The following is a 72,089-nucleotide window of genomic DNA, read 5'->3' on the forward strand; positions in this document are numbered from 1 at the left end:
ATGATGAAAAACTGAGAGCTTTTCTTCTAAGGTCAGGAACAAAACAAGGATGTCCACTCTCACCTCTTCAATTCAACATATTAGTGGAAGTCTAGCCACAGCAATTAAGCAACCTGAAAAATGAAAGCCATCCAAACTGGTAAGAAAGAAGTAAAATTCTCACTATATTCAGATGACATGATACTATATATAGAAAGCCCTAAAGACTCTGCCAAAAAACTACTAGAACTGAAAAATGATTTCAGTAAAGTCACAGAATACAAAATCAATGACAAAAATTTGTTACATTCCTATACACTACTAATGAAGCAGCAGAAAGTGAAATTAAGAAAACAATCCTATTTACAATTGCACCAAATAAAATAAAATACCTAAGAATAAACTTAACCAAAGAGGTGAAACATTTGTACTTTAAAAACTATAAAACACTGATGGCAGAAATTCAACACTATGTAAGGAAATGGAAAGACATTCCATGCACATGGGTTGGGAGAATAAATATTGTTAAAATGTCTATATTACCCAAGGCATTCTACAGATTTAATGCAATCCCTATCAAAATACCAACAGCATTTTTTCACAGAACTAGAACAAAGAAAACCCTAAAATTTGCATAGAACTACAAAAGACCTCAAATAACCAAAGCAATCTTGAAAAAAAAAAAAAAACAACTGGATTATCACAATTCCAGATTTCAAGTTATATCACAAAGCAGTTGTAATTAAAACAGTATGGTACTAGCATAAAAATAGAAACATCAATCAATGGGATAGAACAGAAAATTCAGAAACAAACCCACAATTATATGGTCAATTAGTCTTCCACAAAGGAGGAATGAATATCCAATGGGAAAAAGACAGTCTCTTCAACAAAAGGTGCTGGGAAAGCTACATCCAAAAAAACGAAACTAGACAACTTTTTTTCACCATACACAAAATTAAACTCAAAATGAATTCAAGACAAAATTGTGAGACCTGAAATCATAAAAATCTTTGAAGAGAGCACAGGCAGTAATCTCTTTGACGTTGGCTGTGGCAACATTTTTCTAGAGATGTCTCCTCAGACAAGGTAAATAAAAACAAAAATAAACTATTGGGGCTACATGAAAATGAAAAGCTTCTGCTCAGCAAAAAAATAATCAACAAATCTAAAAGGCAACCTACAGAATGGGAGATAGTACCCAAAATATATGAAGAACCGATGACTCAACACCCAAAAAACAATTCAATAAAAAAATAGGTAGAGGATATGAACAGACATTTCTCCAAAGAAGACATACAGATGACCAACAGACTCACAAAAAGATGCTCAACATCACTCATCATTAGGGAAATGCAAATCAAAACTACAACAAGGGGTGCCTGGGTGGCTCAGTGGGTTAAAGCCTCTGCCTTCTGCTCAGGTCATGATCCCAGGGTCCTGGGATCGAGCCCTGCATCGGACTCTCTGCTCAGCGGGGAGCCTGCTTCCCTTCCTCTCTCTCTGCCTGCCTCTCTGTCTACTTGTGATCTCTGTCAAATAAATAAATAAAATCTTAAAAAAAAAAAAAAAAAAAACAAATGCAATGAGATACACCTCACACCTGTCAGAATGGCTAAAAACAAAAACACAAGAAACAACGGGTATTGCGGGGGACATGGCGAAAGGGGAACACCCTTGTACTATTGGTGGAATGGAAACTGGTGCAGCCACTCTGGAAAACAGCATGGAGGTTCCTCAAAAAATTAAAAATAGAACTATGATCCACGAGTCATACTACTGGGTACTTACCCAAAGAATACATAAATACTAATTCAAAGGGATATATGCAACTTCTATGTTTGTTTATTTACTTTTTTAAGATTCTTTTAATTTGAGAGAGACAGCAGGGGAAGGAGCAGAGGGAGAGAGACAAGTAGACTCCTTGCTGAGGGTAGAGCCCAATGTGGGGCTTAGACCCACACCCCTGAGGTCATGACCTGAGCTGAAATCAAGAGTCAGACACTCAACCAACTGAGCCACCCTGGCTCCCCCTTGAACCCCTATGTTTACTGCAGCATTACTTTCAATAGCCAAACTATGGAAGCAACCCAAATGTCTACCTATTTATGAAAAGATAAAGGAAAAGTGATATATATATTATACACACCACATATATATCTATAAAGTGGTATATTAAATATATAATAAAAATAATGAAATATTTGAAATATATACAAAATATATGCAATGAAATATGTGTAACACATATCATAAAAATAATGAAATCTTGCCATTTGCAACAACATGGATAGAGCTAGAGTATAATCATAAGCAAAATAAATTAAAGACAAATATCATATGATCACCCTCACATGTGGAATTTAAGAAACAAAACAAACGAGCCAAGGAAAAACAAATAAGAAAGACAAAGAAACAGACTCTTAACTACAGAGAACAAACTGATGGTTAGCAGAGGGGAGGTAGGTGAATAAGGTACTATTTTGAATAAGATACTTTTTTGCTCCCTAACATACTCCTGTAGACTTTGTCTTAGGATTTTTCAGAGTATAAGAGCTATTAAATTGAAAAATCCTAGGTTTACCAAAATCAAGAATGATTTTTTAAAACTGCCATCTAATATCTCCTTCTTCAGTTGAATAATATCACCCAGTAATTTTTCCTACCAGATTAATTGATAAACTAGGTCTGGCCTCAAAATTATCTTGCCTCACCAATCTGATCTGACCTCAAGTCTAACCTCATCTTGACTTAAGTAATGAATTCTTGATGATTTTCCTTAAAAGCACAAGAAATATCCGGAGTTTAACTTATAAAAGTATATTTGTCTGAATCTTATCCAGTAACTCTGAATACTTTCTATAATTATTACTGGTTTTCTTCTCAAATATATCCAGATTATCTAAATACTACCAAGTTATTTACGGTAAACTCTAAAGTCAAAATATCAAATCATCTTGAAAATTAAAGTTCAAAAGTTCCAGGAGGACAGTCCACCTCCTCTTACTACAGAATCCTATGTGCAACATTAATAGTATTTTACTTTGGTTTATTATGTGGACTGAGTGTATAGTTAACAGTAAAGTCTACCTTGTAGAGCTCTTGGTTGCAGGAGGGTGAAGTCAGTCAGTGAGTTTCCTGCTTATCTGGAATCTAAGTCATGTATCTATTGTTATGAGACTCAGTTAAGTGTAGTTTTCTTGGTAAAACGCAGTGAATGCATGGATGAAGTCCTTTGTTAACCTTTACTAACCCTCCAAATAGAATTGAACATCCTTATTTTTGTTGCTTCCAAGAAACCTGAACACATATCTGTCAGAGCACCTTTAATAAGTTATTATATTTATTTTCATCTTTTTTTTAAAGATTTTATTTATTTGACAGAGATCACAAGTAGGCAGAGAGGCAGGCAGAGAGAGAGGAGGAAGCAGGCTCCCTGCTGAGCAGAGAGCCCGATGAAGGGCTCGATCCCAGGACCCGGGGATCATGACCTGAGTGGAAGGCAGAGGCTTTAACCCACTGAGCCACCCAGGTGCCCTGATCTCTTTATACTAGTGTCTTTGCTATGTTAAAAATATCTAAAGGTTAGTATCAGATAGTATTAGAGTTCCTACTAACTCACTTTTAGAAATAGCAAAATATCTAAACTTATCTTGAGTCAATAACTGATTTATGATAATGTATTTGTAATATTAATATGCAATATTATATTATAGTAATGTTAATATAATTATATGATAATGTATTTTATATTTCACATATACATGAGTTATGAGGTTTTTTGAAAAATTGGGTTTTAGGTTTAAAGAAAACATAAGCATTATAACACATCTATCTTTGATTTCAGTGGAAAATGTTCAAGTGTATCCTGGTATCAACACTAGCCTTTTCTGGATAAATACCCAGAAGTGGAATTATTGGATCATATGTTAGTTCTATTTTTTTAAAATATTTTATTTATTTATTTGAGAGAGAGAGAGACAGTGAGAGAGAGCATGAGCGAGAAGAAGGTCAGAGGGAGAAGCAGACTCCCCGTGGAGCTGGGAGCCCAATGAGGGACTCGATCCCAGGACTCCAGGATCATGACCTGAGCTGAAGGCAGTCGCCCAACCAACTAAGCCACCCAGGTGCCCATATGTTAGTTCTATTTTTAATTTTTTGAGGAACTTCCATTCTGTTTCCACAGTAACTGCACCAGTTTACAATCCCAACAGTGCATAAAGATTCCCTTTCTTCCACATCCTTGCTAATATTTATTACTAGTCTTTTTGATAACAGCCCTCATTGTGTTTTTTTAATATTTTTTAAAAATAGATTTTTATATATTTATTTATTAATTTTTAAATACCAGTATAATTAACATTCCCAATGTGGTTTTTATTTGCATTTCCCTGATGATTAATAATGTAGAGTATCTTTGCATTTACCTGTAGGCCCCCATTATGTATTTTTTGGAAAAATGTCTAATCATGTCATCTCATCTTTTGGTATGATCATTTCCTTTTTCCTACTGAATTGTATGAGTTCTTTGTATATTATGGATATTAGCCCCTTATTAGATATATGATTTACAAATACTGTCCTATATTCAGTTGGTTGCCTTTTCATTTTGTTGACAGCTTCCTTTACTGTGCAGAAGCTTTTTAATTTGACACAGTCCCACTCATTTGTTTTTCCTTTGATATTAGATTTAAAAAATCATCATCAAGATCTAGGACAAGGAGCTTACCACTTACATATGGAGGTTCCTCAAAAAACTAAATATAGACTTACCATATGATCTAGCAATTCAACTTCTGGGTATTTATCTGAACAAAACCATCATATTTCTTGAAAAGGTAGATGCCCACCCATGTTTACTGCAGCATTATCTACAATAACCAAGATACGGAAACAACCTAAGTGCCCATCTATGGGGTGAATGAATAAAGAAATCTGGATACATATACGATGGAATATTATTTAGTCATAAAAATAAATAAATCTTGCCATTGGCAACAACATGGATGGACCTCAAGTACATGTATGTTAAGTGAAGTAAGACAGATGAGAAAGACAATGCCATATGATTACTCTTTTATGTGGAATCTAAAAAAAAATTTTTTTTAAAAATAAACTCATAGATACAGAGAACCAGACTGGTGGTTGCCAGAGGTGGAAGGGCACGGGGGGAGAAATGATTATGTTTTGTCTTATTTAAACAAACTGTATTCACAACAAAACAAAACAAATCAAATCAAACCACCACCATCACCACCAGAACAAAAATACTAGCCCCTTGCAGTAGATATCTAAAGGAAGGAAATGGACTGGTAACTTTCACATTCTGTATGTCATTTTCCCTGACTATAGGCCACAGACAATACCTTGCTAATTAAGGATATCAATAACATATTTTCTGATGTTTGTTATAGTTCCACTTTACTTGAAGGGGTTTTTAGATGAATGAGAGGCTAACTTCTGTCCTTTCCTTTACAATCAGTATTTTTGGGTCATGTTTAAGAAATCATTGCATATTCCACATTATAAAATATATTAACTCACATTCTCTAATAAGAATATTCAAGTTTAATTTTAGCAATGAATTTTTTACTTTTTCTGAGGAGGGGATCAACTGTCATATTATTTAAATATAAATTTTTTTAACTCTTTTATTGAAAAAAAAACTTTCTTCCCCTCACTAATTTTACATTCCGCTTTTGTCCAAATACCAAAATCCAAACCCCGTACAGATCTATTTTTGAGGTAGTTATTCTAAATGCACTTACCAACTTGGTGATAGATATACTAACATCACACTTAATTTATCTTAATAAACACAACTTCGTGATGTATTTGGCAGATAAAGTCTTGCTTTTCTTCTTCAGAATTTTGTCAATAAGATGGGCTTTTTAAAAAAAAATAGAATTATGTAACTAAGTTCCAAAATCTACTGGGGATATTACTGAAATTATATTAAATCTCGTTATCAATTTGACATTAAGTAACAACTTTATAATCCTGACTTATCATTACTAAACTCTGTGTATCTTTTCAGTTAAAGTTGTTAATGTTATTTATTTAAGTTCTATACTTTCTGTACATACAAACCTTGAATATCTTGGGTTATAGACATAGATAACATATTTAGTGCTACTACTAGAAAATGTGTTTTCTATACTGTTTCTTAAGGTTTATTTATTTATTTAAGAGAGTGCACGCACAAGTGCGGACAGGGGCAGAGGGAGAAAATCTTCAAGCTGACTCCCACTGAGCATGTAGTTCTAAGCAGAGTTCAATCATGACCCATGAAATCACAACCTGAGCCAAAACCAACAGCTGGACGCTCAACCAACTGAGCCACCCAGGTGCCCCTCTTTCTCTATATTATTTCTTGGACTTGTTAGCTTTTCCACTAAATTTTCTTTTTCCATTTTATTTTTTTTTCAGTGTTCCAAAATTCATTGTTTATGCACCACACTCAGTGCTCCATGCAATACGTGCCTCCATAATACCCATCACCAGGCTCACCCAACGCCCCCACCCCGCTCCCCTCCAAAACCCTCAGTTTGTTTCTCAGAGTCCATAGTCTCTCATGGTTAGTCTCATCCTCCGATTTCCCCCAACTCACTTCTCCTCTCCATCTCCCAGTGTCCTCCATGTTATTCCTTATGCTCCACAAGTAAGTGAAACCATATGATAATTGACTCTCTCTGCTTGACTTATTTCACTCAGCATCATTTCTTCCAGTCCCATCCATGTTGATACAAAAGTTGGATATTCATCCTTTCTGATGGAGGCATAATACTCCATTGTATATATGGACCATATCTTCTTTATCCATTCATCTATTGAAGGGCGTATCTTGGTTCTTTCCACATCTGGTGACTGTGGCCATTGCTGCTATGAACGTTGGGGTACAGATGGCCCTTCTGTTCACAACGTCTGTATCTTTGGCGTAAACAAAGATAATCCACTAATTTTTTTTTATTTCATTTTTTTAATATTTCAACACTTTTCTTGGGACTGGCTCTGCCAAATGTTTAATATTTTTTTAAAAGATTTTATTTATTTGACAGAGATCACAAGTAGGCAGAGAGAGAGGAGGAAGCAGGCTCCCTGCTGAGCAGAGAGCCCCATGCGGGGCCTGATCCCAGGACCCTGGGACCATGACCTGAGCCGAAGGCAGAGGCTTTAACCCACTGAGCCATCCAGGTGCCCCAAATGTTTAATATTTTTGAAGTGTTAAAGTTTAAATATGTTGTATCATTTAAAAGCTACACAGTAAGGCAAGCAAGTTTGGAATTTTAAAAATTAAGTGCATTACATAGAGCATTACAAAGATTTTCTTTGGCCTTGAAGATAATGGTATTAAACACAGGCTAATCGGAATAATAATATGTCTCTATATGTGCTTGCCTCAAATGTACTTTCTTTCACCCAAAGATACCAAAGCGTATTATGAATATCCTTACTTCTACCTGCCTTCCTTACGTCATTCCTTCATTATTCTTTTTTAAATTTTTATTTGCTTATTTAATTGTTCAGAAGCCAGAGAGATGGCAGAAAAGGTTATTATTACCATTATTATTTTTTTAATATGTAACATAGATAATGCTTATTTTTTTTGTTTTGTTTACTTGTTTATTTTTTATTTATTTTCAGCATAACGGTATTCATTGTTTTTGCACCCCACCCAGTGCTCCATGCAATCCGTGCCCTCTCTAATACCCACCACCTGGTTCCCCCAACCTCCCACCCCCCTCCCCTTCAAACCCCTCAGATTGTTTTTCAGAGTCCATAGTCTCTCATGGTTCACCTCCCCTTCCAATTTCCCCCAACTCCCTTCTCCTCTCTAACTCCCCTTGTCCTCCATGTTATTTGTTATGCTCCACAAATAAGTGAAACCATATGATAATTGACTCTCTCTGCTTGACCTATTTCACTCAGCATAATCTCTTCCAGTCCCATCCATGTTGCTACAAAAGTTGGGTATTCATCCTTTCTGATGGAGGCATAATACTCCATAGTGTATATGGACCACATCTTCCTTACCAATTCATCCGCTGAAGGGCATCTTGGTTCTTTCCACAGTTTGGCGACCGTGGCCATTGCTGCTATAAACATTGGGGTACAGATGGCCCTTCTTTTCACTACATCTGTATCTTTGGGGTAAATACCCAGTAGTGTAATTGCAGGGTCATAGGGAAGCTCTATTTTTAATTTCTTGAGGAATCTCCATACTGTTCTCCAAAGTGGCTGCACCAACTTGCATTCCCACCAACAGTGTAAGAGGGTTCCCCTTTCTGCACAACCTCTCCAACACATGTTGTTTCCTGTCTTGTTAATTTTGTCCATTCTAAGTGGTGTAAGGTGGTATCTCAATGTGGTTTTCATTTGAATCTCCCTGATGGCTAGTTATGATGAACATTTTTTCATGTGTCTGATAGCCATTTGTATGTCTTCATTGGAGAAGTGTCTGTTCATATCTTCTGCCCATTTTTTGATATGATTATCTGTTTTGTGTGTGTTGAGTTTGAGGAGTTCTTTATAGATCCTGGATATCAACCTTTTGTCTGTACTGTCATTTGCAAATATCTTCTCCCATTCCGTGGGTTGCCTCTTGGTTTTCTTGACTGTTTCCTTTGCTGTGCAGAAGCTTTTGATTTTGATGAAGTCCCAAAAGTTTATTTTCGCTTTTGTTTCCTTTGCCTTTGGAGACATATCTTGAAAGAAGTTGCTGTGGCTGATATCGAAGAGGTTACTGCCTATGTTCTCCTCTAGGATTCTGATGGATTCCTGTCTCACGTTGAGGTCTTTTATCCATTTTGAGTTTATCTTTGTGTACAGTGTAAGAGAATGGTCGAGTTTCATTCTTCTACATATACATATATCTATATATCTTCTACATTCTTCCACTGTATATTTTTTCCTGTTTTGTCGAAGATTATTTGACCATAGAGTTGAGGGTCCATATCTGGGCTCTCTACTCTGTTCCACTGGTCTGTGTGTCTGTTTTTATGCCAGTACCATGCTGTCTTGGCGATCACAGCTTTGTAATAAAGCCTGAAATCAGGTAACGTGATGCCCCCCAGTTTTATTTTTGTTTTTCAACATTTCCTTAGCGAATCGGGGTCTCTTCTGATTCCATACAAATTTTTGGATTATTTGCTCCAGCTCTTTGAAAAATTCCGGTGGAATTTTGATAGGAATGACATTAAAAGTATAGATTGCTCTAGGCAGTATAGACATTTTAACAATGTTTATTCTTCCGATCCAAGAGCATGGAATGGTCTTCCATCTTTTTGTGTCTTCTTCAATTTTTTCATTAATGTTCTGTAGTTCCTCGAGTACAGATCCTTTACCTCTTTGGTTAGGTTTATTCCCAGGTGTCTTATGGTTCTTGGTGCTATAGTAAACGGAATCAATTCTCTAATTTCCCTTTCTGTATTTTCATTGTTAGTGTATAAGAGAGCCACTGATTTCTGTACATTGACTTTGTATCCTGCCACATTGCTGAATTGCTGTATGAGTTCTAGTAGTTTGGGGGTGGAGTCTCTTGGGTTTCTATATAAAGAATCATGTCATCTGTGAAGAGAGAGAGTTTGACTTCTTCATTGCCAATTTGGATACCTTTTATTTCTCTTTGTTGTCTGATTGATGTTGCTAGGACTTCTAATACTATGTTGAACAAGAGTGGTAAGAGTGGACATCCTTGTCGTGTTCCTGATCTCATGGGGAAGGCTGCAAGCTTTTTCCCATTGAGGATAATATTTGCTGTGGGTCTTTCATAGATAAAGATTTTATGAAGTTCAGGAATGTTCCCTCTATGCCTATACTTTGAAGCGTTTTTATCAGGAATGGATGCTGGATTTTGTCAAATGCTTTTTCTGCATCAATTGAGAGGACCATGTGGTTCTTCTCTCTTCTCATATTAATTTGTTCTATCACATTGATTGATTTGTGAATGTTGAACCATCCTTGTAGCCCAGGAATGAATCCCACCTGGTCATGGTGGATAATCTTTTTAATGTGCTGTTGGATCCTGTTTGCTAGGATCTTGTTGAGAATCTTAGCATCCATATTCATCAGTGATATTGGTCTAAAATTCTCCTTTTTGGTAGGGTCTTTGCCTGGTTTGGGGATCAGGGTAATGCTGGCTTCATAGAAAGAGTCTGGAAGTTTTCCTTCTGCTTCAATTTTTTGAAACAGCTTCAGAAGAATAGGTGTTATTTCTTCTTTGAAAGTTTGGTAGAATTCCCCAGGGAATCCATCAGGTCCTGGGCTCTTGTTTTTTGGGAGGTTTTTGATCCCTGCTTCAATCTCATTACTAGATATCAGTCTATTCAGGTTGTCAATTTCTTCCTGGTTTAATTTTGGGAGTTTATAGTTTTCCAGGAATGCATCCATTTCATCTAGGTTGCTTAGCTTATTGGCATACAACTGTTGATAATAACTTCTGATGATTATTTATACCTCCTTGGTGTTAGTTGTGATCTCTCCCTTTTCATTCATAATTTTATGAATTTGGGCTTTCTCTCTTTTCTTCTGGATTAGTGTGGCCAATGGTTTATCGATCTTATTGATTCTTTCAAAAAACCAGCTTCTAGTTTCATTGATACGTTCTACTATATCTCTGGTTTCTACCTCATTGATCTCAGCTCTAATCTTGATTATTTCCCTTCTTATGTGTGGAGTTGGTTTGATTTGTTGTTGATTCTCCAGTTCTTTAAGGTGTAGAGACAGCTGCTGTGTTCTGGATTTTTCAATTTTTTTGAGGGAGGCTTGGATGGCTATCTATTTCCCCCTTAGGACCACCTTTGCTGTATCCCATAGGTTTTGGACCAAAGTGTCTTCATTCTCATTGGTTTCCATGAATTGTTTCAGTTCTTCTTTGATCTCCTGGTTGATCCAAGCATTCTTAAGCAAGGTGGTCTTTAGCTTCCAGGTGTTTGAGTTTCTTCTGAACTTTTCCTTGTGATTGAGCTCCAGTTTCACAGCATTGTGATCTGAGAATATGCAGGGAATAATCTCAGTCTTTTGGTATCGGTTGAGTCCTGATTTGTGACCCAGTATGTGGTCTATTCTGGAGAAGGTTCCATGTGCACTTGAGAAAAATGAGTATTCTGTTGTTTTAGGGTGGAATGTTCTGTATATACCTATGAGGTCCATCTGGTCCAATGTGTCATTCAATGCTCTTGTTTCTTTATTGATTTTCTGCTTCGATGATCTATTTCTGAGAGAGGTGTGTTAAGATCTCCTACTATTAATGTATTCATATCAATATGACCCTTTATCTTGATTAACAGTTTTCTTATATAATTGGCTGCTCCCATATTGGGGGCATAGATATTTACAATTGTTAGATCATCTTGGTGGATAGTCCCTTTAAGAATTATGTAGTGTCCTTCTGTATCTCTGACTACAGTCTTTAGTTTAAAATCTAATTTATCTGATATGAGAATCGCTACCCCGGCCTTCTTTTGAGGCCCATTGGCATGAAAGATGCTTCTCCATACCTTCACTTTCAGTCTGGGTGTATCTTTAGGTTCAAAATGGGTCTTCTGTAGACAACATATGGATGGGTCCTGTCGTTTTATCCAATCTGTAACCCTGTGCCATTTTATGGGTGCATTTAGGCCATTCACATTGAGAGTGATTATTGATAGATACGTTTTTTTTTATTTTTTTTTAAGATTTTATTTATTTATTTGACAGACAGAGATTACAAGTAGGCAGAGAGGCAGGCAGAGAGAGAGGAGGAAGCAGGCTCCCTGCTGAGCAGAGAGCCCGATGTGGGGCTCGATTTCAGGCCTCTGAGATCATGACCTGAGCCGAAGGCAGAGGCTTTAACCCACTGAGCCACCCAGGCACCCCGATAGATACGTTTTTATTGACATCGTGTTACCTTTGAAGTCTTTCTTTCTGTACATTGTCTCTATATTTCTGTTCAATGCTATTCTTAGGATTTTTCCTCTTTTATAGAACCCCCCCTTAATATTTCCTGCAGTGTTGGCTTGGTGGTTGCATAGTCTTTTAAGCCTTGCCGGTCTTGGAAACTCTTTTATCTCTCCATCCATTTTGAGTGTCCGTCTTGCTGGATAAAGAACATGCTGGCTGCATGTTCTTCTCATTTAGTGCCCTGAATATATCTTGCCAGCCCTTTCTGGCTTGCCAGGTCTCTGTGGACAGGTCTGACGTTATTCTGATGGGCTTTCCTCTGTAAGTAAGGAGCCTCTTTGTCCTAGCGGCTTTCAAGAGATTATATCTACAATTATGATTCCTCAATTTGACTATCAGGTGCCTTGATGTTTTTTTGGAATCTATAATCTTGGGTGGAGACCATTTGGCCTCTAGTACATGAACGCTGGTTCCATTCGCGAGATTGGGAAAATTTTCATAAAGAACTTGTTCCACTATATGTTCTAGTCTTCTTTCTTTCTCCTCCCCTTCAGGGATTCCAATAATTCTGACACTGGAACGTTTCATAGCATCATTTATTTCCCTGATTCTGTTTTCGTGGCTTCTAAGCTGTCTGTTCCAGGCTTCCTCCTGATCCTTTCTCTCTATCTGTTTGTCCTCCAGATCACTAATTCTATCTTCTGTCTCAGTTACCCTAGCTTTGAGAGAATTTAGATTAGATTGGAACTCATTGAGAGCATTGTGAACATCATCTCTGGTCGCTTTCAGTTCGGACCTAATCAATTCCATTTGGTCATCCATGGCTTTCTCCAACCTAGCTATTGCCTGGATAATTGTTAGCCTGAATTCTCTTTCTGACATATTGTCTATGTTGATAGCCATTAGCTCTGTTGCAGAAGGTCCATCCTCTGTATTTTTCTTCTGTTGGGCATTCCTCCTCCTAGTCATTTTGGTGAGAGATGACTGAACTGATGTGGCTGGATATATTAACTGTGGTGCAGGCAAGGTGCACCCTGTAACACTTCTGAGCAATCAGGATTCCCCACCCAAACGAGAGAAAAAAGAAAAGAAAAAGAAAAAAAAAGAGAGAGAGAAAGGGAAGAAAAAAGAGAAGGTTCAGCCCAAATGGGCCCCAAGGTAAGATTTATGAAGTATACAAATAAAAACAGGCAAACAAAAAGGCTGATAAAAGTATATGACAAGAGAAAAAAAAAAAATATATATATATATATAAGCAAATAAAGGAAGAACCTCGTCAAAAAGAACCCCAAGTGTAAGATTTATATACTATCAGGACAAACACAAAAACACAGAAACACTGGTGGAAGAAAAAGATGGGAGAGTGGTTATAAATTCTCAGTGTGGGCAAGGAAGGTTGTTTTGATTCTTCCTGGATGTATCTTGATATCTTTGTTAAAGGACTCAACTTTCCTAAGATAAACGGGAATTAAAAATTGGTTTACCTATAGGGGTAGTACTGATTGGGGAAAGGGGATTACTTTGAAGTTTAACTCTATATGAATATTAGAAAATAAAAATAAAAAAGGAATAAACTAGACTAAACTAAAATTAAAAAAAAAGAAATTTAAAAAATAGAAATGCAAAAGAAAAACACAGGTGTATGTATCAAAAAGTTCAGGTTAGAAGGTTATTATGGAATTTGATGTACTGGACAGCTCACTGTGATGGTAAATAGGTTAAAAAATTATCTATATAAAAAAAATGAGCCAGAATAGTGGGAACAAATTAAAAATAAAAGTTGTCTTATGAAGTAGTGGTGGCTGTTCTCTTGTAGTCTTGTAGTCTTTTTTTTTTTTTTTTCTTTCCTGGTTGGTTTTCTGGGGGAGGGGCCTGCCACGTGGGTTTTCAGTCAATGATGTTCCCTGAGTTAAATCCTCCTGCCCCCCTCAAGGGGTGGGCTCTGAGGAAACCGGTTTTTTCAGGCTTTTGTTCTCTGGAGGTTTTTATGTTTGTTCACTTTTTTTTTTTTTTTCCCCTCTCGCCTTGACCGCTTTTGATGGTTTTTGTAGGTTTAGAGGAAAGCGAACTGCACCCTGACCTCCCTCTCAGAGAGAAGCCTCAGTCTGCTCTTCTGTGGGTGTTGCAGAGCCCATGTAAATTCCCCCTTGGCTGCTGGCAGAGCAGGTTCCGAGTTGTGGTCCCTGGGGATGCAGGATCTTCTGCTTGTACCCAAAACCATGGCAGCAGCGGCTGTCTGGGCAGCTCCAGACTGCCAGAGAGGTTCCAAGCAGTGATTGCACACTGAGATTTTCCCACTGGCCTGGGCTGGGAGTGCCTGGTCTTTCTGGATCTAAGAGCGCTGGGCTTGCGCTCACCTCTCTCAGGGAAGAGTTTGGGGCATGCATCTCAGGCTCTGAAACAATGGTGTGGATCTAAGAGCACCAGGTGGGCCTTTGCGCACCTCTCTCAGGGGAGGGTGACGGGAGCGCGTGTCTCAGGCTCTGTAGCAGGGCTCGGCGTTCTGCCATCTGGCGAGGCTCCCAGCCCCTCACAGGAGCCAGACCCCACGCAATCTCAGGCACGCTGGCGGCTCAGGGACCAAGACCTGGTTTCTCCGCCGCACTCTCTCGGGCTCAGCGCCAGGGGAGACTGTCCTGGGTCTGGGGACTTAAGCCCCTGTCCCTAGCCGCCCCTATTCCCACAATTTCCGCCCCCCCCCCCGCGATCCTTTGCTCTTTTGGAGCGCTTTCAACCAGTCTCCAAGTTAATGCTGGTCCCTAGATGCAGGGCACTCTCGTATTAGGGGTATTACTTTCCAATCGGTCGCCCATGGTGGCTCCCTCCCCCTTTTGTTTATCTTCCGATATCAGTCCGACGTTCCCACTCTGCTTTACCTGCCCACTGGCGTCTTCTGCCCCTGTAGAGATCCAGATGTGTATAATTCTGATCTCAGGCTGATTTCATGGGTGATCGGAGTTCTTTGGTAGGTAATCAGCTCACTTTAGGGTACAGGTTGAAAAGGCGCCTCCTCCTACTTCCCTGCCATCTTATCTCCCCTAGATCATCATCATTACTATTTTGAATTTAAGACAGGTTTTTTCAACCACAAGTTACTCACTTTGAGTAAAGAAATTAATTAGAGTTCATTTAATTTGGTAGAAGCTATTATACTTTCAGGCACCTGGTTGGCTTAGATGGTGAAGCATCTGCCTTCAGCTCAGGTCATGATCCCGGGTCTGGGTTGTGGGATCAGGTCCCACCTTGGGCTCCCTGCCTCTCCCTCTCTCACTCCCCCTGCTTATGCCTTCCTTCTCTGTGTCAAATAAATTTTTAAAAATCTTTTTAAAAAGAACTATTATACTTTCTATCTAAATAGCTACAATCAGTGTTTATAGATGTGATATAAATATTATGCAAACTATACAATAAACATCTTACAATTAAATGAGTAACAAGACAAAGTAAGATATTTATGCATATTGTCTTTTCCTTGAAAATCTTTTATACTTTCAAAATTATAACTTCAGCTTCTTTGCATGTATCAGATTCCTAGAAGGGAGGCTGTAATAATAAGGCTCACTGAGCTTATAAGAAAAAAAAAAAAAATCACTGAGTCCCTAAATCCTCCTCTCGGCCCTTCCCTGAACTATAAATAATAGACTTTATCTTTCAGATGTAATTTATTAGATTAATTCAGAAACCTAATCAAAATTCCCATTAGATTATTTGCATATAATAAATCATAACATTAATTTGTAGTATATAGGTCAGATCTTTATGTTATGATATTTATATTTATAAAAAAACCACAAATAATTATTCTTTTTAAAGGATTCCACAGCTTAACTCTAGTCTACTGGAGCTCTTTGTCTATGTTTTTCTCCTTACTATTAGTATCATCAATAAAGAAACATCATTATAATATTCATATCTGAACAATTTAAAAGAAATATAATCTCTCCCTAAGAAGAGCACAATTATAAAAACAAAAGTAAATGAAAAGCTATTTCCCTGAAACTTGGTCCCATCATCCTCCAAGATGCGGATTATTTGCGAAGGAGAGAAATACAGCAATTCTCTTTAGCTCTATCTAATGCAAAGTCAATGCCAAAGTTATAAAACCTATGTTTCTACTAATCTTAACATTTTCCCAGTGGATTATTCTATAAATTGGATTGGCCTCAAATCACTTTCAGGGATAAATACAGAGGATTTATATTGGGTTTAGGGCAGATCTGGATATGCCTATGATTTATTAGGAAGATAGAGTGTGCCTATAATAAACATTTTTTAATCTGAACATTTTGATTGTATAGTGAGAACTGTAACCATCTATACTCAGTTTACTGTCTATATCAATAGCATTTTAATCTTTAGTTCTCTTTACTAATATCATTCTACAGTCTTCATCAATATGACTTTGCTGTTCCAGGAAATTCTTGTCCAGCAAGATAAAAGTTATAAATAACATTCCTGTTTGTCCCAGAGAGTTTCTGAATAACCGATCTGAATATACATAAGATTGTTCATTTTTCAGGAGATGACATGAAACAACTGTTTGCTTCTGAAATGAGTGCCTTGCTATTGTATCCACCAATTCTAAAACATTATATCATGTTCCTTACCCAATCTAAATCCAATTCCTTCACTAAATTGAAGATAGATTCCCAAACTTTATAAATATCCCCTACTGATACTGAAACTCTCTCAAGGTAGGACTCTACCTTCCTGCAGCATTCCATGAACCCAGGTTTGACTTAGCAACATGTTGCCTTGGTGGTATTTCTCCGAAGGAGCATTTGACAAAAGACTGCTCTCTTACATTTTCTCTTATTATGTGTATAACGTATGTTTGAAGGTTAACAAAAATTTTAGATTTCAGGGTGATATTTCTCCTAAGACTCATGTCTACAGACAATGTCTGTAAATTATTATTAATTTTTTGTATAATAGTTTGACTTGCATGTTAAGCTTTAAGTCAGGAATCGTAATAGGCAGGGAATATTTTATTATCATATTATCTTCATATTTTAATGGAGAAGTCTGATCCTGGGCAATAGATATTTTTCTCCCCCCCAGGTCACAAATCAAGCAAATCAAGAAACAAGGACTTAAACCCAGGTGTTTGGACAACTGTATCAGTCGTCATCTATCTTGAACAGGTGGTAGGCATTATTTCCATCTGTGGAATTAGTCACCCATGAAATTACTTTTGTCCATTTAAAACATTTAATCATCAAAAAGATAGACTCATGTATTACACAGATAAAATATAAGAATTCTCTCTTTTAGATTAAAATGTCTGATCCAAGGACACCATGTCACTTCAGGGATCTGAAACTTCCTCAACTGACTTTACCACTTCATTACAAATTTTAAAATAAGAATAGTAAAACCATGCACTTTATTGATTTAATTTCCTATTTGAGGCAATTTTTATTTGTCATTGACTTCCTCTTGATTGAAAATACATTGCAAAATAATGTTCAGCTCAATTAAGCTTGACTGTATCATTTGTCCACAAAAGATCATATTGTTTAATATTTGCTAAAATTAACTTTTTAGGAAATCATTTTTAGTTAAGCAAAAAAAAATACCATCTTGTTAGAAAATAGCAAAAAATCTTTATCTTAAATTATGAATTACAGCAGTATGCCTGGCACATGTCATGAAAACTTACAGCAGTTAATTTTTGGTAATTGTTAAATGAAGGGTGAAGAAATCTGGTTGTAGCTTTTCATAATACTAAGTCTATTTTTTAAATTATTAAAACCAATAAAATAAAGATTTATCTTGACAAGGCAAGATGAGATAATGAATCTGGCATATAGGCGGACCAACTATATTTGAGAAGGGGAAGAATTAAAAATGGACACTGTAATATTAATTTTTTTCTTTGTATTGTGTGTGTCAAGAGCATTCCTGCTTGTATTTTAATTTCTTAGTGTTGTGTAGTTACAAAGGCACTATCTGAGATTTGATGACAGCTTAAAATGTAGCTGCACAGACTAGAAAATTGTTCAACTCAAGATATCTCTGGCAAATGAGTGCACTATTAAGGCTGAGCTAATTAAAATGATTTGTATTACTGATTGAGAGTAGAAGGAAATGACAATTCCTCTACCTGTTAGTGGGGCAATGAAAGAAACTGAAGATAAATTACAAGTCAGAAAAAGATATATTTAGTGACAATAGTCAGCAAGGTAAGAAGTTCCTTTAAAAATACCCCCCAAAAAACTAATGATGTAGGCTAACTGAACATAATGAAGAAAAATACCCAAATATTTTCAAATGTTTCCTCTATTGAACTAAAATAAGAATACCTTGAAGAATTCCACTCTTTAAATGACATGCTCCTCAAGTTTGAACATTTCTTCAGTGTGTTCAGATTGTAAAGATGAAACAAATCTGAAGACAAAGAGTATGTTTGTTTGTTTTTTTCTCCAGATTTTTCTCACTGTGGCTGTAGAGCATCACAACATATGAAGTAATATTTAGGCTAAGTTATATTCCAATTTTAAAATCGGCTTATGTACCTATTTTTCCCCAGCACAGCATTCTTCTCTACCTTCCAGAAAGAAGAGATGGCTCTTTTGTGGCTAATATAACAGACCTACTAATGAGCAGCACAGCTCATGCAAGGAGAGGGAAAAACACAAGATGGAGCTTGACAGGGTGTGAGGATCCAAGGCTGAGGACCTACAAAACACTGCAGGAGCAATTTTGGGCTGATGCTACAAATTAAAAAAAAAAAAAAAAAAAAAAAAGTGCCTGTGTTTGTCAGAGTTATTGGTTATAAGTGTTGAAAACTATCCTGATTATCTTAAACTAAAAAAAATAAACGGAGTGTACATAGCCCAGACTCCCAGAGTGGGTAGTTGCCTCAAGAACCAGTGCTGGGAAATAGGTGGGAGGCAAGTAACCCTGTAAGATCAAGAAACAGAAAGCTCTATAACTATCTCACATGTGAAACAAAACGTTTAAGCAATCCTATACAGACCTAAACAGACACGGACACACACACTGAGCTTATTTGTTAATGCAGTTTTCTCTCTCATGATGCCTTATTATAATTCCTTCCTGCCAGGTCGGGTACACCTCTAATGCTTTCTTTTTCCATTGGCTACATAATATTCCACAGACCAAAATTTATTAATCTACTTCCTTCAGATGGGTATTCCTATCTTTTTGGCCTGTACTAAATTGATGTAATAAACATCTCTGCACATATGTCTTTATATATTGGTTCTTTTACTTCTATGGGCTAGATCCCCAATAATGGAATCATTAGAATTAGTATTATATACATTTTAAATTTTCAGTATTCACTACATTAGTTTCTGAAACTTGTAAAACTTTATATGACTACCATTAATTTACAAAAATATAAAAATATGCTTTACTTAATTCCCTCCCCTCCCCCACCCCTCGAGCACTACTAGAACCTCCCTGGGTAAAGTGAACAAACACTTTTTGTTTCTTATCACCTAGAGTTCCAGAGTCTGTGTCTTGACTGTACCAGGTACCAGCCTCTTCTATGCTAGGGACAGGAAGCATTTTTCTGTTTCAGCTTTCTTATTTTATAGCAGGCATTGAATCTCATCAATACCTATAATATATAACAGATGATGCAACAGATAGGAAGCTAATTTAAGTTCACCAATAGTGTCCAGCAAAGCTCTATCTGTTTAGAAATTTCAAATTTCATAGAAGTTAAAATGCTATGTACCTACACCCAAACACCTCAGTCCAAAGAGGACTGCATTCCCTAGTGTAGGGAATGTCAGTCCTTGAATTTTGTACTGAGTAAATCTTTAAAAAGATTTGAGGTAAGTAATGAAAATGTTCAGATACTGGATATGGCATGATCTCAGAGTTTAGTAAAAGCTGAAGCCACTGAGACAGTTGTGCTATTAAAAATAGCAAAATTTAGTTTAATTAACTGACCCAACTGACCCAACTGACTACAGACACCATGATTACAGAATTCTTCTGAGGGAAGTCCTGTGTATTACAGGCTATGTAACAGCAGTCCTGGCCTCTGCCCTCTAGATGACAGCAGCACTCCCTACAAAGTTGCTCCAGACTAAAATGTCTCCAGATACTGCAAACATCCCCTGGGGAGCAGAATTTTTCCTACTGCTTATTCTAAATAAAAAGAGAAGATTAGAGTTTGAAAATTTGTCCTATAAGGCTAATCTATCTCACAATGTGTCAGAGTTCAGTTATAAATATTGCTATATTTTGGGGTGGGTGTACAGCTTGTTAAGTGAAAATCTTACAGCAGTGCACTGGCTCTTTAAACAGACAAGTGAAACAAACGTAATGATACTGCCTTGATTTTGTAAGGATTTTTATTTTCAACCATTTTCTTATTTCTTTCTCTGCAAGGTATTTGACAGGAAGATTCAGGTTTAAAGCATCATCACAAGCATGAATAATTTGAGAAGCTTTGGCTTGAAAGATGGCCAAATCTGAAGGATTTATAGTTACAAAAGTCAGAAGAGTAGTAACTCTAAAGTCTATCGTCAGCAGAATTTTATTAAAACTTGGCAATTCATCTTGCCAAATACCTGAAGGCGACCGTTCTGTTGTAAGATGAAGACTCTATGGACAGATATTTATACAATAAAAAGTTGATGAGGAAGGCGAGGTGTAAATGAGAAGAATTTATCCCATAGTTTATCATTTTATATTTAAAAAGACATGCAAAAACAAATTTTAGTGTATACACACACACACACACACACACACACACAATTAATCAACCAATAGTTATTTACTGAGGACCTCTAGTAAAAAAGTTCAGATCTAGTAAAAAAGTTATGATAGCTACTGTTCTTAAGGGGTGTAGGTAAGGGGCTCTAAGAAGATCTAAAATATCACATAATAGAATGTTTCCTAGTTACATATACAATGTCAAGGTGATGTCAAATGTGTCTAAAGATAATGTATACTAGCCTTTACCATTAACTGTCAAATGAATGTCATCCAAAATTCTGATAGGTGGCTGATCTAGACTCCTTTGCAATTTCTTTTAAGTAAATATTTAATTCTTAAAATTTTTTTCTTGTAAGTAAATATTATTTAAGAAAATAAATGTGACCACTACATACTATCTATAATCACATTTACGTATCAGAAATTTTAGTTTTGTTATCACTAAATCTTTTGCCTTATCAAGTTTAAGTATTCCTTTATAATTATATTCTCCAACATAAATGCAATCAACTGGTAAATTTATAAATATATATGCATATCTATTTGGTAAAATCATATATCTATATATGTGAAATATATAAAATATTCACATGTTATACATATATTCACCTGATCTCCTGGTTTCCTATATGTACATTAAGTTGTTAACTGCATACAGCCAGGCTCTTAATAATACCACACTTTTAATGAATTCAGTTAAGCGAGTTTGCTCACATGCAAACTTAATGTCTTTTGGATGTGAGATGTCTCTCCTTTGTTTTATTATCCAAATTTTTTATTAATATATGTGTTAAAATCTGTTTAATAGGGTCCTTGTTGGGAAGATTATTTCAGAATGTGTACTACATTATTCTGAACTTTTATACTTTTCCATTCAAACACATTGGATAAATGACTCAAGAATGACGAGGATAAAAAAATAAGACAATTATATAAGAGAAAATCAAATAACTGGGGATAAAGGTAATAAGTGAAAAACTGACTTCTATTAAAAAATCACTTGGTTTCTAGCCAGGAGCCCCCACCATATTCTTTCCTAACTTCTCATCAGATTTTATATAGAGATGATATACAAAATGAAAATCCATCACCAGCCTGAACTAAAACTAGTTAGAAATGTATCATCAAAGTTCAGCAGATTATAGTACACAGACTACCTGTATTAAACACTATGTGAAATGGTCTGTCAGACTAAGAAGTATGGGCGCCTGGCTGTCTCAGTTGGTTTAGCATCTGCCTTTGGCTTAGGTTGTGATCTTGGGGTCCCAGGATTGAGCCCGGAATCTGGAGTCCCTAGCTCCCTGCTCAGCATCGAGTCTGCTTCTCATTCACCATGTCCCCCCGGCTCATACGTGCTCTCTCTCTCAAATAAATAAATAAAATCTTTTTTTTTTTTTTTTTTTAAAGAAACTAGAAAGTAGTCCATTCCACATCCCCCACCTACCACCTGGTTCAGAAACACAAGTCTTAATGGAATCACATAGCTCCGAAATTGTTTCCTAGACGAAATGGCCCTTGGCCACCAGAAAGCCATCTTCCTTATCTCCTCACATGTGTAGCTCAGACAGTCAGATCAATACCCGGAAAATTGTAGGAAAGAATGTGTATGGGTCCATTTAGGACTGCAGATGTATCACAATCTGTGTAGTATAATTTTTACAATTGCCACAAGCCAGAAAGGAAGCATAATAAGAGTTTTGGCAGAGATTAGTGACATTAATTATTGATTTATTTGTATGTTCAGAGTTAAGCAGTAGAAGTCTATATTTCAAACCAAGAGAATTACATTAGGTCAAAGACTGCAACAGGAACTTGGAACGGGCATAAAGTCATTAAATATCTGCCTGTCATCTCTCTAGATCTAATAAAGAGATCTGATCAGTACTTACTAATCAGAATTGTGCCAAGAGCAATAATCAAAGCCTGTTTATAGGCAAAATGATGCAGAGGGTTATCTTACTGAACGATGAAGAAACACCAAAAAAACCTACCATTTTAAGGCTTACTAAAAATGAATACAGATTGAGAAAAAAGTCATGTCACATATACTAACCAGAAACAGATAACTAAAAATAATTTACCACAAAAACAAAAAGAAACTGTCTTAAAAAATTAAAATTAACCCGGGCGCCTGGGTGGCTCAGTGGGTTAAAGCCTCTTGTCTTCGGCTCAGGTCGTGATCCCAGGATCCTGGGATAGAATCCCATATCGGACTCTCTGCTTAGCAGGAAGTCTGCTTCCCCCACTCTCTCTCTGCCTGCCTCTCTGCCTACTTGTCATCTGTCAAATAAATAAAATAAAATCTTTAAAAAATTTTTAAAATAACCTAAAAATAATTTACTACAAAAAATAGCAAATAAAAGACATGTGAAGGCATCACCTTTGAAGAAAATCCCAAGTTGGAAACGAGAGAAAAAGTCAAATAGGTGAAATGAAAAGATAAGAACAGCAAAGAAATTACAAACCTCAAAATCAAAAATATAAAAATTTCTTTTCAACACAAATCAGGAGTAAATTGTAACTAACATTTAGTAATTGAATCTTGACTGAAAGAAAGATTCATTTTTGATGATTTTCTCCAGAAAATGATCAGAGTGTCCTTGGTATGGTAATAACTACAAAACAAAAACAAAAAAACCTTAAAATCATCATCCTCATCAGTAATATTACTAAAAAACTTTCTTACAATTCCTGACTGTATCAACTAAAAAGGATTGTTCAAAAAGGATTGTTCAGAAAAATAATAAAAGAACAATATCTTATCATACCTCAATGTTTTCAAAAGCCATTATTACAAAGATAAATGCCTTTAGTGTCTGGGCATTAGAAAAAGAAAATCAGGGGCGCCTGGGTGGCTCAGTTGGTTAAGGGACTGCCTTCGGCTCGGGATCCTGGAGTCCCGGGATCGAGTCCCAAATTGGTCTGCCTGCTAGGCAGGGAGTCTGCTTCTCCCTCTGACCCTTCCCCTTCTCATGCTCTCTCTCTCTCTCTCAAATAAATAAAATCTTAAAAAAAAAAAAAAGAAAAAAGAAAGAAAGAAAAAGAAAATCATCAACTGGCTCATAAAGAAAAGAAAAAAAAACTCAGCTGGCATCAGACTGCTGATTATCACTCCATGTTGGGAAGTAGCAAAGCATCTGCAACAGATTCATGGAGGAAGACTGTTAGTGTACCAGTAAGTTTTCCATTGAGTGACATTCTCTTTCAAGTATGAAACCAATAGAAGTGAATTTCCCAAATGGCAAAAATGTGCCCTGTGTGAAATAAATTCTCAAAGAAGTGAATTAACGTGATACATATGATAATAATACTGGAGAAACTATGAAATAAAATTTATCGCAGAAATTCCTCTTTTACTCCATTACTTAATCATGTCTTTAATATCCAAGCCAAAATGTTTAGAATATTTGACATTATGCTTATAAAAGACCCCTGTTCTCCTTATCTGCCATCAAAGTAAATGCGCTTTCAAAGGTAAGTTATGCCCATTATCTACATGTGACCAAGCAGACACATCTCTGGAAACAACATGCAGAATTTTCCTTTTTGTCAGTACACTGCTTAACATGCTGTTACAGTCTGTATTAGTCAGAGTTCTCCAGGAAAACAGAACCAATAGGATTTATAGAGAGAGAGACTTATTTTAAGGAATTGAATCACATGATTTGGGAGGCTGGCAAGTCTGAAGGTTGCTGCACATGCTGGAAATTCTGCCAGCAGTTGGTACTGCAGTCTTGAGTCCAAGGCAGTCTGGAAGTTAAAATTCCTCCTCCCTTTTGGGAGTCCCTCGGTCTTTTATGTTAAAGCCTTCCAAAGACTGGATGAGACCTACCCATGTCATGGAGATTAATCAAATTTACTCAAAGTCTACTTATTTATATGTTAATCATGTCTAAAAAGTACTTTCACAGCAACCTCTAAACTAGTGTTAGAACAAAAAATAGGTACCACAGGCTAGCCAAGATGACACATAAAACTAGCTATCATGTAATTAAGTGATTCATATGGTCAATGTAAGCTTGATAAAAGCAAACCCTGAGCTGGTTTGTTTTTAACACTCTTTACCCCAAAATTTACATATCTCACATAATATGCTATAAATACATATGTGTTGGTTGACTGAATAGACAGAGGTTAACTAAATGTTTGTCAGAGTATTTTCATTATGCTGTAATAAATTCATGGTAGACAAATGAGGATGAGTCTCTGAATGTAATTACATTTTCAATGCAAAAATTTAAACTAGACAAAATTTTAAAATCAAGCCTCCAGCTTTGCCCCTGTACGCAACAGAAGTCATATGAAGTGGGGTTTATTTTATATAAAGAAAATATACTCGCACACACACAACACACACACAATTTCCCTACATTTCAATTTGTGATCATTCTCAAACATTCATCTTGAGCTATTGGCATTCTTCGGTATGTTCCATTTTGATGGTAGTCTTGGAAACAAGTTTATTTTTGGTTTCCATGAATTAAATTGAAGGAATAATGAAACTTGTGTAATATTTATCCCACAACTGTATTGAGTGCAGGAAGAACAGGAACTGGTTTAAGAAAGAAAGCTTTGTGGTTTTTTTTGTTTTTTTTTTTTTTTTAAGATTTTATCTATTTATTTGACAGAGAGAGATCACAAGTAGGCAGAGCAGCCGGCAGAGAGAGAAGGGGAAGGAGACTCCCTGCTGAGCAGAGAGCCCTACATGGGACTCAATCCCAGGACCTTGAGATTATGACCCGAGCCAAAGGGAGATGCTTAACCCACTGAGCCACTCAGGCGTCCCTTTTGTTTTTTTTTAAAGTAGGCTCCATGCACAGCATGGAGCCCAGTGCATAGCTAAAACTCACAACATGAGATCCAGAACTGAGTCAAGATCAAGAGTTGGACCCTCTATCAAACTGAGGCACCCAGGTGCCCAAGAGAAAGGAAAAATACTGATGTGAATGTGGATACCTAGAATGTCTAGGAGCTTGACTGCTGGATCACATGGGAAGAGTATGCTCAACTTTATAAGAAACTGCCAAACTCTTCTAAAACAATGTATGATTTTACATCCGCACCAAAAATGAATAAGGGCTACCACTATTCTGTGATCTCTTTGGCAATTGATACCACAGTTTTTAGGATTTTAGCCATTCTAATAATTAGGTAGTGGTATCTCATTTTAATTTGCATCTCCCTAATTGCAAATGATGTTGAAAATCTTCTCTTATTCTTATTTTCCTATCTTCTTCAGTGAAGCATATATTCAGATATTTGCCCATTTTTTAACTGAGTTTTGTTTTCTTATTGTTCAGTTTTAAGAATGGTTCGTACAGTTTGGGCACAAGTCCTTTATTGGGCAAATGCTTTGCAAATACTCTCTCCCATTCTGTGGCTTCTCTTTTCATTCTCTTGCCTTACTAGAGAAGTTTTTTGTTTTTTGTTTTTCTAATTATTTATTTGACAGACAGAGATCACAAGTAGGCAGAGAGGCAGGCAGAGAGAGGAGGAAGCAGGCTCCACACTGAGCAGGGAGCCCTGATGCAGGGCTCGATCCCAGGACCCTGGGATCATGACCTGAGCCGAAGGCAGAGGCTTTAACCCATTGAGCCACCCAGGCGCCCCTGTAGAGAAGTTTTTAATAAGGTCTCATTTATTAACTTTTAGGCACTGTATTTTCATGACAGATTTTAAAATTCAAGACCAAACCCAAGATCATACAGATTTTCTCTCTCTTTTTTTTTATAGAAAGTCTATAGTTTTGCGTTTTACATTTAGATCTAGGATCCATTTTGAGTTCATTTTTGTGAACGGCATAAGCTCTGTGTCTAGGACTTTTCTTGCATATGATTTCCAATTGTTCTACCACTATATGTTGGAAATACAATCCTGTATCTATAGCATTGCCTGTGTGCCTTTGTCAAAAATCAGTTCACTGTGTGTGTGTGTGGCTCTATTTCACGGTTCTCTATTCTGTTCATCCATGCATGTATACTTTCACCACTAAAATGGTATCTTGATTACAGTAGTTTTATAGTTAGACTTCAAATCTTCAAATCTTCCAGCTTTCTTCTTCTAATCAGTAATATACTAAGTAAGTCCTTTTTTAGAGTAACTTATTGATATCTATGAAGGGTCGGAGATTTTGATTAGAATTGCACTGATGCCTGATGCCATTGATTGAGTCAGAAAAATTGATTCCTTAACAATACTTGCAATATATGAACTTAGAACATATCCCATTTACATCTCACTTATTTCATCACTTTTACTGTTGTTGTTTCTGTATACAGATCCTGCACATATTTTGTTACATTTACAGCTTAATATTTCAGTTTGTGCTGTTACTATAAATGATACATAGCTTTTAATTTCAAAGCCAACTTGCATACGGATTGCTGGTAAATAGGAAAGTGATTGGCTTTTGTATATTGATCTTCTATCCTGTGATCCTAACAGTCATTGTTTCCAGGAGTTTTATTATACAATCTTTGGAATTTTCTACATAACCAATGATGTCATCAATTAACTAAGACAATTTTCTTTTTTCCAATCTGTTTACCTTTTGTTTTTCTTGTTTTATCGTGCTAGTTAGAACACGCAGTACAATGTTGAATACAAGTGCTAAAAGATAATTTCTGTGCCTTTTTCCCTGTCTTAGATGGAAATGTCTAGTCTTTCACTATCAAAAATGATGTTAACTGTAGATGACTTTACAAATATCCTTTATGAAGTTGAGAAAGTTCTCATCTATTTCAAGTATGTATATAATTTTTATCATAAATATGTGCTACATATTTTTTTTGTCACGTTTTTTTGCCTGCATCAACTGGAATGATCCTATGACTTTTCTTCTCTAGATATGGTATATCACAGTAATTGATTTCAAATGCTGAACCAGCCTTGCATATCCAGAATGAATCCCACCTGGGGTATATAATTCTCCTACATTATTGGATTCAGTACGATTTTTTTGTGTGTGTGATTTTGCATCTATGTTCATGAGGAATATTGGACTGTAGTTTTCTTGGAATTCTTTATTTGGTTTTCGTTTAGGAAGTATTTCCTCTATTTTCTGGAAACGACTGTAGAAAATTCATATTTTTTTGATAAATGGTAGAATTTATAAGTGAAATCACCTTTGTTTTATGAAATGATACTAATTAGTGGTTCAATTTCTTAAATAGATGCAGCATATTGAGGCTATCTATTTCTTTTTGTGTGAGTTTGGTAGTTTGTCTTTAAAGGAATTGTTCTATTTCATATAGGATATAAATTTGGATATAGTTGTTCATAATATTCCTTTATTATCCTTTTAACATCCATGGTTTGCAGTGATGGGCCCTCTTTCACTTCACTTTTTTTTCCCCCCCTTTGGTTAACCTACCAAGTGCATGATAGATTTTTTTTTACTTTTCAACAGAATATCTTTTGGTTTCTTTATGTATCTCTGTTTTCCTGTTATTGATTTCCTGTTTTCAGTTTTATTGATTTCCTCCATAATTTTTACTATTTCTTTTCACTACCTGCTTTAGGCTTAATTTTCCCTACTTCATTAGAATTCTTAAAAAAATCTTTATAGATTTGGATTATTAAGATATTGTAGGGAGGGGCACCTGGGTGACTCAGTGTTAAGCGTCTCTGCCTTTGGCTCAGGTCATGTTCCCAGGGCCCTAGGATACAGCTCTACATCGGGCTCTCCGTTTGGCGGGAAGCCTGCTTCTCCCTCTCCTACTCCCCTACTTGTGTTCCCTTTCTCACTGTCTCTCTCTGGGGCAAATAAATAAATAAAAATCTTTTTTTTTTTAAAGTTACTATAGGGAATAAAGATTATTTATGATTATGGAAGAGCTAATTTTCTCTCTTGATGGAAATTGTGTGATTTTTAAACTACTGAATTTCAAATTTTTCTAAGACTTCTATTTTGAAATTTTAATTAATGCTATCAAATTCTTTTGGATACTTGATCTTTTTTCCCTCAGCATCTATAAAGCATTCTATACCCCTCTTCAAAAAGTTAAGATGAACATTTCCTTCCCATTGAATATGTATTGCTAAATAAATAATTCTATCATTTCTTGACTGATCTACTTGTATATATTTGTCTCATTATTCAACTCTGTCTTCAACATTGCTGCCAAAGTTAGGTCTACAATGAATTTTTTATTGTGGAATGTCTTTCTAATCTCTGGTCTCTGCTACACGGAGATTAATATCAAGTATCTTGTTATTATATTGACATGTTATTATGACATTTCTTTTTAATATGTACCAACTACTCCAGTGTTGCCTCCCACTGTTGTGCATCATATACTGTTCAGCTATAATGAATGAATCACAATGTATACACTTGACTTTCACTTTTTTGACATTTCACATGTAAGATCTGAGGTATAGATATCTCTTCTACCCTCTCCTCATCAGCCAGTTGAATTTCATCACTGAAGAATCACCTCAAATGTCCCCTTATTTGTAAAGTACTCCCTTATCACTTTCTTCTTTGGGAAAAGTACTCCCTTTTCCTGATATCCAAAATACTTGTGAAAAATGTTTATATCTCATAGGAAAGCACGCTCTTGTTTTGTTTCTCCTCCTTAAAGTGATGACTTCATTTCTAAAGTATGAAGACTATGTGGCTAGTGATCATGGTACATATAATCACCTGTATTTAAAGTGGAATATTCCCTGAGTATTCATTCTTTCAACAGAGGTATTACTGCAATTTAGAAAGGCCTAATACAAATGATGACACAGTTTTATTACATGGGATATAATTAAAAGCTCTAGAAAGGTTCTACTTTCCCTGAATCCTTCTAAATTCCTGATCAGAGTGAATGGAAAATCTATGTAAGTCACAAAACTATCTTTCAAGGATGGTACAGTAGTTCAAATTACATGGAAAGAGGGACTGCATTGACTTAATTGTGCATTAACTGGAAATTACCACTATAGATTCTCTGAGATAGGATACAGGGAAGAGAAGTAAAAACAAGAACTCCTGCAAGTAAGTACGCGTATGGGGCACCAAGTATTTGTAGGTGATAAATGAAATAGTGAATCAGGGAGACAAAAGTTTACATGGTAATTTCATTGGTTATATCAGAAGAACCAAGGCTGAGAAAGAAGAAAGAATAATAGATTTTTTTTTCTAATGGATTCTGATTCTTTTTTCTTTTAAGTACACATATGGATACAAAAAAAGAGAAAACTTGGCCTAATATCATCAGTAGTCTCATTTCAAAGTATAAGAAAAATGTTCAAAGCATTTAGTTGTTTTCCTTTTTTTAATAATAATGAAGTTAACTCTTTTATTCAAATGAATTCTACACTTGACAATACAGCTCCTATTTCTAGTTATAAAACAAATGCAGAATTAGTGTGTGGTCATTTGTACCTCATTAGATTAGTCACTAATGCCTGTCCTTTAAATTAAAAGCCATATAATTACTGTTACCATTTAATGAAGTCACATAATATGTTAGTCATTCAATTAATATGCTTTCTGTTAAAATCACTAGGGGTTCAACATAAGGCATTCTGTCTCATTTATCGGAGAGAACACATGGTTTTAAATGGACAACTGTGGAGGTATGTAACTCAATGACCCTCTGTGTGGTCAATGAATTATTCATTGCAGTGGAAAAGATTACTTTAAATGGATATTAAATCCCATGGAAGGGAGTAAGGCTTTCAAAATACTTCACAGATGAAATAAGACTTCCTATCATGTCACTGGGAGTGGCTGATTTACCAAGTGGCCTAAGAGATAAAAGTTGTCTCCATTAATTCAAGAACTCACTATAATGTAATTTCTGAAAGAAAAAATAATCTTCTTCCTGTTTTTGTATGTTTCTCATTACTCCCATCTAAACTCAGTTTCCTACATTTACAACATAAACCACACATTCTACAGATATTAATAAAAAACCCCTTCTTCATTCCTTTGTATTTTTATTACTTGATAAAACACTATCTTCCTTCAAAACATAGGTCACCCATTGCCTTCATGATAAAGATTTCCCCATGAATACAATCAGTTTCCTATCTTGTATATATAGATATGTTTTACATGTCTTAATGCACGACACATTGTAAGGGATAAATAAATGGTTGATAAAGGATTTCATCTACATTTTCTGCCAACTGCATACTTGTCATCTAAGGCATCACTTCTTTTTTTGTCTGCTCTGTGTGTCCACCCATTACAGTTCTATTAAATATACGAAGTTCTCTCTAATCATTAAGTCTTATAAGAGGTAGGATGATCTAAAGAAAGCAAATGGTTTTTGAAACAAAACAGCAGACTGAATAATTTGACTCTATCCCACTTAATTCAGGAATCAGGGTTCCTTAGATTTTCTATCATTTATTGACCAATTGATAGATCTATCTAACTAGATATCCATATCTATCTATTACCTATCTATCCATATCACTAGAATAGGCTTATAAGAATTCAGTATTTTAACTTTACCTTAGAATTACAACTCTCTTTCTGCAGAAATTAGGCTGAAAAAGCTACACATCCCCCAAGAATGGTAATTTTCCAGTAATTCAGTAATTTTAAATCATCTTCCATCACAAAGGAATAGAATGTAAAAGCAAGGATCTTTCAGAATGTGAAGTCAGAAGCATCAGATAATGAATTAATGAAAACTCCCTTTCAGAAAACACAAATACAATCTAATCAAGGAAACTTCTTACCTAAGGTAAGGCTCACAAACTGCCCACTAAAAATCAAGAATTACTAAGGAGCAGTTACCAACTTATATCTCCTATTCCTTTTTATAGGAATGCATGCTGGAGTCACCTATGCCTATTTTCACCATTGTGTATCATGTATCTGGGGAGGAGATCATATACCTTCAAAGAATTTAAGTCTCTGGATCAAAAGGAGCCACACTTAAAACTGATATGAAGACTACATCATGTCTACACTAGATGGAATATTTATTTGCTGTTTTGAGGAAAGGATGAGCACATTTGCTTACAAGAAGAATAGACTTAGGTGATTTCTAAACTGACCCTTGGAGTTAATGTATAATCATGCGATTTTCTTGGGTTGATAAAATGTGAACAAACATATGGGATTATGCGGTATTCCTGTTTTTAATTTTTTGAGAGCTACCATACTGTTTTCCGTCAATAGTGAACAGGAAGTCCCTTTTTCTCCACATCCAAGCCAACACTTATTTTATCTTGTCTTCTGATTCTAGATATTCTGACAGGTATAAGGTAATATCTCATTGTGGTTTGGATTTGCATTTCCCTGATTAGTAAGGTGAAGCATCTTTTCATGCATCTGTTGGCTATCTCTATGTCTTCTTTGGAAAAATGCCTATTCAGCTTATCTGCCCATTCTTTAATTGAATTATTTGCGGTTTTTTGGTGTTGAGTTATAGTTCCTTAGATATTTTGCATATTAACTTCCTATGAGATAAATCATTTGCAAATACCTTTTCCCATCCAGGAGGCTACCTTTTTTGTTTTAAATGATAGTTTCCCTCATTGTGCAAAGGTTTTTTATTTTGATGTGGCCCCAACAGTTTATTTTTGCTTTTATTTTCCCTTGCCTTAGGAGACATCTAGAAAAAAATGTACTTATCCAAAGAAGGCAAAAACATTAATTCTAAAAGATAAATGCACCTCTATGTTTATAGGAGGATTACTTACAATAGTAAAGATACAGAAGCAGCCCAAGTGTGCACCGGCAGATAAAGGGATAAAGAAGATATATTCTGATTGATATATATATATATATATATATATATATATATATAGCCATTTATGACAACATGGATGTACCTAGAGGGTATTATACTAAGTGAAATAAGTCGGAATATGATTTCACTTATATGTAGAATCTAAAAAACATAAATTAAAAACAGAGAACTGATGACTGCCAAAGGGGAGAGAAGTAGGAAGATGGGTAAAATGCGTAAAGGGGAGTGGGAGATACAAGCTTCCAGTTATTGAATGAATTAAGTCATGGAAATAATAGGTACAGCATAGGGAATACAGACAATGGTATTATAACAGCCCTGCATGGTAACAGATGGTAGCTACACTTATGGTGAGCACAACATGTAGAGTTCTTGAATTACTATGCTGTACATCTGAAACTAATGTAACATTGTGTATCGACTATATCATCTATCTATCATGTCTGCTGATAGATATCTGTAGACATAAAGATAGATTGGATAGATATAAACAAATGTATTATGTTACTCCATGCAAATGCTTTAAAAGTTGGGGTGCTATGTGTCTCACTCTCACTCTTGTGCTTACATTCTCTGTCTACTGCTATGGTAATTACAGAAGCACAAGTCAAGAGGAAATCCAAGTAGGCTGAATCCTTAATGGAGTAAAATGAACAGAGCTAGAGGGCCAACTGCTATTCAACTTGTGGTTTGAGTGGGAAATACATTCTGTAGTATCGTGGCAGTAATATTTTGTGGTCATTTGCAACATAAGTTGGCTTACTGAGACAACCTCATATACTTTTACAACTTGATCCTACCTATCTCCCATCCTGTTTTCTTTTCTCTTTAGCACTTAACAACTTTATAACATATGAAGGATTTATTTTTAATTAAAGTTTGCTTATTTGCTTCCCATTCTCCCTCTAACACAGCAAGAAGAAATTGAACCAGAGGGTACACAGGCTATAAGGAAGTAATGACATATAGGAAAATATATAAAATATACCAGGAATCTGCATAACTACTGACTAAAACTTATTTTCACTTATTTTTTTATTTTTTCCTCCGAAGAAAATAAAACTAAAGTTCAAGGCCAGTGGTGTCTAATAGACACACTGACAGATGCTAGACACATGTGACAATTTCGATTTAATTACAACTAAATAAGATTAAATTAAAATTCACTGCCTCAGTACCACCACATTTCAAGTATTCAAGAGCCACATGGAGTCAGTCAGTGTCAACTCTATCAGCCAGACTGAAGATACAGACTATCTCCATCAGTGTAGGGCATTCTATTAGACAACAAGTTCATGGTAACAATAGAAGAGAGGAGATAATGCTTGGTCAGGAGTTGAAGCAACTTCATCATAAGGGGGGTGGGGTGTTGTAAGTACTAAATACATTATATTTCTACAAAATAAAATAGTTACTATAAAAATTGAGTACTGACTACCAAAAGAACAGAAATTACTTCCAAAGTGACAAATCCTCTTAAAATCAGAAATTTTAGAGAGATAGCATAAAACAGTGCTTAAAACCATAAACTCTACAGTTATGAGTCTAGATACCAGCCCAATAATCTTTGGAAATTATCTTTCTATGCCTTGACTTTTTGTATGTAAACTGTGATGACAATAGTACCTATATCATAGGTTCCTGTGAGGATTAAATGAATAACTATATGCAAACTCTTAAAACTGAGAACACCTTGATATCTGAAGAAGACTGAAAGTTGTATATATCATTGCGATGGGATTACTAGATTTTTGATAGCATTAAATGGTTAATTTACTTTCCTCTGACTTTCTCCAAGCAACCTTCTTACAATATGTGAATGGTGAGTTGGTGTGATTACTCATGGCCCCAGATGAAGAGAGGCCCCTGTATTTATGAGGTCAGCAGATGATTAGGTGCATTGGGCATATCTAAGTGAAGAATAAAGAAGATTTAGCAAGCAACATTGCAGTATTACCCACAGGAAGAGTGAAACAGAGACATACTAAGAATTTTGTTCAATCTTCACAGTTTTCCAGACTACCATAAACTGAAAATACCACTCAATATATCTTTTGAGCCAGTCAAATGATTTTATGAATCTATTTTAAGAGTTTTAAAAATTATCTCATTCATTTACTAAATACACAGGTGAATATTTCTGATTTAAAATGCATTGTAGTAAACACCTATAATTCCTTTATGTGAGCTTCTGATTCAAACCAATTTAGATTTGGAATAGAATCCTAGATGTTTGGATAAATATGCTGTTTTGCAGTTTTTATTTTAGTTAGCAGAGAGACTGGTACATTTTCTGTAGAAATTTCATTGTGCCTAGAGCTACACTCATGCAGAAATTTATTTTGTAAGTTATTTATATAGGGCAAACCCTTAAAAATAAGCACTGCTATTAAAACTAAAATTCAGATTTGAAAGAAATGTAATGTCTTTGCGTAGAAATCCTTATTTCTGTCTGTTGAACATAGCGGGTAGAATAAAATAAGTAGCTAATAGTAGAATAAAATCACAACAGGGAATGTTGAATAGAGGCTGAATCTCCTCTGGAGAAAAAGTAGACAGCTTGAGGAAATATCTTATTTATCATCTCCTATTGACTACAAGAACATAAAAGCACACATAGTTTGTGATAATCACTCCTGCTTCCCACATATTTGGCTTACAAAGCACAATCATGGATGGCAAATATACCTAACAATATACGTTTATGTTATACACTTCTTTCAAACATCTTTTGATAATGTGTCCATGTATGTGGAAGTCAATAATTTGAAATTGTGCATTTGTAAGCCTGGATTGATACTAAAATTTTATATTTCCAGAGATTCCCAACTGAATGAGTTTTGGAATAGAATTACTGAATTTTATCACCCAGAAGCTACTGAAGAAAGACTACAGCTACTGCAGAGGAAATGTAAAATGCTTGAAACTTCTGGATATTCTGAACTATATCTTTCCTATGATTGTCCATGAAGTACAAAAGAAAGACTAAACATTTATGAAGAATGATTCAACACACACACACACACACACACACACACACACACAGACGTACACTTACACACACCAGAACAACCAAAAATATATATTTTATTTCCAAGGAGAAGAAAGTTACTGGTTTTGATTATTCAAGTTACCTGTCTGCACAACACACAATTGTTAATAGGGGTCCCTCTCTGTTATAGTCCACTGATATAGACATAAGTCTGAAATAAACAACTTTGCTGTTAAAACATGTAATTATGTCTTATGGCTCAAAATGAATTGACTTATTTCATATCCATACTGTAATAATTTCTGGAAAATCAGACAAAGGTACAAATATGGGGAAAATAACACCATCAAATTATCTCAATGACCTAACAAGCATTCTGTTAAGTGCCTTTGTAGTGAACTTCAATTCTTAGTGAAAATATATTTAATTTAGTATTAAAATAGGAGTCCATCTGTTAGATTCTTCTGAGGAATAAGACTAGTTAAGGTATAATGCTCTTTGTGTCAATGTTGCCACAGCTCTGGGGATGCTTAGACATTTAACAATTTTGATGATTATGAAGATGAAGATGATGATATATCAAATCATAAAAGCAAATTTTCAAAATACAAGAAAAACTGTGTACATTTGGACATGTCAAAAGGACAAAGTATTGCACATGTTTGTATTTGTGTAATCAAATAGTCATCAAATACTCCACAAATCATCTAGTTTTCCATTTCTACCAGGTATCTTCAGGTTATATATGACTCAGTAAAAGAAAAAAAAATCAGGAAAAGTATGTATTGTACTGCTAGAAAGAGAAGAATAAAATATAAGAGGAAAGGATTATATTTTGCAAGACCACATGATAAAGGTAGTAAATAATGTAAGAAGTTTTGGAGATAATACATTACCGTAATTTCTTTTTTCGGAATACCTGTAATAATAAAATAGAATCTAATAGAAAGCTAAGAAATGAAATAAAACAAGGTATTGGCTTCAATAAAAAAAAAAGTTGAATAAACAAACAGACTCAAATGAGTAAAACTTACTTAGTTATAGTTCTATAAGCTAATAATTAGATATTCAGAAATTATTATTTCCATAAGAATTTTGAGAGAAAGAATGTATATTTGGGGGGAAGAGGATCAGTTACAAGAGCTAAGTACCTCGCACGAAATAACAGTGACATTGCTTACAAACACTGACGTACATACCATAAGCTGTCAAAAATATTGAAAGCTATACATAAGGATTTAGCTGCCAATTTCACTGCCTCCACTTCTACCCTCAATCTTTCTTTGTCCTATCATTCCAAAATAAGAATATAAACTTATCCATGTTGTCAATTGTGACTAGATTGGAAAGGAATATGGAATTCCTACTCTGATTTTGTACTTCTTACTCTTCTGCAAAAATTCTACAAAATACCTTTAAAAAGTAAAGACAAAAGAAAAAAATGGAATTTGAATGTGGTAAACAGTGTAAAAACTGCAAAAACGTAAACAGTGAATGAAAATTGTACCTTCTTTTTAATAAAAATGAGTGTTTTTTAAGAAAATTTCATCCAAGTGAGTTCGTGTATGATTTAGAGAGGGGAAAGTGCCAATGAAAAGAACAAGGAGATGACTTAAGCCAATCTGTAGAGTTGAAAAGTTAATAGGATTGATGGATATAACTATCAACTCTAATAACTGGTAAAACTCAGAGAAAGAAGACTATCTGAAGCAGCAAAGTCTGTGAAGAGAAGAGAATGGAACGGCATGGTTGTAGGAGGATGAGCGGGCGTGCTGCTCACTTGGAAATGGAGACACAATATACTTAAGGCTGTAGGTGGAACGGCAGGCTGTTGTCTAGAAATTAGGCTGATATCCTCTATTACTCTTCTGGGACATATGTTTTGGAATAGTTTTCTACAATAAGGGAGGAACATGTGATTATGAATGCCAAGAGAGGAGACAGAATCTGAAGACCCCGTGCAGGCACACCTGTGGCCATCCTATGCTCTGTGCTCTGTTATATCTCAAGAGTGTTACAGCTTATCTTGCATATGGATGTTCGGTAATGAATATGTAAAAGACCAAAACTCCTAAAGAAAAATAACTAAATCTGTCTGTGTAAACCCTATGGTCTGTTGACAACACTTCTTTATTTCCTCCATGATATTTGTTTCTATCTTTATATAGGTCTTTCAAATGTTCTGAAAATTAGAAAGAGAGGCTTGTCATTGTGGACATGGAATGTGTACATAGCTGTCCAGGATCCTGTGAGAAAGACTAGAACTTGATAAAATGTTCTGCTACTGCAGTCCTAAAATTCTTTAAGTATTGTTGGTGGTGTTTTTTTTTTTTTTCTTTTGAACCAGAGGTCCCACATTTTCATTTTGCACTGAGCCTATAAGTTATGTAGGCATTCCTAATAAAGGGATCAAGAAGAAACAAGTTTCTTGGTGCTCCTTGGGGTCACAGTATGTTAAGCCTCCTATTCTTGATTGAGGCGCTAGTCATGATCTCAGGGTCATGAGATTGAGCCCTGGGTCAGTCTCCGCCCTCAGTGTGGAGTCCACTTGTCCCTCTCCCTCTGTTCCTCCCCTCTCCCAGTGCTCTCTCAAACAAATAAATAAAACCTTAAAAAAAAAAAAAAAAAGAAACAAGTTTCCTGCCATTAGAAGCTTCTTTCCTTATTGTACACAGTTTTTTTTAAAAATACTATTTATATTAAATTGCTTAAAGATTTTTCTTTGTATACTATACCATTATCTTTCATTCTTGTTAACAAGAATAGAATGAATACTATTATCATCAAATGTATTTTTCTCCATTATAATGATGTTATATAATTAGAGGTTAAGGTACTTCACTTGAACAAAGAGCACAGATATACTTGGACAATGTTTGAAGATTTCTCATTTTCTTCTTCCCCCATCCCTTTCCCTTCCCTACCCAAAAGTTTGAATCTGTGTATCTGGACTTAAATTTTTTTTTTTTTTTAAGATTTTATTTATTTATTTGTCAGAGAGAGAGGGAGAGAGAGCGAGCACAGGCAGACAGAATGGCAGGCAGAGGCAGAGGGAGAAGCAGGCTCCCTGAAGAGCAAGGAGCCCGATGTGGGACTCGATCCCAGCACGCTGGGATCATGACCTGAGCCGAAGGCAGCTGCTTAACCAACTAAGCCACCCAGGCGTCCCTATCTGGACTTAAATTTTAACGTTTTGTTTCATGACCCCTTTTGAGAAGAGGATTTAAGATAATGAGCATCTCCCTACATAAGTATGTACATGTATATGACTAGTATATACAGTTGACACATCATATGGTGAACCCAAAACATGAATTCACATTCAAAAATTTCTAATCAGAAACATCCCTCTGATTAATAAGGATCTTCTGAAGGATCCTTATTCCTTCTCATTATGTGTTCTGCCCTACGCCATATTCACTCTAATTCTGTATTAAACTGAAAACAACTAATAAAATTATGCCTAATACAGAACTTAATGAGAGGGGGACAATTCAGGTTATAGAATTGTGTTTCAAGTTATGAATCACATTATGCTGACTCAAAATAAAAACTGACAGGAGCCTAGTATCTATACCTTTCACATCTCTCTAGTCACTAACTTTTCACCACTTGTAAACAACTTCACTGCTGAGTATAAATACACTTCTCCCCAAGAAACCTGAGACTTGGAACTGCTACTGTCTTGTAAAATATATTTCTACAAAGAGAATAGATTGGGGGGGGGGAGCTAAATCCTTTCTGAAGAACTGCATTTTGTCACATGCAATGATTTATTCTGTCAGGAAAATAGATTCTATGAAGTACTATAAACCCCTTTGGCAAGAAAATTCATTTAGTCAAAAACTTTAATCTATCCTGGTGACAAAATTCTCTTTTTAGTTTATTGCTTAAAAATTGAGTTTTATAACTACCATGCACTTTTGTGAAAAAAAAAAAAATCTGTCATTTTATGATAATCTTACAGTGATCTTTGCCCACAAAAAAGGAAATTGATCACTATGTAGGAAGTGAGATTTTGTGTCTTAAAAATGAGTGGTTAGTTTTGGGGTAAATACACATCTTTCTCCAAAATACGTGAGCACAGTAATTTATTCCCTATAAAGTCTTCTTTAAGTCTGCAGATCTCAAAACAAGCACAATGTCCCTAAATAGCATAATTGTCATTAAAGTTTTGTATGCTAAAATTAAGTCATCTAATTTCCCTAGAAAGAAAGAAAGAGGAAGGCAGGAAGGAAGGGAGGGAGGAAGGAAGGAAGGAAGGGAGGAAGGAAGGAAGGAAGGAAAGCTAGGTTCTTTGTCAAAGTCACTTCTGTCCTGACTATCATAGTATTTTTATCCACAGAGTAACTTTCAAATGTCTTCGTCTGGGATTCTAAATTGGGTACAATATGTGAATCCTTTGGGAACTCCTGAGAGGATACTCACTTCACTACCTATCTCCAAGCTGTTTTAGCAAACTTGCTGCTCTTAACTTGGGGATTAAAATATATCTTAATATATTGTTTCCCTTTATAATCCTACGTTATTTTATTTGAAGCATTTTAAAACACTGAGAATAAGGGTCTGCAGGTTTTACCAAACTACTAGAAGAATTTATTATAAAAAATGATTAGGGACTGGAACTAAGGACTCTCTTTAGAATTAAGTGTATGACATGGCAACTCTGCTTGTCCTTATATGGAGATCAAAGTCACTTACACATTGCATTGGACTTATTTTTTCCCTTGGGCTAGTCAAGACCATATTTTTATGTGTGATATTATAAATCTATCATTTATTTTTGGGATTTACAGCAGTAAGCCTCTTGATCTTCAGTATTAATCTCCTAACTACCATCAAAACTCCCAGAACCCTAATAGCATACTCTATTTGCAGATGTGCCTTCTCCACTAAGGGCATTGTGAGATACCAGAAAAATACCAGCTCCAGACATTATTTCTGACTCCAAAGAAATTTCCTATGGCAGCGATAACTCATCATCTTTTTTGTAGACAGGGCTGTATTAGGACACACAAAGGATCAATTGTAAAAAGGACCATTATGTCTGTAATTGTTTATTTGAAAGAACCCAGGAAGAAGGCAGTAAATTTTCTGTGGCTTTGTGGCCCACTGTTTAAAAATTGCACAGACAGCAAAGCCACTCTAAACCCCACGTTAGTTGAACTTAATTGCCTAACTCTACCATAATGGTCCACAGACTCTGCTAGAGCTAGGCTCAATGGCATCCCCTTCTCTGGTATGTTGGATCCTTACCTGAGAGCTGAAATAAAACACTGATATTTGCAACACCAGTCTGGGAAAATGCTCAGAAATCTTCTTCAAGATGAACTGATAGAGCTTCTTCCTCACCTATAACTTCCACATTTTTTAACACCAAAGGGAGGCTTCTGAGTGACATTAGAACCATCTAAAGACACAGAAATGTGAATATGAAGCCCATCGCATGGTAATAATATACATACCACTTCTGATAGTTGGGCCTTGATCTAGCTGAAATTCTATCACCTAGCAAACCACAGAGGGACCATATACTTTCATAACATTGACCTTCTAATATCATGTTTACTGATTTTTCCTTTGAGACAATTCATATTTGTCACCTATCTGTGACTATTATTAGATGAAGAGTTGCATTCACACTAAAGAAAGAGACTGATTTCTCTGGGCTGGCACCTAGTTTTGTACCAAGCTTAATGTAAATTCAGGACTTCTGGGAGCATCTTTACCATAGTACTAAAAAAGAAATTCCAACATAAAGGGTTCTCATTTCTTTGCCCATACACCCAAAAGGCGAGGCGGGGGTGGATTTTTATTCTTTTGGAACTCACAACCTGATTACCACTGTGTCTCCATTTCCTTTGTAAACTGGGATAATAATATACCTAATAGTAGGGTTGTTCTAAGCATTAAATAAACATCTATACTAATTTTAGAGGAGTGCCTGAAACAAATCAAGTACTTTTAATCGTTGGTTTTGTTGTTTCTGAATTATTGTTGCTATTATATTGTTTGTTATTTATCCCCATTGATATGGGACATCCTGGACCAATATCATATATTCTAGATGTTATTAAACTAATTCTTCAGAACACTACAACCTTGTCCATACCAAGTAACCTGGCCATGGCCATCCTAACTCACATGGTGTGACCTTTATCTTAGGCAATGTTCTGGCTATCCACCAACTTTGATTATGAGTACCTTGGGTGGCATTTCAGACACTTCGTATGGCCTACTGACTCTCATTGGGATCTACTTTCTTAATAATACTTTTATAATTCTTGGTTTTGAGAAAAGTTTGAATACATCCTGTAGCATTCAGTCCATGATAATAAATTTAGAAAGGATAATAGGAGAATTAAGGAAGAGATGCATCCTGTACTCATGTTAATTAAAGAAATATATATTTCTGTTCTTTAACTGCCGTTGTTGATGTGTCCAAAAAAACCCATAGTTTATATTTCCGTTTTTAAATTAAGCCTGGGATTTCTATTCTTTGAATAGTCTGTTTAAATTTATAAACATCTATTTCATTTTCTCATGTTCTCTCAATCTTACATATTCCTATATTTTCTGTCTTTGTAATATAGTCAGCATTGCTTTCATTTTTTTCTATGTCCATTAATTTGGAAGGCACTTTGTCCTTGTTTGCTGACACTAATGCTTAGAGCTTTATATAATACACATGAATCTACATATTTATATTTATGTACTTCATTTATGAATCTGGTAATATATTTTATAGCTTAAATATTTTAAATCTACCTTTCTAAAACAAACTTCAATAATGTCATATATTTGGACACTACATATGAAGAACAAATTACTGAATGTTCACATATCCATATTTTATGCTCACTCTCAGTATCATTTTTTTAACCCATTTATTCTGGTGCTTTGGCTTTGGTATATTATTGTCAAATAATATAGTTATATAGTTACATAGCCAAATAATATAGTAATATTTTTTGATTTGGTATCTTACTGTATCATTATGATAACTATACCAAATAATTTTTTTGCTTTTTAATAAAAATCTCACAAATCAATATCATTATTTAAAATAAAGTCTAGGAGCACCTGGGTGGCTCAGTCTGTTAAGTGTCTGCCTTTGGCTCAGGTCATGATCCCAGGGTCCTGGGACCCACCCCTGCATCAGGCTCTGCAGGGAGTCTGCTTCTCCATCTCCCTCCTCCTGTCATTCCCCCTGCTTGTGCTTGTTCTATCTCTATGTCAAATAAATAAATAAAATCTTAAAATATCATACAAAATAAACTGAAGTCCATCCTTAGCTACATTAAATATACTGTTATTTCATACAAAAGCTTCACTATTTGTTGATTTTTTTTGTTTCATTTTTCTTTATCCAGACTCTCTACAGAAGTAGTAGGAGTTACACATTTCAAAATTACTTGTGTCTCTGGTACTGGATAACTGTTAATTTTATGTAAAACAATTTGGTCGGATATATTTTGAGACCTGACCTCTTTTTTTTTCTTTGTTTTTAATTTAAATTCAATTATCCAACATACAGTACATCTACAATTTCAGGTATACTGTTCAATAATTCATCAATTGCATATAACACCCAGTGCTCATCACATCACATGCCCTCCTTAAGGCACATCACCCAGTTACCCCATCCCCCCACCCACCTCCCCTCTAGCGAACCCTCAGTTTATTTCTCAGAGTCAAGTGTCTCTCATGATTTGTCTCCCTAATTTCTTCCCATTCAGTTTTCCTTCCTTTCCCTTAAGATCCTCTGCACTGTTCCTTATATTCCACATATGAGTGAAACCATTTGGTAATTGTCTTTCTTCAACTGTCTTGTTTCACTTAGCATAATACCTTCCTATTCCATTCACATCAAATTAAATGGTAACTATTTATCCTTCTGATGGCTGAGTAATATTCCATAGTGTGTGTGTGTGTGTGTGTGTGTGCGTGTGTGTGTGTGCACACACATCACATCATTATCCATTCTTCTGTTGAAGGGTATCCCAGTCCTTCCAGTTTGGCTATAGTGAACATTGCTGTTTCAGTTTTATATTTTTTTCTTATTTTAAAAGTAATAGTTACAGAAAATTTGGAAAACCCAGAGGCATACAAAGAAAATACAAATCATCAGCAATCCCACCAGAGATAACTATTACATGTTGATACATATATTCAATTATTTCTTCAAATAAGAGTTTGTGGCTATGTGCTATAAATTCAGAATCAAACCACTTCTCATCACTGGTCCAAGCTACCATCAGGCTTGAGAGGGTTATTATAATAGCCTCGGATCTTCGTGCTCCATTCCTGATCCTCTCCACTCTATCCTAGCAAGCAGTAGATAAATTGAAACAGTCACATCTCAAGAGTTTGAAAACTAGAAGGCTCTTTCCCTCTTCCTCTGAAGAATTCAACTCAGATTTTTAGATGAATCCACAAAGAAATGTCTACAGCATGAGTTCCAGTTCAGGCAGATACCTGAAAGGCGCACATGCCGCTGTGGTGACCACCATCGCCGGCTGTCCGGTCCCCTTCCTGGTGACCGCGGTCGCCTCCACTGAGCAACTGACACTAATTAACTAACTACTCGCCGCCGCCGAGTCTGCCGCGCGCTCCCGGCCGCCCGCCCAGCCCACCAGCCAGCCAGCCTCCTCCCAGCCCAGCGCGCCACCCCTCCGCGCGCAACTCGCCGCCGCGCTCCCTAGGGGAGAGCACGCGCGCCCGCGCACGAGCCCTCGGCCGTCGGCCCCTCTCACCAGCCTTTTTTTTTTTTTTTTTTTTTTTGCAGTTGTGAAGAGGGATAGAGAATACTAAGGTTGGATCGGTGGTTATAATTTAAAATAGGGTAGTCAGAGACGACCTTGTCCTTAGATGGCATTTGAACATTGGGGTGTAGGTGACCCTTCATTTCACTACATCTGCATCTTTGAAGTAAATACCTAGTAATGCGATTGCTGGGTCATAGATTAGCTCTATTTTTTTCTTAAGGAACCTCCATACTGTTTTCCAGAGCGGCTCTACCAGCTAGCATTCCCACCAACAGTGTAGGAGGGTTCGCCTTTCTCCACATCCTTGCCAACATTTGTTGTTTCTTGTCTTATTTAGCAATTCTGACTGGTATAAGGTGATATCTCATTGTGGTTTTGATCTGAATTTCCCTGATGCTAAGTGATGTGGGGCATTTTCTCCTATGTGTTAGCCATTTGCATGTCTTCATTGAAGAAATGTCTGTTCATGTCTTCTGCCCAATTCTTGATTGGATTATTTGTTTTTTGGGTGTTGAGTTTGAGAAGTTGTCTATAGAAATTGGATACTAGCCCTTTATCTGCTGTGTCACTTGCAAATATCTTCTCCCATTCCATAGGCTGCCTTTTAGTTTTGTTGACTGTTTCCTTTGCTGTGCAGAAGCTTTTTATCTTGATAAAGTCCCAATAGTTCATTTTTGCTTTTGTTTCCCTTGCCTTTAGAGATGTGTCTTGCAACAAGTTGCTGTGGCCGAGGTAGAAGAGGTTGCTGGCTTTGTTCTCCTCTAGGATTTTGATGGATTCCTGTTTCACATTTAGGTCTTTCATCCATTTTGGGTCTATTTTTGTGTATGGTATAAGGAAATGGTCCAAGTTCATTCTTCTGCCTGTGGCTGTCCAATTTTCCCAACACCATTTGTTGAAGAGACTGCTTTTTTTCCATTGGATATTCTTTCCTGCTCTGTCAAAGATTAGTTGACCATAGAGTTGAGGGTCCATTTCTGGGTTCTCTATTCTGTTCCACTGATCTACGCATCTTGTTTTTGTGATAGTACCATGCTGTCTTGATGATTACAGCTTTGTAATATAGCTTGAAGTCACACATTGTGATGCCCCCAGCTTCGGTTTTCTTTTTCAGGGTCATTTCTGGTACCATATAAATTTAAGTATTATTCATTCCAGTTCTGTGAAAAAAGTTGATGGTATTTTGATAGGGATTGCACTGAATGTATAGACTGCTCTGAGTAGCACAGACATTTTAACAATATTTATTCTTCTGATCAATGAGCATGGAATATTATTCCGTTCAATTTGTGTCTTCAATTCATTTAAGTGTTCTGTAGTTTTAGAATACAGATCCTTTATCTCTTTGGTTAGGTTTATTCCTAGGTATCTTATGGTATTTGGTACAATTGTAAATGGGATCAATTCCTTAATTTCTCTTTCTTCTGTCTCATTGTGAGTGTATAATAAATGCAACTGATTTCTGTGCATTGATTTTATATCCTACCATGTTGCTGAATTCCTTTATGAGTTTGAGCAATTTCGGGGTGGAGTCTTTTGTGTTTACCACATAAAGTATCATGTCATCTTCAAAAAATGAGAATTAGACTTTTTCAATTTGAATGCCTTTTATTTCTTTTTGTTGTCTAATTATTGAGGACTTCTAGTACTATGTTGAATGACAGTCGTAACAGTGGACAATCCTGCCGTGTTCTAGACCTCAGGGGAAAAGCTCTCCATTTTTCCCCACTGAAAATGATATTCACTGTGGACTTTTCATATATGGCTTTTATGATATTTTGGTACGTTCCTTCTATCCCTACACTGTGGAGAGTTTTAATGAAGAAACAATGCTGTATTTCGTCAAATGCTTTTTCTGCATCAGTTGAGAGGATCATATAATTCTTGTCCTTTTATTAATGTGATGTATCAGGTTGACTAATTTATGAACGTTGAACCACGCCTGCACACCAGGAATAGATCCCACTTGGTCAGGATGAATAATCCTTTTAAGGTATTGTTGGATCCTACTGGCTAGTATGTTGGTGAGTATTTTGGCAACCATATTCATTGGGAATACTGGTCTGTAATTCTCCTTTGTGATGGGATCTTTGTCTGGCTTGGGGTTCAAGGTAATGCTGGCCTCATAGAAAGAGTTTGGAAGTTTTCCTCCCATTTCTATTTTATGAAACAGCTTCAGTAGAATAGGTAATATTTCTTCTTTAAATGTTTGGTACAATTCCCCTGGGAAGCCATCTGGCCCTGGAATATTGTTTTGGGGAGGTTTTTGATTACTGCTTCAATTTCCTTGCTGGTTATGAGTCTGTTCAGATTTTCTATTTCTTCCTCTCTCAGTTTTGGTAGTTTATAAATTTCTAGGAATGCATCCATTTCTTCCAGATTGCCTAATTTGGCACATAGTTGCTCATAATATGTTCTTAAAATTGTTTGTATTTCCTTGGTGTTGAGACCTGAATTCTTGAAAGATACTCTGTTGTCAATTAATTGTGTAAAAGAATGAAATTTATCCTAATTTTCTCCTCATTTATAAAAATAACTTTTTTCTTGTAAGTCCTTCTTAAATTAATTACTTATAATACATTTCCATTCCAATTGTGGCTTGTTAATTGTTCTAGGGAGAAGAGCTGCAATTTTGAGGCTGCTAATACACCTCTTCTTGTGTTTGAGAAAAATTCATATATTTATATATGTATATATGGATTTTTTCCACAAGTGATTATTATTTTTCATCTGATAACAGAGACTTCAATATGAAGGATTTTTATCTCTGTCCTCCAGAGATATTACTTACCTTTTATTAGTAATGAGATTCCTAGTCATTTATTTATTAATCGTTCCATTTATGAACCATGTTTTTGGTGTCAAGTCTAAAAACTCTATCTAGCTCTAGATCCTGAAGACTGTCTCCTGCTTTTTCCTACAAGTTTTATAGTTTTATATTTTACATTTAAATCATGACTGATTTTTCAGTGGAACAGGACAGAGAGCACAGAAAGAAATACACAATTACACAGTCAAGTAATTTACAACAAAGGAAGCTAGAATGTGTAATGGGAAAAAGACAGTCTCTTCAACACATGGTGTTGGGAAAACCAGACAATTAAATACAAAAGAATGAAACTGGACCACTTTCTTACACCATACACAAAAATAAACTCAAAATAGATTGAAGACTTAACTGTGAGATCTATAACCATAAAAATCCTAGAGCAGAGACCATAGGCAGTGATTTCTCTGACAATGGCCACAGCAACTTTTTTCTAGATATGCCTCCTAAGGCAAGAGAAACAAAAGCAAAAATAAACTATTGGGACTACATCAAAATAAAAAGTTTCTGTACAGCAAAGGAAACAGTCAACAAAACTAAAACAAAACCTATGGAATAGAAGAAGATATTTGCAGATGATAAGGGGTTTAATATCCAAAATATATCTAATAAGGGGTTATTATTCAAAATATATTAAAAAATTTACACAACTCAACACAAAAAAACCCCAAATAATCCAATTAAAAAGATGCATGAAAAGATGCTCATCATCACTCATCATCAGGGAAATGCAAATCAAAACCACAATAAGATCTCACTTTAAACCGGTCAGAATGGCTAAAATCAAAAACACAAGAAACAAGCGTTGTCAAGGATGTAGAGAAAAAGGAACCCCAGTGCATTGTTGGTGGGAGACCAAACTGGTACAGTCACTGTGGAAAACAATATATAGGTTCCTCAAAATATTAAAAATAAAACTACCATATGAATCCAGTAATAATTCCACTACTAGATATCTTCCCAAAGTAAACAAAAACACTAATTCAAAAAGATATATGTACCCCTATTTCTTAACTGCACCCCTTTATTTTCTTTCTTTTCTTTTAATTCCAATACTCCTACATTTATCGCTGCATTATTTACAATAGCCAAGATATGGAAGAAAACTTAGTCTCCATCAACAAATGAATGGATAAAGATGTGATGTATGTATCATATCATACACACTCACACACACACACAGGAATATTATTCAGCCATACAAAATGATATCTTGCCATTTGTAACAACATGGATGCATGTAGACGGTATAATGCTAAATGAAATAAGTCAGTCAGAGAAAAACAAGTAACATGATTTCACTCATATGTGGAATTTAAGAAAAAAAGAGATAAAAAAGGTTCTTAAATATAGAGGACTGGTGGTTATATGGCTATACTATAGCTATGTAAGTCTTGAATGTGGAAGATGATATCTTATACTTCATTCTTCTATTCCAAAATTATTTTAGATATTCTAGTGTTTTTGCCTTTACATGTAAATTATAGAACATAGTTGTCTATTTCTATAGATTGCATTGATGGTTTTAAGATACTGAGTGATGCTTGCAACCCTGAAATAAATCCCAGTTGGTCATGGTACATAATTATTTCTATATATTGCTGAATGTGGTTTGCCAATATTTTATTAAGGTTTTTTATATCTACATTATTGAAATACATTGGTCTGTAGTTCTCTTTTTTTTAATCATTCCTTTTTCTGGTTTAGGTATCAGTTAAACATACTGGGGAGTATTCTCTTCTATTTTCTGGGACAGATAAGGAAGACTTTATGTTAAGTCTATTAAATATGTGCTATAATTCTCCAGTAAAACCATTTGGGCCTTGAGATTTCCTTTTTATGATACTTTTCTTTATTCCAAAGTCTATTTTATCTGATATTAATACACTGAGTCTTGCTTTCCTTTGTCTGTATGGTATCCTTTTTCTCCAACTTTTTACTGAAAACCTATGTATATCATATTTGAATTGAGGCTCTTGGAAACAAAGCTATACTTGGCTAATTTTTTCTTGTTTTGTTTCTATTCTGACAGTCTCTTTTAATTGGTGTATTCTGAACATCTACATACAATGTAATTATTAATATGGCAGGGAATCTGTCATTTAATTTTTTGTTATTGTTTCTGCTTGTTCTTTTCCTTTTTTCTTTTTTTTTTTTCTGCTTGTTCTTTTTCATTTTTTTCTCCTTTTTCCATCTCCCTATAGATTACTTGGACATTTTTATAATTCAATATCGGTTTATCTATAATCTAGTTCAGTGTTATCCATACACAGCACTTCGTAGTGATTGCTCTAGGAATTTATTATACACAAATAACTTATGATTCTATTGATGTTAAGATTTTACCAGCTTAAGGGAAGTGCAGAAAACTTACTTCCTTTTCTGTCCTTTATCCCCTTTCCATAATATATTTTTTTACAAATGTTTCCTCTTTATATGTGGAGAACCACAGTAGACAATCTTAAAACTCTGTTTCCACCTTGCAATCCAGGGAGTATAGTGGTTAACTAAAGGTTCTTGAATTAAATAGCCTACTTCGGAGTCCTGCCTATACCACCTATTATTTTCATGGCATTAGAGATATAACTTAACCTCTCTGCTCTTCAGCTTTCTCAAGTGTAAAAGAAATACAGTATTACAACCTACCTCATCATGTCGCTGTGAAGATAATGATATACACGAACAGCTACCACAATGCCTGACATATGTAAGGGTTCAATAAACATTTGTTGTTCTCCTTCTGTTGATGTGTTGTTTCAAAGGACCATTTCGTCCCCTTTAGGGGAAAAAGAGATCCTCACATGGTTATCTACATGACATGGAAATGGATCAATGGAACCAATGTGGGGCTCCAGAACTTTAATGTTTCATATGGAATAACAGGGCAATGTTCATAACATATGATGGAAAACTGGTGTCTGTCGTGCATGAGTAGCAGGGAGGAGGAAGGTGATCCAGAACAGTGCTTCATTACCTGTAACAGTCTTTGTAGACAAGAGATCTTCATCGAGTCTCTGTTGATTAAACTAACAGAAGTCACAGATGAAACAGGAGAGTAAATTATTCCACTGCATTCATTTTCTGTAGCTGCTATAACAATTTATTACAAACTTAGTGGCTTAAATAATACGAATGTATTGGCTGATAGTTCTGAGGACTAGAAGTTTTAAAATGGCATTCACTGGGTAGATACCAGTGTAGATACCACCCCTATTCCTAAGATTATAGCTCTTCTCCTGAATCTTCAAAGCCAGCAACAGTGGGTTGGGTCTGTCTCACATCACATTCTCCTGACTCCTCTTCTGTTTCCACCTTCCACTTTTAAAGAACCCTGTGATTACACTGCACCTACTCACATATGCCAGGGTGATTTTCTCATTTCCAGGTCAGCTGATTAGCAACTTTAATTCTATCTATAACCTTAATTCTTCTTTGCCATATAACTTAGCATCTTCAGTTTCTGGGCACTAGAACAGGACATCTTTGGGATACCATTAGTTTACCTGCCTGTTCACTGCCCCCAGGGAATTACAAGAGGATGGGCAAGCCTACTATAATTATACCCCAATCTTACAAATTTAGTTTTTCTCTGAATCACCTTATAAGCAACTGTTTCTTGTGGGAGCAAAATGGCACATATTGTGATCCAATTTCAAAACAGTTTAAGGAAAAGAGAGTGGAATTTTTTCTTATCTTTTCATATAGCTCCTGATGAGCAAACTGATCAGACTGTAAAATTATAGTCATTATCAAGCTAATCAGGGCATTCAGGAAATCACTGACCTACCCTGCAGCCTTAGGCAAGTCAACTGACACTTCTGAGTCAGTTTTCACATCTGCAGAAGAATAACAAGTCCTGCCTTACAAAATCGCAGTTCCCTCCTATGCATTTATGGGGAGAAATCTCAAAGTATGAAAAGATTGATGCAAATACACAGCTGTATAATTAATATTGGCACCTTGTGTTCTTATGGATAAAGATGTGAGGGGGTGGTTCTTTAATACTCTGTCAGTCATATTGCCAGCGAATACCAGCAAAGGATGCTTTTATTTCAAATTGACTCCAGTTTACCTTAGAGCTAGCAAAATCTTTATTGTATACAGTCCTCCCACACATTCAGCAGATTCAGGTAATGTTGTGGGCTGAACTGTATGACCTCAACATTCATATATTAATAAGTCCTAACCACTAATACCTCAGAAAGTTACCTTGCTTGGAGACAGGGTCTTTGAAGAGGTAATTAAGTTAAAATGAGGCCCATTACAGTTGGCCTTAATTCAATATGAATGGTGTCCTTACAAGAAGGGAAAATTTGGACATGATCACTTACAGAAGGAAAACTATGAGAAAACAGCCATCTATGATCCTGGAACAGATCCTCCACTCATGGCCTTCAGAAGAAACAAACCTTGCTAATACCTTGGTCTGAGACTTCTACCCTCAAAAATGGTGAGAAAGTAACTATCTATGGTTCAAATTACCTACTCTACTGTACATTATTACAGCAATCTTAGGAAACTAATACAGATATTATCAAGGAGGCTGTGGTAGATTTGCACCTACACAGGACAGTGAGCCCTGCATTTATTGATGATTATTTCCCTCATGTACCAGACAAAGTATGGTGCTCCAACAGTGGTTAATTTCACGTAAGTATATTTATTTCATGTTAGTATGCTTAGTAAGTATTGCAGGGATATTGATTATATTCATAGCCAACTTCTACTTTGAAGAGGCTTACAATTTAGTATATTGAATCAATGTATTTTTCTCTCTTGCCTTTAACTCAAAGTGAAATATGAGAGCTTTCTATTACAGATAGTGTCAAATAGTCATTGTTCACTGAAAGGTTATTCACATCAACACTAATGGCATCCAGAACACTGAGAGGGGATGGTTGGTACCACTTCCTGCCACTTATTCTCCTCCGAATATGACAATTAAAATTATTTCTTTTTTTAAAAAGATTTTATTTATTCATTTGACAGAGCGAGACACAGCAAGAGAGGGAACACAAGCAGGGTGAGTGGGAAAGGCTTCCTGCCAAGCAGAGAGCCTGAAGCAGGGCTCGATCCCAGGACACTGGGATCATGACCTGAGCCAAAGGCAGATGCTTAACTGAGCCACCCAGGCACCCCTAAAGTTATTTCTTAAGGAGATCTATCAATAGCTTCCCAGTTTGCATTGATCTTCCCTATTAATGCCTTCTTGCAAGCACTATTTGTGAAGGACACTTTTTTTTTAAAAAGTATGCATTATCCAACTGGAGCAACTGTTTCTATTTTGGCATATATTAAGTATATCTTCATAAATTATATCTTAAATATATGTAAATATATATTATAATATAATATATAATAATATAAATATATATATTAAATATATGTAATATAAGTACATTAAAGAGATATATTCATTAGCTGGGAAGTGATGCTTTTATTATTCATTTATTTATTTATTTATTTATTTTTCGGAAGTGATGTTTTTAAAATTTAAATCCAGAGAGAAGAGATTTTTCCTTTTTAAGTGTTTGGTGGTAAAGGAACTATACCCTAAATCAGAATATAGTAAGTGCCAAGGAGAGGGAAAGTAAGTTTCAGAAAGTGATGAAGGAGGAAGCAATTTAGCAATTTCAGTAGAGATGACTGGGGGGATCTTAGTGGGGATGGAGGGGTTAGAACTACATAATGAAAACTTACTGAAATACTATGATAAAAATGAATTGGATTCATTTTTTAGGATGTCTTAGGATTTGGGTGAACTTAAAATAAAATTAAATTAAATTAAAAAATAAAATACAAGAATCTAGTTAATCAAAATAGTGCATGTTAGGATAAAATTCAGAGCTAATAATTATTCTTTCTCTTTGCAGCTATTAAAGCTCATAAAGTATCCACACAAAGGTGATATGAATATTTATAGTAACATTATTCATAATAGCCAAAAAGTGATGTGCTGTCCACTAAATGATGAATGGATAAACACAATGTGGTCTGTTCACATGATAGAGTGTTTTTCAGCAATGAAAGCGAATTTTGTACTGATATGTGCTATAACATGAATGACCATTGAAAACAATGTCCTAAGTAAAAGAACCCAGTCACAACAGATCACATATTATATGACCCTATAGAAATATGAAGCACCCAGAATAGGCAAATCTATGGGGAGACAGAAAGTAGATCATTGGCTGCCAGGATCTGGGGGAAGGGAAGACTTGAGATCATGACTAAGGGATATAGGATTTGGCTTGAGGGTAACAGAAATGTTGTAAAACTGATTATGGTAAGGAATGTACAAGTCTGTGAATATATTAAAATCCATTTAATTGTATACTTCAAATGAGTGAATTATAAAGAATGCATATTCTGTGAGCAACAAATGGTTTTAGGTGACTGAGAAATGTTAACTCTTTTGAACTTGATTACAACACTATGATACATATAGTCCTATTATCCCTTTACACATATACAAACACACACACATGCACACACAAATACACTGATACACAAAAGGTTGCTCATTGGCCACACATTAGGAAGTGATGAAATCTGCAGTTGAACCCAGGCAGTCAGCATACAGATTCCATGCTTTTCATTTTTACATTATGCTGCTTCTATCACGCAGTAATACTATTTACTCATTTCAATAACAGCGAGAACCATCTGGCTACTCAACATCATGTGAAAAATAGCAACTGGATGTGTGTTTTGTTGTTCAGAAGGTGCAAGAGCATTATGTATACCAAGCCTTGCTTTGGTCATAGTATAAACCCAAAGGAGCTGTAACATGGAGAATAAAACATTGCTTTCCCACCACTGCATGTTCCTCTTTTAATCAGAGTTTACTGTGTGCATCAATGACTTGAAACCAACAACAATAAGCAATCATGCCTGCAACTGTCATCTCCTGGGCTTGCCTGCTCAAAGCCACGGTTTCTTTCGGTTGACACATTGCTTAGCTGCTGGCATGACAAGTTGTTTTCTCACTGAAACTCCACTAAAACACTACTGATTTCGTCTGAATGGCTAAAAAAAAGAGTCACTATCTTGTTATCTCCCATGCATTGGCCTTGGGACTGTCATTTTCCGACGTCAGCATAATACAACTAAAAATACCTACCTTGCACATTAAAAAAAGGGAAAAACACTAACATTGCTTCTTTTCTCTTTTGTGATTTTTAACCCAGTGAATGCAAGGAAATAAGTCTTTTTTCTCTTGGGTGCACTTCTTAATGATGAGTTATTCAACTGCTTCATAAAGTCCTTCTCAGCCAGAGAAATTTCAGTTCTGGCTAAAGAGGAAAACATTCTACTGAAATATAAGTGGAAAACTTCAGAAAGTCAGTGACAGTCACAGTAAATATTCTACCTTATACTTTCACTTCTCTTTTCCTTCCTGCCTTTTTGAAGATGATAAAGTAAGTCCTTTAAACTTCCGCACAGATATCTATTTATCTCAAGGGAAGAACAAAACGTGAATGGTCACAATTGAACACAGTCATTTTATACCAAAAGTCATGGTTACCGAGGAAGGGATTTGTATATTGTAGTGACAATATTATGAGTGTTTTCCTCCCTGAGAGACTACTCAGCAAGATGTCTCTATAATGAGACCTGCAACCCAACATCAGTTATCTTAGATGCCAACTGAAGAGCAGGAATAAAAAAGAAAAAGAGGAGAAAACGCAGCTAGTGAAATGATTCCCCCACTATCACTGCAGATGCCATTTATTGTAACTTTCCGCTTGGCCCCCTCCTTAGCACACCTGTGCATGATCTTGTATATTCCCTACAGAAACACTGTGAGATATATTTTATTAACTTCATTTTATAGATGAGAAGACCCATGTTCAGAGAACTTCAGGAACTTGGCTTTGAACTGCTCTGAAAGTATGTAATATATTATAAACTAAACCTAGATCTATCAAATTTAAAACCTGTAACCTTTAAACACTGTGATATAATCCATGACCCTTCTCTGTTCAGTTTCTCTATTCCTAAATTCTAAGCACTGGTCAATTACTGACATTTAAGGTAAGCTTACTCACTGAACAACCAACTAATGAACAAATGAAAACAAGAGAAGGCCTCCTAAACTCAGAGCAGTGATAGGTTAAAAAAAATTAAAAAGGCATTTGCTAGAGGGAATATGCAATTTTTAGATATAGCCCATTATTTCAGAGCACAGCAGTAGGCGGATGTATATAACATAGAAGGTGTTCTAGGAAAAATAGGGAACTTGACCCAATCTAACCAAATATTTCTTCAGAATTTTTCTCAATACAGCTCTCTTGATAGAAATTAACAATTTTTCAGATTAACACATGACTTGAACATTGTCTTCCTTATAGAGGTAATTCTGTAATGATGAATCACAGTAACTACTAATCTAAAGCCCATTACCTACTCCTTGAGGCAGTAGGAGAAGAAAACTGAGATCATGAGCATAGTTTATTTGTTTGTTTTCATTTCCCTGTTCAAGACTGAATAAGAGAGGATTTTATCTATGTGACACGACACATTTTTTCTATTATCAGGTCAGAAATCAATAAATAGTAAAAGAATACAAAATGAATTTTGTCTAACACATATCACTGGGCATATTTTAAGTATACTTTATTTGTGACATTACTATTGTAATTTTCAGACAATACTGAAATACATACTTGAAACTAATAACAGCAAATAAGAATTTATTTAATCAATATATCATCATAAAATTTTGATGAAAAATCTAGTGAAAAAGATTATAATTCAGAAAAAAATAATACGCAATGAAAGTATTTGGGTCTACAAAATAAGACAAAACAAAAATGAAATAGAAATATTGGTAATAAACAGAACTAGGCAAGAAGCATCATACGATAGATAGTCAAAATAACAAGTAATGATGAAGGGATGAAGGGATATAAAAGGATATAAAGTTGTACAAAACATTTTGAATGCTTATATATATCATAACTATAAAAATTTTCTTTATTGAATTTAGATTTTAAAAATTCTCATCAAAATAACATCAAATCAAATTCAACATATACCATGACCATGTAGAATTTATTCCAGGAATGCAAGGTTCACTCAATATTCAAAAACCAATTAATGTCATTCCCCCGTACCAAGAACTAAGGAAGAAATGTCATATGGGAATATCAACAGAGAAAAATAATTGACAAAAATCCAATACTTGTTCACAATAAAAAGTCTCTGGAAATATGGGGGAACCTCCTAAACTTGACAGAGAACAGCTTAAAAAAGCCTATAAGCTAACATAATACCTAATGAAGAGAAACAAAAATTCCCTACTAAGATTGGGGACAAGATGGGAATATCTCTTCTTGCCATCCCATTCAACAATGCATTGTAAATCCTCTTAGTAAAACAAGAAAAGGAAACAAAATATAGAAAGAGAGATTTGGAATAAAAAAAAATTAAACCATCTTAATGCCTTTGTTCACAGATGATGACCATGAATAGTATGAAAGTCTAAATAAAAGATCTCAGAGAACTGTAATAAATGATTATAGCAAGGTTACAGTATATAAGGTTATTATACAAAAATCAGTCACTTTACTATTTGAACAATTGAAATTTGAAATTTAAAACAGTACCATTTACAGTAGCACCAAAAAATAAAATAAGTACACAACTAATAAGGTTTATACTGCATTTATATGTGGAAATTATAAAACTGATAAAAAGAAATCAGAGAAGAGCCAAACAAATGGAGAGATATTCTATGTTCATGAATTAGAGAGTTCAATATTGTTAAGATTTCAGTTTTCCCAATTTAATCTGTATATCCATAAAGTGATTCTAATCAAATCCCAGAAATCTATTTTCTGAATGTACACAAAGTGATTCTAAATTTATATGGAGAGGCAAAACCCAGAAAAAATAACATAGTATTAAAGTGGAAAAAACTTGGAGGACTGACATACCCGACTTCAAGTTTTACTCAAAAGACACTGTATTCAATACAGCAAGGTACTGACAAAGAACCAAAGAGATCAAAAGAATCAAATAGAGTCCAGAAAGAGACTCACCAAATTAAAATTACCTTATTGCTGCAGAGTCACAAACTCTGAGAACTGACAGTCATTTCAGAAACAGTGCTGGAATATTGGAAATACACATGCAGAAAAAATAAAGGATTCTAGATGGAAATCCTACAATTTTCATAAAAATAAAAAAATAAATTCAAAATGGCCCACAGATCTAAATATATCAAACAACACTGTAAAACTTCAAGAAAAAAGAACAGGAGAACATCTGTTTTGAGAAAATTTGGTGTTGGCAATGAGATTTCAGATACAATACTAAAAGCCAATCCATCAAAGAAGAATTCAACGAAATTAGACTGTTTAAAAATTAAAAGCTGTTCTAGAGAAAAAGCACCGTTAAAATGATCAAAAAACACACCATAAACTAGGAGGAAATCTTTCAAAATACGTATCTGATAAAGGACTTACCTTCAAAGCACACAAAAAGAACTTAAAACTCAACAGTAAGAAACCAGACTATTAAAAATAGGCAAAAGATTGGGAAAAGCACCTCGCTAAAGATATGCAGATGCAAATAAATATATGAAATAATGCTCATTATAATCTGCCATTAGGAAGCAAATATTAATAAAGTAATAATGAGAAATCACTATGCACCTAACAGAATGACTACCCACCCACCCACCCCCTTAATTAGCAATGTCTGGTGAGAATAAAAAATAACAAGAACTTGTATTATTGATGAAGGGAATGAAAAGTGGTACAGCCACTTTAGGACACAGTCTGACAGTTTCTTACAAAGCTAAATGTGACAAACCATGTACATAAAAACTCAGATATAGATATTTATAAAAGCTTTTATGATCATCAATATCTGGAATAACCAAGATATCCTTGGTAGCTGAATGGACAGACACACTGATACATCCATACAATAGAATATTATTCAATAATACAAAAGCTATAAAAAGACATGAGTTGGGGGAAATCTGAGGGTGAGACAAACCATGAGAGACTGTGGACTCTGAGAAACAAACTAGGGTTTTGGAGGGGAAGAGGGTAAAGAGCTGGGTGAGTCTACTGGTGGGTATTAAGGAGGGCACATATTACATGGAGCACTGGGTTTGGTGCATACACAATGAATTTTGGATCACTGAAAATAAAATAAAATTGAAAAAAAAAAGACATGAAAAAAACTTAAATATTTAGTGATCATTGGGAGAAGGCAGTCGGAAAAAGCCACATACTATATGATTTCCATTATTGGAATTTCTGGAAAATATAACACTCCAGAGACAGGAAAAGGACCAAATGGTTTCTCCCCTGTGCAAGAATGAATGATACCATGTCGAGATGACTGCACCTTCACTACCTGGTCCAAGATGTGCTCTGCTTCGTGAATTATGAAAGCAGACAGTAAAATAAATGGTGACAGCTCACAAGAAAAAGTGAGAACTGGTGCCAGGATAATGATCTGTACTGTCTAGTGGAAACAGAAATATGTCCTTGTGATGTATTTATTTATATCTCAACCATATGGATACTGACCAGACTGCATTCTTCTGGAAGGCAGAAGAGACACTCAGAGAGGATTGCAGGTACGAGGAGATAGCAAAAATGTGGAGGAGGCATGTGCTTCCAAGCAATAGCCTCCTCTGATAAGAGCAGAAACCTGCTGACCCTTCCCACTGCAGCAGCTCTGGAGATGGATGAGGAGTGGAGGATGAGAACACTGACACACAGTTGAGAAGGTTTGTCCAAGAATAAGTAGCTTTGTTCTCTAATTTGTTCTACTCCTTTTTTGTTGATAACACACTGCCTCTGAAAAAGGCATTTGTATTAAAAAAAAAAAAAAAAAAGTCCAGGGATTCAGGGAGTAGGGGAAGGGATAAATAAAGCACAAAGAATTGTTTGCATAGTAACATCTTTCTCGGTCATATCGTAACGGTGGATACAAGACATTAGGCATGTGTCAAAAAAACATGAAACGGGGCACCTGGGTGATTCAGTCAGTTAAGTGTTTGCCTTCGGCTCAGGTCATGATCCTGGGGTCCTGGGATCGAGCCCTACATTGGGCTCCTTCCTCAGTGAGGAGTCTGCTTCTTCCTCTCCCTCTGCTCCATGTTCTCTCTCTCTCTCTCAAACAAATAAATAAAATCTTAAAAAAAAAAAAAAACAACATAGAAACTCCTCACAAAGAGTGAACTGAATGTTTGCACATATATATATATATATATATATATATATATATATATTTAGAAGCTAGAAGGGACCCAGGAAGGAATGCAGACTGTAACAGGAGATCTAAATACATGATAAATGCATGAACCCACTTCACTGAAGGGAATGGAGGGAAGAAACAGTGACCTGAGTATCTATAGAAAGGAGCGGAATCTGTAAAAATAAAGGGAAAAGGAACTAAACATAGATATTTTATTCTAGTTGATAAAACTGTTCCTTTCAGGGTATGGTATATACTACCATATATGCATACTGGAATGAAATAATGAAATCAATAAATGACAGATAGCAAAAACCAACTGTCTTACAGATGGAGTGGAATTTACAGAAAAATAAGAGGAGGTTGCAAGAATCATCCACAGGGTAATGAATCCAATATGGAGACATTAGTGTGAACTCATGTTTAGCTTACCCTTGGTACAGACAGTTACATAATGAAATATTTCTAGATAGTCTTATATACACAGGTTGATAAAAACATACTTTTTGCTCTGTCAACTGAGAGATGCTAAAGAACCAACACTTTAGTAGCAACAACCAACTCTAGCACCCATATCCTGGTTTTTAACAACATCCTTAAACAACAAGAACCTGGGATCCTTGGAGAAATGGCTGATTCTAGGACTGTGGCAGGAAATATATAAGATAATATAAAACTGAAGTATCTTGAAGAATCAGAAAGTGAGAAAGTATTCAACACCCCTGTCACACACATATATTGATGGGGGTATGTCAAAATAGCAGAGGAGTTGACTGAAATAGCTCCCACTAGCCAAATCTGAAGCAATTTAAGCAACATAATAGAATATTCTTGGATTATTGCCCAAAGTATAAAATAAATATCCATGTGTCCATTTTAACTTAAATAAATGATTGAACAAATTAATAGAGAAGGGACAAGTCTCCCATGCTGAAGGATTTCAAATAACACTCCTTAGATGTTAGCTGCGTTGTCTAACTTCATTCCAAAGTGTACAGTATGGAAAAGGTAGAAAGGGAGAGAAAGGGCATTTTGCGGTGAGGTTAACATGACAAACACTAACAAAGACAGGTTAAAATCATGTTGATTGTATGTACACTTCATATGGTGAGATGAAAATGACATTTTACCTCTGTGGTCTTCCTCCCAATAATTCATAACCACAGTATTATCATGAGAAAAACATTAGAGAAATTCTAATATCTTAGAATCCTTCAAAATATTTGACTAGTACTCCTTAAAACTGTCATGGTCATGAAAAACAAAGAAAGTCAGAAAAACTGCCACAGCTATGACACATGCCAACTAAATGTAGTGTGGCATCATGGGTGGGAAACTGGAACAGAAGAAAGACATTAAGTAAAAACAAAGGAAATCTAGACAGACAATGGACTTCTGTTAATATTTTTTTAAAAAGGTAAGTTGGGGAGCACCTGGGTGGCTCAGTGGGTTAAAGCCTCTGCTTTCAGCTCAGGTCATGATCTCAGGGTCCTGGGATCGAGTTCCACATCGAGCTCTCTGCTCAGCAGGGAGCCTGTTTTCCCCTCTCTCTTTCTGCCTGCCTCTCTGCCTACTTGTGATCTCTGTCTGTCAAATAAATAAATAAAATTTTTTAAAAATGATTAAAAAAAATAAAATAAAAAGGTAAGTTGGTAGGGTGCCTGGCTGGCTCAGTTGGTAGAGCATTGGACTCTTGATCTCAGGGTCATGAGTTTAAGCCCCACACTGGGTGTGGGCCTACTTAAAAAAAAAAAAAAAAGCTAAGTTGACTTCATTAAAAAATATTCAGAAGTGTGACAGTATTAACAAAATAAAAAATTTTAACAAACAAAATACTAACAAACAAAATTCAGAAGTGTGACAGTATTAACAAAATAAAAAAAGTCAAAGCCACAAAATGGGAGAAAATATTTAAAACACACACACACACACATATATGTATACATATCTTAGGTGTAGTATATATAGATATATATCTGACTAGATAGATATCTGACAAAGTGCTTGTATGTAATTTGTTTTAAATTACATTGCAAATTTAATAATAAAAACCATACCAAAAAAAGTGAGCTTTATAGCTTAACAGATATTTTCAAAAGGATACATATAAATTGTGAATGAGTACTGGGAAATACTCTGAACATGATCAGTAATCAGGAAAATGCAAATGAAGAGTGCAGATAGTGCTATTTGGACATGAGAAGACGGCAGACAGAAAACCAGGAATATGGAATTGGAAATAATCCCTTACCAGTGAGTCCTTCTGTCACAAGACATCACTACACTTACAGGAGCTTCAGATTTCTCATCTAAAAATTAAAGAATTGTGCAGGATTATCCCTGAAGTCACTTTTAATATTTTGAATATTCCTAGTCACATATTTTAAGAAAGAAAAATAAATAGGTTGCATATTTTTCTTCCTTTTTTTTCCCTCCTGTTAGCTGCATTAATTTAGTTTCTTTGGATAATTTCTGCAAAGTGGTAAGTTATCAGAATAGAACAATGCATCAATAATTTGAGCACTTTTCATTTGTATTTTGTAGTGTGATCAAAGTACTATTATCTTCAAAAAAGTATTATCAATAGGTGGCAGGAATACAGTATTTTTCTAACACGGACTGTTAAAATGTCAGTTATTAATCTAAACATTGCAAATGGGCAAATGTATATCCTGAATGTTACTGTAACTTAAAATTTTTGCCTAAAATACATCCCAGAAAATTAAATTCACCTCTGGACCAGGCCCTGGGGCAATGATTGATTTAACTATAAATTTTACAGTGAAGATATAAAACTCTGAAATTGCTATTTTGTAATAAAAACACTGACGGAACTTTTAAACTTTATTTCTCTATCCATGTTGTTATGCAATTACAAGTTCCAGTCAATATCGGAAAGTTTGGGTAGTAAAAAGAACTTCCTAAGGTTATATTAGTGACCAATGCATATCAACGAGATAGAATGTTTTTAATCTCTGTGCACATGGAACTGTTCCTCCCAAAGCAGAGCTGCAAATACTGAAGCTGCTCCTGAACAGCCTAGAGGGAATGAAAAATTCTGCACATTTAAGTTGTTTTATGACACCAACATCACCTATACGAAGCACAAACAAATATAAACGTACACAAAAGCAGCTTTCCAAACACCTGTTCATGAAGACCTGAGATAACTTACAGTGAAATGCCTTTCTATTTTTTTCACAATATTAAAACTGATTTTAACTCATTAAATGATAATCATTTGCTTATCATCCATCCCAAGAAGCTGGGTCCATTTGCAAAGGAAGCACAGCTTTACTGGGTCATGTTGATGTAGTTTACTGTAACAGGTTGTGGGGTATGACAGAGGCTAAAGCATACAGATCAGGAAGCACTAGGAATATGAAATATACAAAGAAGCTAAGGTAGGCTAGGTAGGTTAACAGTGGTAAAAACTAATACCCATCGATTGATTACAAGGCTAAAAGAATTCAGAAAGTGCTTATTTTTTCATTTTTACCTCATAATCCCATGAGGCAGGTACTGCTGAAATCCCGCTATTCAGATGTAGTAGACAGACTTTTAGGATGCCCCTTGAGGATTCCCACCGCCAAGACTGACAACTTGTGTTATCCCCTCCCCCTGAGAGTGGAGTGGGTCTCAAAACTTATTTCTAATGAACAGGATATGGAAAAGTGATGAGTTGTCACAGCTATTATTATCTTAACAAAGACTGTGGCTTCTATCTCACTCATACTCTGTATTGGCTTCTCAGATTGTACACTTTGATGAAATAAACTGTCGTGTAGAAGCCTTAGAGGCCCACATTGGAAAGAACTGAGGAAGCTGCTGGCTGACAGCCTAAAAGGCCCTCCGTCCCAGACTGCAGGGACCTGAATCCTGTCAACAACTATGTGAGTGAAATGGGGAGAAGATCCTTTCCCACTTGAGCTACCAGATGAGACCACAGAACTTTATACCTCTGTGAGAGACAGTAAAGCAGAGGACACAATCTATGCCTCAATTCCTGACCTTCAGAAAATGCCCTAAGAAATTAGATTACTGTCAATTATTGCTAATGGGAAACACAGTATGGCCATCCAGAACAAGAAGAGAACTAAAGAAGAATGCAGGCTAAAGTGGTCTAGGCTTTTGAATTAATCCAGATTTTGCACAGAATCTCCTTCATCTATGTGAGTATGGACTGTATTTGAAGTAGAGAAACTGAGATGACTGATAAATGCCACTTGGGAGGAGGGGGAGAGGAATAGAGACAAGTCAGTGGAAATACCAGAAGTTTTATATTTGAAATTGTTACAATTACTACTTTAATTCAGGTACTCCAATTAGAAATTATTTAGAAGTATCTGGTAGGTTTTTTAATGCATTCTTCTCTCTCATAATGTTGGGTAAACTGTGTCAGACTATGTTATTTTCTTAAAAGTAAATCTGTAAAAGAAATGGAGTCTATCAACACCTTAGTCAGTGGTGAATCAGTAAAAACTGAGCACTTTCTATGCCATTGCCTGCCAAGTGGAAGTATAATGGACTGCAAGTAAAAGTTCCCAGAATCTTGCAACAAAATAAGTCATTCCTAACTTGATACCATTTGTTATGGTTTGGTTTTGTTTTCTTTTTAACAATCTATTGTTTCTATTCTGTCTAGCTTTTAGTATCTTGCCTCCTCTAACTTGTTCCTATGATTTATATGTTTTTATTAATATTTCATATTTGTATTTAAATTAGTTGACATACAGTGTGATATTAATTTCAGGAGTAGAATTTAGTGACTCATCACTTACATGTAATACCCACTGCTCATCACAAGTGCCCTCCCTAACACACATCACCTCATTTGTCTTCTAACTTCAGCATTTCATTTTCTCTCTTTTGGCCTGACATCATTCAGTTCAATGACAAAAGCTCTGGTTTGGCCTCAGACCCTGCTTCTTGAATCTCTCCACTGAGGCTGTCACAACCCTCTAGAGTTTCAGATGCTCCAGATGCAGGGTGCTGGATATGATTCTCACTCTGGTCAGAAGTATTAAAGAAAACCATATATAGAGCAAAATTAGGAAGACAGCTTCCTCACTGAATGTAGAGTATCTCTTCCCCATCTTTCTCATTGTGGGTAGTGGCAATTGGCTCAAAATGTCATCCAGGCTGGTTAGTAGCAGCTGTGTTATATCCCAAGTAAAGAGTCTGGTATACTCTGATCCTAGCCCCCTGCTTTGAAATCTACTTTCCTTCATTTCTCTCTCTTCCTCCATTTTTCTCTAAGACTTAGAGCTGTTTCCTATAAAATGGGAATAACCACCCCCATAGGACTTACTGCGTGACAAAGTGAAGATACGATGTCTTTCACGAGAATTTGTCTCGTGTTTCTAATTAGGTTAAAAGACACTAATTTATTATTTACTTATTTTTTGCCTCCTCCTACATTCCCTTTACCTCAAACCAATGTGAATATATCTGAACATCATGGATACTAACTAATCTCTAGATATACCTACCCAATCTGATGGATCTAATATAAAATTCTTATGATAAATTACACTACACATTGTTATAAACACAAACATTTGACTTCTTGTTATAATTACTTGGTTAAGTTTTTTGTTGTTACATTGTTTTGTTTTCAATGTATTGGTTTTAGCTTTTTAGTTATCTACAATTGTTTGGCATCTAAGAGAACATTCACTAGTGTCAAGGAACAGCTGATGTCACAAGTGAATTCAGTTCAATATTTGAAAACATCTTCCAGAAAGCAGCTAAGTTCTACTGTAAAAATACTGTGTTCATACAGATAAGAAAGAGTTGTTTTATGAAAGAACCAAAGTCTTTTTCTATTGATAAGCATGCCCTCAGGAGATTTGATCCCAAATACAATGTTTTTCCAAGTACACTGCTACCATAGAGCCTTCAGGAAATTTGTGTTATTATGCAGGATTGCAATGATGCATGAATGGCTGGGAATTAGAAAAGAAAATGGAATTTTGATTCTTTTTTAGAATTCACAATTGCTTTTGAAGCTTTCCCTGCCTCTCCTGATTTTAAACCTGAAGTCATGAAAATAAAATTCAGCTTATTCAATTTCTATGCAATATACACGAGGTATTCTGAAACTTTTAAATGTTTTCTTCCCTTAAAAAAACAATATTAAAAGTTTACAATATTATAATCCTGAATGAATTAACAGTCGTTAGAAGCATTATGTAAATCAATGTTAATAAATGTAGCATTAAGTATTTATAACTGTTGAAGTAGTATCTTATTAAAAAACTTATTTTTCTTTGATCATGGAAATCAGTTTTTCCTCATTTGCTGAGATGCCAAAAACAGAAAAGTCATATCAGATACTGTTAATATGGGTTAGTCTAGCCAGAACTGAACAGAGTGTAATCTACTAGGATTCTAAGACAACACTGTTAATATATCATAAGGAACAGCTAATTCCACACTTCCATGGCAATTCCTCACAAAATTGTAAAATGTAAATTAGACTTTCTTCCTCACATAACTAATAAAAGGAAAAACAAATGAATTTAAAACAGTAGTAAAAAGCACACCCACATTAACACAGACAAAATCACCTACTAAATCCATTTCTGTATAGTGTAGTTCTTTGCACACATACACACTGCAGAATCTGTTGTCAGTAGTTACAGGTACCTGATATTTTGCCTTTGAATAATGTGTAACACAGTGCTCACTTAAAACTAGAGATTTAATTTTTCAAAATCTTAACCTTTTAGTATTACAACTCCCATGCATTTATCTGCTTCTGATAGTTTCAAAAAAGATAAGTATTAAAAAGTAGGAAATATTTTGCCAATATGAGATTTAGGGGGAAAATGCATTTATGGAACCAGACTATCTAATTATATTTATATAAATTCTCTATTTTTATACGACCAGATTTTGAATAATGCTTATGGGTGGATACTGATTATTATCAACCAAAAAAACTTACTCTCTCCATCTCAATAAAACCCTACTTTTCTTCATGTCTTGTCTCTTCACAGAGAAGATTTATGCTTCAGGGTTAGGTTCTGATAGGTCTAAACTTACCCCAGTGGTCAAGTTCACCTTTCCACTGATGGTTCAGGCATGGAAATATGATAGGATTTGGACCAAAAGGATATAAGAGTAAGTATCGGGGAGGAGGGTTTCTCTGAAAGGTTTCTACTCTGATCAGTAGCATATAAATAATACGCAGGGACAGCAAGTTTCTCTTATTCTGCTTTACATTATCATGTCTGTATATGATTCCTGGCACTGTGACAGCCCTTTGCTTTCATATGAGAAAACAGCATGAGGATACAGAGCTGAAAGTCGAAAAGAAACCAGATGAACTTGGAGATGATTTACATAAAATAATAAAGTAAGAGTTGTAGCATGAACAATCAGAACCTAGCAGCCCAGAATAAGAAGTTAGAAAGCTGTGAAAAAGAAAATAGTAACATTCATGCTTTAAATTTAGAATGTTCCCAGCAATTTTTTTTCCTTCTTTTTGGGGAGGGAGGAATGGGAGCAGGGGAGAGAGAGAGGGAAAGAAAGAATCTTAAGCAGGCCCCATGGCCAATGCGGGCCCAATGTGGTGCTCAATCTTAAAACCCTGAAATCAAGACCTGAGCAGAAATCAAAATCAGACACTCAACCAACTGAACCACCAGGTGCCCTGTTCTTAGCAATTTTCAAAGTGTTTCCATACATGTCGTTACATTTTATCTTTTTTATGAACTTCACATATACATATTTTCCCCCTTCCTATTGGTGAGAAAACGGAAATTCTGAAGTCATACAAATTCCCTAATGGCATACAAATTAGAAGCAGTCCAGGCTGGAGCCCAGAGTTTCAAACTCTGAACATGATGATGCTTTTTCTAATTCTCTATGATGGGTCATCTCAAGAACAAATAAAAGGATTTAGCTTGACATTACTGATTCTTAGTGAACACATTCTCATGTCATAGAATCAAAAGGGGCAATAAGAAACAGTAACCAAAAAGAAGAAAGTATCATCTTATGTTTTGTACTGGGACAATTCTTTGAGCAAGAGAACCCCATCTTTTACAGTCAGTTTAACAGGTTAAACAAGCTTTTCTAATTCACTGGACTGTTTCATATTTCAATCATCCTTTACTTTTTTTATTTAAAGGTTTCTTTCTTTATTCTAGAGAGAGAGAGGGAGAGACAGAAGAAGACCCCACTGAGTGAGGAGTCCCCAACATGGGCTCCATCTTAGCACCTGAGATCACCACCTGAGCTGAAATCCAGAGTTAGACACTTGACTGCTTCACTGAGCCACCCAGGCACCCCAATCATCTTTTACTTTTTAATGTCTAATCTTCCTAGATTCTTTCCCCAACATCTCCCCATGCCATTGCATATTATATCTTATTTAGTATTTAAATTGAAAAAAAAAAAAGTTGTATTTTCAAGCATTCAATTTCCCCTCTTCTCTATCCACTTTAGTTTTAATATATAATTAGTTCAGCTACTTCAGAAGCCATTTTCCATGATGTATGTGACATGGACATCTCTGAGTATAGTTTCTCAGACAAGTATATTCTGTTTTAATAAGAGACATCTCCGCCGGCCTTTGATTCCCTATTTGCCTCTGGCTATACAACACAGAGACTCCACATTCCTTTTGTCATTCCAAGAAGACACAGATAGCTGAGCGCAGGGGACTGCTTTTGAGTAACTGTTAACAGTCTTGTCCTATTAGTATGCCACAAGAAGGGCTTTGTAGAACGAGTCCTGCGGTGAGAGGGAATCATGTGATTTAATCAGCTTTTGCTCATGGGCCAGGTGAGACTCCTCTCTCAAGGAAGTCATGCAAATTGTGCATTACTTAAGCATATGTTAATTTTTAGTAAAAAAAGAAAACTCAAATGAGTCTCTTCTATAAAGATAAATCTGGGGTAACACTGAACCACAAATATTTCCTATCTCCCAAATCTTTCCTTTTCTATCTTGCACATTAGCCTTATTCTGCCATTTATCGGTCATGCCTTGGAGTAAATCCAATCAAGGGCAATTTTAATTTAGTTCAGGGATTACCATTTCAGCTACTGTCCTTTACACATCTCCATCAGGGTTTGCTTCTAAACCTCATCTCCGTTCAATTCCATTCCTACCTTTATAGGTTTTCCCTGTACTCCCTAACAAAAATGAGAGGGTTTTTTCTCCTGAAGGCCTGGTTGAGGAAACACTGAAGGAAAACAGGATCTTTTATGACTTGCTTCCTTTCTATCTCTCTGCCAGCACCAGTTTTTGATTCCCACATCCAATGTAATTTCTTATTTTGTTGGAAACTAGTCTGCCTGTGCCCTAGCCAGCTGTTATTTCCCTCAGTCTGGATAGCAACGAGAGCCATTTAAGTTTTTGTGGTGAAGTTGGTGGTCTTTGAGTCACACCTGGACACACACTCATAGTTTCTGAAGTCAGAAATTCTGCAGCAGCATAGTAATTGTCTCCTCCTCTATTGGGTTGTGTATACTTCAGAACATCTCAGTTGGGTCCCTTTACCTGTTAGGTAGTCCTTCACTAGGAGGGACTGATAGCAACCATGACACTTCTGCCTATTTCCTATTTCCTAGACATACAAGGAAAAAGGAGTCCTTTACTTATGGCTTATCCAAAAGGCTCCTTTGGAAAACTTTATGCTTTTGCCAATTCAGTAAGTACTGCCCCCATCCCATAGCTCTTTATTTAATAGCCAGTGGTACTAGAGTCTATCTGCATGTTCTGATTCTCAGCTAACTCTAGTTGGGGGGGGCAAGATGCTAATTTCCCCTATTTCTACGATGACCAACTGATACAGTGGTCCCTAGACTTGGGCAGTTCATGGGATGTGGGCCTATCAGTCTTATAATCAGGAACATCCCAGGAAACTGGGGCATACTTGTTCACCCTATTTGCTTCTGGTCATCCTTGATCTTCACAGACCCAAGCACCTGAATAAGCTGTGCACAGGCTCTCCCAAACATTCTCTCACAAAGCAACTTTTCCCCTTTCAGTTGATTTTGAACTCCCTAATGGCAAAATACACAAAACAACTTCTAAGATTCCAAAGTACTTTGGAGAATCTGCACCAAGAATAATTTAGGAGCTGAAGAAGTACCTCTCTTTATTCTCAGAGATGAGTTGTCTTTAAATCACTTTAGCTTTTGGGAAAGTAGGAATAGAAAGGAAATCCCAACCTCACCTTACTTAACCTTTAACCACCTTCACTTTCAGTTTTCTGGTCTCCCAAATGTATTACAATCCTTTTAAGGGAAGACTGCATTCTTTATTCTCTACTGTTATTGTTGAGTTTTGTTTTTTTATTTTTATTTTCCAGCCTATGTATATTTGTCAAAACCAACTTATGAACACATATATTTTTACCCACAAGAATCCACCCAGTTTGAGCTTCCTCAGGAGTCTCATCTCTGAATGCAAAGTACAGTGAATTACAGAAAGAGTGCCTTCACATGCACAGAACAATTTATTCTCTCATTTTTTTCTTCTCTCATCGCACCTCCTTCCTTTGCCAGAAACAAATTTTGCTGCTTCCATTAATCTATCACAAACTTTTTAACATATTTCTCCCCACAGTGGCCTTGCTTATCAGGCTCTCAGGACGCTTTCTGATACGTGGTCTGTTTCTAACTGAAATGTACTGTGTTTATAATGGTGACTGCAATTGCCGGTGCATATCCATAAATAAACTGTAATTTTAAGCATATTTCACTGGGCGATTGATGTTTTATTTAACCTGGACAAGACAGACACCTGCTTTGTTACTGAATAGCACTGCGCTATAGTCAAAGCACTTTTTTTTTTATTAAAAGATTTTGTTTATTTGAGAGAGAGAGACAGTGAGAGAGAGCATGAGAGAGGAGAAGGTCAGAGGGAGAAGCAGACTCCCCGTGGAGCTGGGAGCCTGATGCAGGACTCGATCCTGCTCCTCTGGGATCATGACCTGAGCCAAAGGCAGTTGCTCAACCAACTGAGCCACCCAGGTGTCCTAAACATAAAGTGATCCTGTGTGAGAAGGATTCTTTCTTTCTTTCTTTCTTTCTTTTTTTTTAAAGATTTTATTTATTTGACAGAGATCACAAGTAGGCAGAAAAGCAGGCAGAAAGAGAGGGGGGAGCAGGCTCCCTGTTGAGCAGAGAGCCCAACACAGGGTTCCATCCCAGGACCCTGAGATCATGACCTGAGCCAAAGGCAGAGGCTTAACTCACTGAGCCACCCAGGGGTCCCTACATTCAAGGCACTTTTGACGGTATTATCTCTTCCTCTGCATTCTTTCAACTACCCCATCCCCATAGGCACAGTACCGTACATGTATTTTCTGAAAGTGAAGGAAAGTACAGATTTTCAAGCAACAGTGGGGAAAGTATGTTACCTATTAAAGTCTTTCCCAATACAGATCTCCCCAGGCAGCATCTCTCTACTTTTGCCATATATGAGGAAAATCCTGCTAGGTTGAAAATATATAGAGAATCCAAGGAAAAAAGAAAGAAGGCAGGAGTTGGATATATTTAAGACATATATATAGCTGATTACTGGCTGATTAGTCTGAACAACCCCTTTGCCCAAAAGTCACTTTGCACAGATTTGGATGCCTTTTAAAAATTCTCTTGTTTTTCTTGAAGCCCAAAGGATTCAGTCTATTTTCTTTTGCATTATGACACTGCTATTAAACACCTCCTTCCTCAGTACAAAGAGGAATAGTCTCTTCACTTTACCCATTCTTCTATTTCTAAGCATAGGATTGCAAACATGTGTTTTGCTATAACTGTCAAGTCCTCATGCTATTCAATGCAGGGATAAACGGCAACACAAACTTGTAGAAGTTATAAGGCATAGGAGTTTCCACAGTTTATCTCAGACACTGGTTCTTGGTACTATTTCTGTCACAACTCAACTTCTCATCTCCATTTTTTTTGCGAGGGCAGTGGGGGTGGGCCGTGAGGATTAACTGCCAACCACTTAATTTTCCAGCAATGCTTATTTTCTCTTACTTTTCCAGCACATCATAATGTATCTCAAGGCAAGAGTATGCTTATGTTGATCTCCTCTGCTTATAATTTCATCTCCTATCCCACTGGCCTATATACTTGTCTTAGTCTATGTGGGCAGTCACAGCAGAATACTATAGACTGGGTAGCTTATAAATTACAGAAATTTATTCCTCACAGTTTTGGAGCCTGGAAATCCAAGCTCAAGATGCCAGCCTGGTCAGGTTCTGGTGAAAGCCCTCTTCCAGGTTGCAGATGACCAACTTCTTCACTTTGCCTCATATTGTAGGTTAGAGAACTCTGTCAGCCCTCTTTTATAAGGGCCCTACTTCCACCCATGAAGGTTCTACCTTCATGACCTAATCACCATTCAAAGACCCCACCTCTTATCAGTACTATTTTGGGGGTGAAGTTTCCAACATATGAAGCTGGGATGGGGAGAGACTTAAAAATTCAAACCATCCTACCTAGTTTTTCAAGAATCAGTCATCTCTAAAAGAACTTTTCTTCCCCAATGATAGGCTAAATGTTCATGTGTGTATGACCCTGTTGCATTATGCACATGTCCCTGTTCTTATTATATCCTGCATTTTCTCCCCACTAAACTAGAACTCTTTGATGGTAGGACCACAGATATATTTATTCTATTATCTCAAGGCCTCAAGTAACTGTTATACTTCAGAGTCTATGACAGTATTTTTTTTTAAAGATTTTATTTATTTATTTGTTAGAGAGAGAGAGAGAGAGAGAGAGCATGAGCACAGGCAGATAGAGTGGTAGGCAGAGGCAGAGGGAGAAGCAGGCTCCCCGCTGAGCAAGGAGCCCGATGTGGGACTCGATCCCAGGACGCTGGGATCATGACCTGAGCCGAAGGCAGCCGCTTAACCAACTGAGCCACCCAGGCGTCCCTATGACAGTATTTTTATTTATTCTCTCATAGGAGTTCTATTGGCTCACTTCGTAATCCTGCTGAACATTCTCCTAGCTCTTTTTTCACCTTCCTTTACC

General features: G+C 35.8%; 1 long non-coding RNA gene across 1 annotated transcript; it reads right to left on the reverse strand.

Moving 5' to 3' along the window:
- Window positions 1-25,918: 25,918 nt before the first annotated feature.
- Window positions 25,919-43,827, reverse strand: LOC116881061. The gene is made up of 3 exons (XR_004385343.1): window positions 43,678-43,827; window positions 29,346-29,350; window positions 25,919-25,928 (listed from the first exon to the last, which is right to left on the reverse strand). It is a non-coding gene; the product is annotated as an uncharacterized LOC116881061 (long non-coding RNA).
- Window positions 43,828-72,089: the final 28,262 nt, after the last annotated feature.

The sequence above is a fragment of the Lontra canadensis genome, unplaced genomic scaffold (assembly GCF_010015895.1).
Source record: "Lontra canadensis isolate GAN:19392208 unplaced genomic scaffold, GSC_riverotter_1.0 scaffold71, whole genome shotgun sequence".
Classification (NCBI taxonomy): Eukaryota; Metazoa; Chordata; class Mammalia; order Carnivora; family Mustelidae; genus Lontra; species Lontra canadensis.